The sequence below is a fragment of the Rutidosis leptorrhynchoides genome, chromosome 6 (assembly GCF_046630445.1).
Source record: "Rutidosis leptorrhynchoides isolate AG116_Rl617_1_P2 chromosome 6, CSIRO_AGI_Rlap_v1, whole genome shotgun sequence".
NCBI classification, from domain to species: Eukaryota; Viridiplantae; Streptophyta; class Magnoliopsida; order Asterales; family Asteraceae; genus Rutidosis; species Rutidosis leptorrhynchoides.
The window spans coordinates 36154017-36208885 of NC_092338.1; the positions used below are offsets into that span (position 1 = coordinate 36154017).

Consider the following 54869-nt stretch of genomic DNA (forward strand, 5'->3'; position numbering starts at 1 on the left):
TATTAAGAACATATCATCTTGATAGCTCTATATTTTCGGATATTCTGGTAATTTGCCAAATCAAGATCGTGCCATTACGATTTTCTTCTTGGAACATTAACTATGTTCATCCAAAAATTAATATCTACGAATTCTGGACTATTATCCGCTTGACTTAAGATCGGGAAGAGAAAACGAAAGCATGAAGCTCCGAAATATAATGGAGAATATAAAGCCCGATAACAACCCCGAAATTACAAATCGTGTATATAAATGCGTATAGCAATATAAAGACACGGGAGAATGAAAAACACAATAACCCCAAGGTAATGGTAGAAGAAAATAACTTCCTCCGGTGGTAGATGAAAAAGAAGAATGACAGATATGAAAGTTAAAAGTATATCAAGAATCAATACTGGATGAAGCATATTAACGACTGCTTTAAAGTATGAATTGGGGAGAAAGACTAGAAGGTGTGAGCTGTGGAAATAAAGAAACGAAGGGGGTAGAATTATAGTAAAATATCAGACAGAGAAATCGAGACAGATTATCGCATTTAATCAAAGAAGATCCTGATTTCCTTAATCGCCGAAGAACCAAATCTTATTGCAAAGATTTTCTTTAAATCCCATGAATTTCGGAAATCAATCATAACTACGTCATCGGTTAAAACGAATATACGTTTACTCATTTCACTCTCTTGCGATAGCTTCACTTATACTCTTCGCGTAATCAAATTGTTTTATCTATATTACTCAATGATGATAAAACTCTATTTATCAACTCATATTCGTCATGAAAACATTTTTATAGTTAGCCATGACGACCTCGATCAAATTTCGGGACGAAATTTCTTTAACGGGTAGGTACTGTGACGACCCGAAAATTTCCGACCAAATTTAAACTTAACCTTTATATGTTTATGACACGATAAGCAGAATTTGTAATGTTGAATCTCAAAAAGTTTAGAACTACATTCATGTAATCAATTACCCTTTGACCGTGTTCGTCGATTCACGAACAATTATGTGTATATAGATATGTATATATAATATAAAATATTAACTGAAAACATTAACAAAGTATTAGATATATGATACTTTACATAAACATATTTGTTTCGATATATTTATCGACAGAATTAAGAGATAATATCAAATGATTGAATTATCAGATACATTATGATATGATTACGGGCCTATGTTATGAGGTCCACTGTGATTTAAGAAATCTATATTTTTTTTTGACAACTCATTACTTAACCAGTATGAAAAAGATAACGATATTTATATTTTATTTTATTAAATATATATATATTTATATAACGATTTAAATTAATATTATATATATTTTTATACGCGTATTATACGTACATAGTTTTATACTTTTACTATACTTTAACTTTACCTTTACTTTACTTTTACTTTACTTTAACTTTAATAATTTACTTTAATAATTCATACTTTAATAATTCACTTTAATAATTCATACTTTAATAATTCACTTTAATAATTCATACTTTAATAATTCACTTTAATAATTCAAAAATCTATTATAAATAGAATTCAATAGGTTTCATTATTTCATAGAAACTTGAAAATATATTTCTCTAAACTCTCTCAATCGAATTGCATATATATATATATATATATATATTTACTTAGTATTATTCAAGATAGTATTAGTGTACATAAAATACTACGACGGAGTTATATTCAGACGATTTCAAAATAAGTTTTCAAATGGGATAGAGCTAAGGAAATTTTGGGTTATAGCTATGAAGGTTATGGGTATTGATCGAGGGTATTGCTCGTGAGGTCAACCTAACGTTTATCATTTTCGTTGCGTCTACGTACTTTCCTGCAATATTAAAACACAATATTGATACGTGAGCATTCATATCTTATCTTTTATATATTAATAGTGTATCCCTGACTAGTGCTCGAGTATATATGATTATGCATGTTTGTATGCTTAGTTTCGTCGTTAAATAGTTTATGATAAATCACGAATTTGATACATATGCTACTGAGATAAGTTATATGATATGCATGTCGTTGAAAATCTGAAGAAAAAAATTAATAACTTTTCATTTAGAAATCGTGTGGTTTCGATGAACGGATTAAAAGATATGGTCAACTGAATTATCATTAATTTTAATATTATTATTAAAACGATTATTATAACTGTTATCAGTTGATGTTATTACTAAAATTATCTCTATTACTAAAAATTAATATTTTTATTGAAACTATCATTTTATTATTTTTATCATTATTATTATTATCAATATTATTTTATCAAATAAATATGCGTACAAAGATATTTTTACCACACGTAATGTAATTACATTAATAATACATACCACTATATTTTTATGATATTAAGTGAATTTTATAAATTTTATTATTTGAGATATATAAAAGTATATTTTTATCATATATGAATTTTAATATAAATTTTTATTTATTAATAAATGACTTGTATTATTTAGTATAATAAGATCTGATAAATATATTTAAATATATAAAACTACTATATATAAGTTATATAATAAACATGTATAGATTTTGGAAGTCATTTTGGGTCAAGTTGACTTTTGTTGACTTTTGCATGTCGGTCTCGAGCATTAGGATTGTGATACACTACGACTTGACCTAAATTGTTAGACAAATATTGACCAACATATAAATATATATACTTAATATAGGTTCGTGAATCCGAGACAAACACTGCACTTGTTCAGTGCCGTCATATACATAATTGCTACGAAATACAGTATTGTGAGTTTCATTTGCTCCCTTTTTATATATATTTTTGGGCTGAGAATACATGCGCTGATTTATAAATGTTTTACGAAATAGGCACAAGTACTAAAACTAATTCTATGTGGGTTTAAACCAGAAATATACCCTTAGCTTGGTAACATTAAACTACTTGTCTATGTACGGTAGGCGCGAATCCTAAAGATAGATCTATTGGGTCTGACAAACCCCATCCTGACTATGGGATGCTTTAGTACTTCGAGGTTATTTTAAACACACCTGATCTGGTGTACTTCAGAGGGTAAAACATGAACGTTAAAGCTTGTTACCGGGTGCCTACAACTTATAGAATACTTTTATACACTTGCGAGTGTACGGAGATTTATAGAAACTGAAATCTTGTGGTCTATTACTATTACAGAAATGATGGATTATGATAAACTAATGAACTCACCAACCTTTTGGTTGACACTTTAAAGCATGTTTATTCTCACGTATTAAAGAATTCTTCCGCTGTGCATTAGCTCATTTTAAGGATATTACTTGGAGTCATTCAAGACATACTTTGAAAGACATTGCATTCGAGTCGTTGAGTTCATCAAGATTAATATTAAGTCAATTATAGTTGGATGTAATATGAAATGGTATGCATGCCATCAATTTTTGATGTAAAGAAAGTTTGTCTTTTAAAAAACGAATGCAATGTTTGTAAAACGTATCATATAGAGGTCAAATACCTCGCGATGTAATCAACTATTGTGAATCGTTTATAATGTATATGAACGGGTCCTTTCATAGCTCCACCTTTTTGGGTAAAGTCGCCCTTTGCTTCCTCTTTTGAGTGCAAAGGTCCTTTAAAAATTTAGCATAAGATGGGACTTGCCTAATAGTATCGAGGAGGGGTAAATTTATCTTAACCTGTTTAAACGTTTCCCACATGTCCTCTGGTTGTGGTCCCTTTTTCCCATAAGGGAACTGGTTTGGGGACTCTAGGGCCTTGGGAAATGGGACGAATTTTGATTCCGTCTCCGGTTTCCCGGTCTCATTAACAATTGGGTCCTTATTTTTCACCCCTTCTCCTTGGTCATAGACTTCACTTAGCTCTTCCTCATCAAGAACAATAGGACTCTTACTTGGCTCTGGTTTCACTACCTCTTTTTCACCTACCTTATTGTCATATTTCTTTCCGCTTCTCAAGGTACCTACCATGTTAACGCTATGCCCTTTTCCCTGATCCTTATGATTTGAATTTAGAACCGTGTAGCTTGGAATTGTACCTGGTTCCCTATTTCCCTTACTTTCCGCTACATTACCGATCTCCTTAGCCAATGCACCAATCGACTTATTTTGCACTTCTATCATTTTTCGCATTTCGGAGATGAACGCATCCATCTTAGCATCCGAGCTAGATGGTTGATTGGTTGAAGTACTGTTTTGATTTTGGTTTGGGTTTTGGCCTTGGTTTTGGTAATTGTTTTGATTTTGGTTTCGGTTGTTTGGATAAGGATTTTGATAGTTTCTTTGGTAGTTGCCTTGGTTCTGAAAGTTACCCTGGTTTTTGAAAGTTGTTTTGTGGTCTAAGTTGGTTCCCTTGGTTAGCATTCAGAGCGTTGTTATTGCTCCAACTGAAATTAGGATGATTTCTCCAACCCGGATTATACGTGTTGGAGTATGGATCATATCTCCATCCCTGAACCTCGTTAACTTGTTCTTCCACTATGTGCTGATTTACCGGTGGAATCCCATTTCTACATCCATATGCAAAGTGAGAAGGATCTCCACAAATCTCACATACTTCCTGAACCTGCGAAACATTACAAGCAAGACCCTGGTTCGGATTGTTAAATATAAGCATTTTCAAATCATCAAATTCCTGCTCTAAGTTCCTAGATGAACCACCCGAATCGAAAACATGATTCACTCGGGAGGTACTAGGTTGTTTATGATCAACCGAAGCTTGGGTTTTTGAACCGTTGCTTAACTGTTCGAAGAACGTCCATTCATCATCACTAGACCGGGTTAAGAATGCCCTACCACTAGCTGCCAAAAGAAACTGCCGGTTTTGGGAATCTAAACTATCATAGAAAACTTTAACCAATTTTCACTTGGGTATCTCATGGTGTGGACATGCCCTAAGTAACTCCTTCAGACGTTCATACGCTTCGTGAAATAATTCACCCGGTAATTGTTTAAAAGATTTTATTTACGTACGCATGTCTGAAGTTTTACTTATGGGGTAAAATTCTTCTAAAAATCGTTTTTTCATTTCCGCCCAAGTATTAATACTCCTGGCGGGCAAGGAGAGAAACCATCTTTTTGCCTTATCCTTAAGTGAATAAGGAAATAATCGAAGACGTACCTCATCATCAGTGAAACCGTTTACCTGATTAGTAGCACATATCCCATTAAATTCAGTGATGTGTTCATATGGTTCCTCATTAGCCATACCTCAGTAGGTTGGCAAGATCGAAATGAGTTGAGGTCGGACCTCAAATCGTTGGTTGTTTCCTCCTGCCAGTGCAGGATAAACAATGGGTGAATGATCCTCAAAATCACCCGGTTGGTAGTAGGTGTCTACTCCTCTTGGTCGTTCGGCCATCTCGTCTCGTTGATCAAAAACTTCCTCTTCAGTTTCAGACTCTGATTTAGGAGAGTTTGGTGGAACAATCGGATGTGTCTCTAACTGTGGTTGAGTGGATGCTGAAGCCACTGTCGAACCCTTTAAGGTTCTTGTAGCTTTTCGATTAGCTTTTGCAGATTTCTCGATTTTCGGGTCTAAAAGCTTAAGATTTTGATCTCCCAAACTCCGAGTTTGCATACACTAACCTGCACAAAAATAAGAACACCGAGCGTAAAACTGACAAAAATAAAAATAAACAAAACACTATTTTTGGATTTTTATTGGTTTTATAATTTTTATGATTTTTCTAATTTAAAACGAAAGCAATAAAATAAGAGCTTGCAATCAAGCGCACACTTCCCCGGCAGCGGCGCCAAAATTTGATCGGTGTCGAAGGGCCGGTCAAAAATAGCCTAATTACTCTACTTTAGATAGGGTAAGCAGGATTCGTTCCACGGGAAGTTATGGTTAATTAGCAAGCAATTTCAAGATTGGCTTGTTTGTGATTAACTAAAATTAACTAAAGTAAAGACTAGATTAACAATTACTAAGCAAATGTAAACTTTGAGTATTTAAGAGCATAAACAATGAACTAAATTAAAAGGTTGTAATCAATTGGATGGAAGTCTTTATCCCTTCACAATCCCAATCTAATATGCATTCATTCAAACAAGTATTATGTTTATCAAGTATTGATCAAATTTCATAGACAAGATTTCTTAGGCTTATCAACTCTAACTATATTGGGATTGAATCATGCAACCTAGACACTATGTCTTTATCCTTAATCTAATTAACACTAAGTTGGATCAAGAACACAATGTTAAATTACTATAATTCAACTTGCAATAATCACAATCAATAATACTTGCATTGATCAATAAACAATTGGTTTATAATATCACAATTCAAAAGACATAAGTTTCATAACATTACAAACTACATAAACTTGAATGAAAAGAATACATGTATCAATTGTTAATGGAAGGAATAAAGTAAAAGAAACTAGCCAAGCATGTTGGTGATGATGATCATGGTTGCTTCTTGAAGTTGCATGATGAACACTCCTTAAAACCTAGCTTGAATCTTGATTTGATGATGATTGATGGTGTGTTTTTGTGTGTTTGATGCTCTAAAAACTGATGAAAAAGGTCTGGAATTCGTAGCCTAGGGTATTCCTTATATAGGGATGAAGTAGAGTATTCCCCAAGCATGAAATCCCTCAAATTCGGCCTCAAATTTTATCCAAAAATAGCCCCAGCCGCAAATTGCGCCTCCCGGCCGCAATTTGCAGCCAGACCGCAAACACATCCGCAAAAATAGCCCATATTGGCCCTGTGCCACTTCGAAATCACCCAGCCGCAAAAACAACCGCAAAACCATCCGCAATTTGCAGTCGGATGCAAAAACAGCCGCAAAACCAACCGCAATTTACAGCTGGGACTGATTTTTCATCTTTTCTCGTTTAAACTTCGTATTTCGCGTTTTCGATCCAAATTGTTACCCGTTATAAAAATCTTATAAAACAACTTTCTAAACCTCGAATGCACACGTAAAATACATCTCTTAATATCAAATACGATCGACATTTATGAACCGATCACCTAGTGTAATATAACGGACACTAATGATAATGATGCTGTTAGATTGACTCGTATGGTTTTTGTCATATTAATTATAATAATTAATTAGGATATACCATAAATTTATCTTCACCTTTTTATAGATGTCAAATTACTCAAAAGGTAAGATAAATAACTTGCCATTAAAGGAAAAATGTTTTTTCTTTGCCATAAAGACCTTTGGTTTCAATTTGATATTTAAAAGTGTGTCTAATTTAAAAATGTTACAATTGTAATAAAACATTGCAATTGTGAGTTGTGACTTATATCTTGCTTTTTGACAATTAACCCTTTTATAAATGATAATTGCATTATTTGTCATGCATATAATGAACGTACAAAATACTTGATGCATGATATTATATTATATTTGACAATATACAATATATAGTTTGTTTATACATTCCAATCAATTGAAAATTGATGATATTCTTTTTGTTAAATTGGTATATGCCTAAGTTTTTTTTGTTTAGTTAACACATTTTGATTAAATTTATAAGTAGATAGATGAAGTATAATTCAATCATGTAATTTCCACTTGTATATAATCATGCAAAGTTAAAATAAGGGTGACAACGGAAATGTTTAGGCCTATAATTAAATTATTGTCGTCTTCTTTTTGATTGTAGGATAGAAAAACTGTGATGACTAAACTTTCACTTTGTAACTTGAACTTAGAGAATCGGAGCACATGATTACGAACCATAATTAAGGATTTCGATTACTCCCTCGATTACTAATATATTGTCAAAAGTTTATAATATAATTGTCAAGTATTACATTACAAGTGAATAAATATGATTATATGATTATAACCCAAATGATAATGTATAATGAGATTTGTTGTAGAAATATCAATTTGGTACCAAAAAACGCTTTTGACTTTCCAGTTATTTTATTAAACCTTTGAACTTGATTTTACGGACGGACTTTCCGAATTGACTTTCTGGTGATTTTTCTTGAACCCTTACACATGACATTTCCGGTCTGACTTTCAAGTTTCACTTTCTTGTGATTTTTCTTGAACCTTTTTTCGGATTTACTTTCTCGTCTGACTTTTCGGTGAGTTTTCTTAAACCTTTGATGTTGATTTTCTCGTCTAACTTTCTGGTTTAACATTCTTGTTAGTTTTCTGAACCTTTGAACTTGAATTTCCCGTGTGACTTTCCCGTTTGACTTTCCGGTGAGTTTTCTTGAACCTTTAAACTTGACTTTCCACTCTATTTTTTCGGTTTTACTTTTCTGTGAGTTTTTTTAAACCTTTGAACTTGACTTTCCGGTGTGACTTTATGATTTAACTTTTTGGTCTGACTTTCAAGTTTGACTTTCAATGAGTTTTCTTGAACTTTTAAGCTAGAGTTTCCGGTAAGTTTTCTTTGAACTTTGAACTTGACTTTCCGGTTTTACTTTCCCATGAATTTTCCTAAATCTTTGTAATTGAATTTCCGATCCGACTTTCTGGTTTCACTTTCCGGCAAGTTTTCTCTAAGCTTTTGATAAGGCTAAAAAGGAACATATATTTCATAGCATTATCCCCCAAGAAAGACAAGATTTTAGTTGCAATTGTTCCATTTTCAAGTGATATTCGTTTATATTAAATAAGTGCGAAGACAAAAGGCAGATTCGACAAATTGAAGACAAAAAGGTCCAAAAAGCTCAAAAGTACAAGATACAATTAAAAAGGTTCAAATTATTGATGAAGAACGTCTAAAAATGACAAGAGTACAAGTTACAAAACGCAAAGTACACGATATAAAATAGTATGCAAGGACGTTCGAAAATCCGGAACCGGGACATGAGTCAACTCTCAACGCTCGACGCAACGGTGTAAAAATTACGAGTCAACTATGCACAAGAATAAAATATAATATTTAAATAATTCATAATAAGAATAATATTAAATAATAAAAAGTTGTTAATTTAGCATAGTTCAGGGGTCGTAAATGAAAATTCAATTTCATATTTTGCCTATAAAAGCGATGATTATCGATCAATTTAAAAGCATCCCTTTTTCTATCCTAAAAATCTATTATCAATATCAATATCTAAAAATCTCTATCATAATGTTAATGTAATAAGATATAACAATAATCTTAATTTTAATTTTAAATTATGATAATAATAAGATTTATGATAGAGATCGTTTGAGTGTGTAAGTCGAAATTCTGTCCGTGTAACGCTACGCTATTTTTAATCATTGTAAGTTATGTTCAACCTTTTTATATTAATGTCTCGTAGCTAAGTTATTATTATGCTTATTTAAAACGAAGTAATCATGATGTTGGACTAATTACTAAAATTGGGTAATTGGGCTTTGTACCATAATTAAGGTTTGGGCAAAAGACCGACACTTGTGGAAATTGGACTATTGACTATTAATAGATGGGGGGTATTGTCTAATTGAGTGACAACTCATTGGAGTCTGTCGAACCTATCTTCAAATTAATTATCCTAATAATTAATAATGATTATGGTTGTCCTATTTAGTGACGTTCATTTGGAATCTATTATAATCATTTAATTAATTATTCGGGTTGGGTAATTGATTATTCAAACTGATCAAGTGGGTAAATTAATATTCATATCTAATCAAAACAGGGGTAGATTACATACAGTGATAACTGGTGTAATTGTTGACAGAAGTGATAAATGCGTCACAGTTTAAATCCTTAATTAGTTGGAATATTTGACTTCGGGTATAAGGGTAATTTGACGAGGACACTCGCACTTTATATTTATGACCGATGGACTATTATGGATAAAAACCAGATAGGTATCAAATAAACCATGACAAAGGACAATTAACCCGAGTAACAATTAATTAAAATCAAAACGTCAAACATCATGATTACGGAAGTTTAAATAAGCATAATCCTTTTATTTCATATTCTATCGCAATTTTATTTATTGTTATTTTATTTATCGTCATTTATTTATTTTACGCACTTTAATTATTGTCATTTATCTTTACGCTTAAAAATATAAAATCGACAAACCGGTCATTAAACGGTAAAAACCCCCCTTTTATAATAATATTACTACTTATATATATATATATATATATATATATATATATATATATATATATATATATATATATATATATATATATATATATATATATATATATAATAAATATAGTTTTATAAAAATATAGTACGTAATCACTAGCTCCCTGTGGAACGAACCGGACTTACTAAAAACTACACTACTCTACGATTAGGTACACTGCCTATAGTGTTGTAGCAAGGTTTAAGTATATCCCATCCGTAAATTAATAAAACTTGTGTCATATTTTGTAGTATTTCCTAGTAAAAATAATACTATTTCGTACACCCCGCTGCACACATCAAGTTTTTGGCGCCGCTGCCGGGGAGCGCTAAAACGCTATATTTTTAATTATAATAATATTGAAATAAAATATAATAATATAATAATATTGAAATAGAATATAATAATATAATAATATTGAAATAGAATATAATAATATAATAATATTTTAGAATTTGATACCTAAATTTTAAAAAAGTTGTATTTATTAAATACTTCAGGGGTATATTATGTAACTTATAATTAATAATTTCTATAATGTCACTTTCATGTGAATAGTAAATTAATTAATTTCTTTTCATTTACTATTCATGAATAGTAAATGAGTTAAAAAAAAATTGTGTAAAAAAAAACATTTTTTTTAAAGAAAAAAAAAATTCGTTTTTTATAAAAAAAAAATTGTAAAAAAAAAACGTTTTTTTTTAAAAAAAAAAAATTGTAAAAAAAAAATCGTTTTTTTTAAAAAAAAAAAAATTTTTAAAAAAATAATAAATAATAATATTTTTTTTTAAGTTTTATTACCTTTAGATTTTTAGATTATAGTCGCAACTTTTAGTATTAAGTTTAGTTTTGCCATAGTTATTTTCATTTTTAGATTTTTAGGCTTTGCCGTAAAATCCCTTAAGTGCTTATTCCTTAGACTAAGTTTTAGGTGCTTTAAAATTTTGCGACGCCATTTTTCGCGCTATTTTCTTATTTTTATTTTTCGACGCGTTTACCTATGTATCAATTACAATTCCAATTAGTGATCTCCATTTGTAGCTTTAATTTTAAGATAGTGATCGCTATAAGGTTGGATTAACCGCGTGTTTACAAACCACTCTTCGTCTTTTTCATTTTTTGACACTTTTCGACGCGCACTCTTTTTCTCTCTTATTTCTCGCCATTCTAGTTTTTAGGACTTAGATTTTTTTCTACTTCTTCTCTAAATTTCTTAAAATTACGAAAATTTATTTTAAGTGGTTAAATTGATAGACATCAAAATTTTCTGGTTCGTAGTAATAGTTGGATTTGTACGTGGACCGGGTTATTGGAGCCAAACAGTACTCAATTATATTGAGACCAAACGAATCCTGCCCCTCTGCTGCATCTTTTGGCTATTCGAAACGTGGGCAAAATCAGAAAAGTCTATTGATTGGATAACTTATATAATTTTTCTTTCCTTTTTAAAAACTAATAGGATATTCAGTGAATGCACCGAGCAAGACGTTCACCGCCGGTCATACGTTCACCACCTGTAACTCGATCAAGACATCGTTTAACAAATATCGCCGCCGTTGATTTTTCTTTAGAATCGTCATCTAGTCGACCAAGTACTCCAATTCAAATTTTCGATAATCCATCTTTTGAACCCGATTTCACAACTAAGAACCCGGAAGATATTCAAGGACAATTCCAAGATCCTGAACCCCAAACCGTTAAATCAGAATCCTCTAGTGATTCGGATACAACAAATCCAATCATGGAAAATCTAGAACCTCTAAGTATGGAAGATCGAATGAGGGCTAAACGCACGGGCCAAGGTCACGCCATTATTAAGCCAGAAGTTAATGCGCCAGATTATGAAATCAAAGGACAAATTCTACACATGGTAACTAACCAATGCCAATTCAGTGGTGCACCGAATGAAGATCCTAACGAACACCTTCGTACGTTTAAAAGAATTTGTACACTATTCAAAATCCGAGAAGTGGAAGATGAGCAGATCTATCTCATGTTGTTTCCCTGGACTTTAAAGGGAGAAGCCAAAGATTGGTTAGAATCATTACCTGAAGGGGCGATTGACACATGGGATGTTTTAGTTGAAAAATTTCTTAAACAATTTTTTCCGGCATCTAAAGCCGTGAGACTTCAAGGAGAAATTGTTACGTTCGCGCAAAAGCCAAATGAAACATTATATGAGGCGTGGACAAGATTCGGAAGGATGTTGAGAGGATGTCCTCAACACGGTTTAGACACTTACCAAATAGTACAAATATTCTACCAAGGTGTCAACGTTGCTACACGAAAAGACATCGACATAACAGCTGGTGGTTCCATTATGAAGAAAACTGCAACTGAAGCTTACAAAATTATTGATAACACAGCCTCCCACTCGCATGAGTGGCACCAAGAAAAAGATATTTTTCGTTCATCTAAAGTGGCTAGAGCCGATTCTAGCCATGACTTTGATTCCGTTTCAGCAAAAATAGATGCTTTCGAAAGACGAATGGAAAAGATGAATAAAGATATTCACGCAATACGAATCAGTTGTGAGCTATGCGGTGGACCACACTTATTGAAAGATTGTCACATTGAACCAACATTGGAACAACGAGAGAATGTTTCCTATATGAACCAAATGCCTGGAAATAATTATCAAAATAATTATCAACCGCCAAAGCTAAACTTCAGTCGAAATCAAAACATTCTTTACAATCCAAAAGGACCCGAAAATAACTGGTATAACCAACAAGGTCCGAATAACCAACCAACTCAAAACAACACTTTCAATCAACAAAGATCTGGCTTATATAAACCACAACAACAAACCGAAGAGAAAAAGTCAAATATGGAAGACGTGGTATTCAAGCTAGTTGAATCTCAAACACAATTTATTGAAACTCAAACCCAAACGAACGAGAGATTTGATCAGTCATTAAGAACTCAACAAGCTTCCATTTTGAATCTAGAAAAACACGTAGGTACTCTTGCTAGCATGATGAGTGAGAGGGAACAAGGAAAGCTACCGAGTAATACTGAAGTAAATCCTCGGAATGAGAATGTTAATATGGTCTCAACGAATTCTGAAAAACCAGCTCCAGAAAATGGGAAGGTTTTAGATGTGAGTAACAATGAAGAAGTTACACCACCACCACCCGAGTATGTAAAGCCAGTGGTGGCACCATACAAACCACCCATCCCGTTTCCAAGAAAAGGAGTGGAGTATGAGCAAGTAATAGGTAATAAAGTTGGTGATACCATTGGAAAGAAGAAGAAGAAAAAGAATAAGAAAGTGCAAGAAACAAAAACAGTAGAAGTAAACCCGGTGAATACAGTTCCACCAAAACCTCCACCTAGGGTAGGTGATCCGGGTGAATTTATTGTTCCTTGTCTACTTAGTGATTGTGTCATGTATGATGCACTAGCAGATTTAGGTGCAAGTGTAAGTGTTATGCCTCTTTCCTTATATAAGAGATTAGGTGTAGGTAAGTTAAGTCCAACGGATATGAGTGTTCGACTCTTTGATCAAACCATTAAACACCCAGTTGGAATTGTTGACAACCTACCCGTTCAAGTACGCAATTTAACCTTTCTAGTCGAATTCATTGTCATTAACATAGAAGAGGACCCAAACATTCCTCTAATTTTAGGTCGACCATTCTTAGCGTCCACCAAGGCGTTATTTGATGTAGGAAATGGTAGAATGACACTTAGTAGTGGTGACAAATTGATCACCTTTATGATTCGAAAGACTAAATCTCCACCAACCAAAACCGTTGAACCAGCAAAAACGATTGGTAAGAACCATGTTGTTTTACCAACTCCAACGGTAATACTTAGCAATAATGAAACGCCTAAGTGTGGGGAAAATGAAGTAACACCTAATGATGACATGATAACAAAGAACCCCGTTGTTGATACGAAATTAAATGATCCCGTTATTAATAGTTCAATGAAGAAACTTATTAAACGGATTCGCGATGCTAAAACCAAGGGGAACTTTAAGTTATGTAACCGGTTAGTATCCAATCTATCACCTAAAGAAAAGGAGAAACTAGTTGAAATTGTGGATATTACACAGGAATCCGACCAATGGCTTAAAGAAAAAGTCACGGATATGCAAGTTGATTATGGACCAAGAGAAATTAACGATGAAGTTAATCACAATTTTGACACCACGGCTACCTAAGTGTGAGGAGATTCAAATATTCTAAAAAGAAAATGCTGTTTGGAGTTAGTTGTTCTGTTCTCGTGTAGTTCCGAGAATGAAATCCGATTGGTCTTTTCCGCTAGCAGACACTAAAGAACTAGTTTTCTCCCTCCATTCTGAATTTTTGTTTTGTAGGTTTTTTTTATGAAATTAATATGCATTTTAATTTAAGTTTTTAAAAACAAAATTTACTTTAATTCATTAAGTTGAAAAAATGATTTCTAAAATTCGTCGTGAGTTGAAGACTAGGTCATTAAGCCGAAATTACTTTACCCGAGGGCGGGGCGACAAATTTTGTTATCATTATTTTTAATTTTATTGATTTAAAGTATGCCAAAAATATTATACTTTATAAATTTTTGAAAAGTGGGGTTATAAACCAAACTTCAAATATATATATATATATATATATATATATATATATATATATATATATATATATGTATTTTATCTTATGTACAAAACAGGGTAAAACAATGCACTTTCAAAGACTGTCATTAAAGTTAAGCAAAAGGTACTAATTTTGACGAAAAGACGCAAAACAACGAATATGATATAACAAATGAAGGAATGAACGATGAGGCGCCATCTATCATTCGACGAGCTTTGTAATTACAAACTCGATATTTTTAATCACTTTTCTACGCTAATCACCCTCATGAATTTAAATTATAGTCTGATTTCATGCAAATGAGGGCATTGCATGATCTTAAGTGTGGGGAAGGGTTATAAATTCTCTCAGGTTTATACTTGGTTTATTTGCCAAATTTTGTGAAAATTTGAAAAATTTTCAATTAAATGAAGTCAAAATCATGTTTATACATATTTATGAACGGTGAAAACTAGGTGATAATACCGAAATTATCGTTACCTCGGAAAGGACATAAATTGAGAAACACCCTAAAATGCTTGAATTCATTTAAAATGAAATAGAAGAAAATAAAAAGGCAAAGAAAGAAACTAAGTGTGGGAAGAATGTACCAAGTTATTCAATTTAAAACATATATCACATATTTTTGTACAAGATTATTGCAGGTACTTTTGCTTTGGACGATACTAATCAGTTTTACCCGGTTTACTGTAATACATTTGAAAGAAAGATGGATCTACACGATGAATCAATTCCATCATTAAAAGGAAGTAAAGTCTTCTGAAAAAGACACGCGCTTCTTGATTTAGGTCATGAAGTTGTCGTCCAGACCAGCTGTAGGTTGACGAAAAATCTAGAAAAGTCATCACTAAAATCAGCAGGAAATCCACGGACCTCAGCATCAAACAGGGTCGCCAAGTGGTCAGATTTATCCTAACCATGAGAAGGATTTATCTCGTACAATGGGGAGGCACCGTGCAAATTAGCTTGATAGGACTAATGAATCAGATCCCCAGAAAAGGATAATCTCCTTAAAGATTAAAAATCAGCTTTTAAGACTGATAATACTCAATCCTAGAGATTGACCTTAAAGATTGAGAATTCAAACTCATGGAATTCGATGATATCTAAACTCGAGCATGAACGAGAAAATATTTTGATCAAAAATACAAACCGATTTGTTTTCTGAAAAACCATTTTCAATGCGTTCATTACCATTGAACGTAAAATCCTAAGAAATTCACCTGGAGTTCATTAGGTCACCTGAACCAAAACGGGTGTCAACCGTAAGAACGGTGGTTACATAGCATGGTCGAAGACAGGACCTTGTGCCAGACCGAAAAATTATAGGATGATCTTTACTATCGCTCCTACCAAGGATAGTTCTAGCATCCGACACGTTAATAAGACCATAATCATCTGCATGTCACGGGACATTGCCTTAACAGTTTCTTGTTCATCGCTTTCCTTTACAACCGGACGGTAGTTTACCGAAAGGTAATATACGGAACAAGTAAACTGGATGTGTGCTTTCCGATACCGGGATAGCAGTGGATTACACGAACCTAAAAGTTTTAGCCAAAATATTGATCCACAAATATATTTTGCAACACCGATGATGGATCAAATCAGAAAACTTATCTAGGGTAAAAGCTAGAATGAATTTTCAAAAGATCAAATGTTTTCATAAAGATCCAATTTCCTTAATGGATCTAAATTTTTATAGTCATGTGGGACTGTAAACCATATCGTTACTACCATTGTTTATACCGCCATATCAAAATCACTGATGTACAAAGTGTGAAGAATAAAGAAGTGATTCTAGTATTTCAAGACTATATTGCTTGAGGACAAGCAACGCTCAAGTGTGGGGATATTGATAAGGCTAAAAAGGAACATATATTTCATAGCATTATCCCCCAAGAAAGACAAGATTTTAGTTGCAATTGTTCCATTTTCAAGTGATATTCGTTTATATTAAATAAGTGCGAAGATAAAAGGCAGATTCGACAAATTGAAGACAAAAAGGTCCAAAAAGCTCAAAAGTACAAGATACAATTAAAAAGGTTCAAATTATTGATGAAGAACGTCTAAAAATGACAAGAGTACAAGTTACAAAACGCAAAGTACACGATATAAAATAGTACGCAAGGACGTTCGAAAATCCGGAACCGGGACATGAGTCAACTCTCAACGCTCGACGCAACGGTGTAAAAATTACGAGTCAACTATGCACAAGAATAAAATATAATATTTAAATAATTCATAATAAGAATAATATTAAATAATAAAAAGTTGTTAATTTAGCATAGTTCAGGGGTCGTAAATGAAAATTCAATTTCATATTTTGCCTATAAAAGGCGATGATTATCGATCAATTTAAAAGCATCCCTTTTTCTATCCTAAAAATCTATTATCAATATCAATATCTAAAAATCTCTATCATAATGTTAATGTAATAAGATATAACAATAATCTTAATTTTAATTTTAAATTATGATAATAATAAGATTTATGATAGAGATCGTTTGAGTGTGTAACTCGAAATTCTGTCCGTGTAACGCTACGCTATTTTTAATCATTGTAAGTTATGTTCAACCTTTTTATATTAATGTCTCGTAGCTAAGTTATTATTATGCTTATTTAAAACTGTAGCGACCCCGACAAATCGTCAAGTGACGGCGTCGTCTACATGGGTCCCATTACCTGGTCATAAGTCTTTATGACAACGTTTGACCAAAATATGTCGCCTTCATTTCAACATAAAGATTGTTTCCAAAGTTTAAAAGAATTGTTCAACCAAAAGTTAAGTTACAAGGTTATAAGTACAAATGAAATCTAGGCGACACGGTTTAAAGTAAAGTCATAAGACGCTCCATGAAATGCATGTATACTCGACATCCAATGCAAGTATCAAATAATGAGCGGAAGCATGTATCACATATCGTGCAAGACCTGAGAAAAACATAGAAATCTGTCAACGAAAACGTTGGTGAAATCATAGGTTTAAGTAAGTAAGTGAGTAAAAGTAAGTAAGTCGAACCACAAGGTTTGCAAAGTTGAAATAATAGTAATACATTCTAAAAGTTAATATTCACGAGCACCCAATTATCAAAGCTTAACATTCCATCCATTGTATACCCCATCCATAGTGCTAGAACAAACACTGATTCTCGAAAATATATTTCATCCGTAGACGGTAGCGAACCGTCAAAGATGAGGGTTGTCAACCCATATGGATCCATACAACATAAGTTCTCGCTTACACCCGGCAAGTGTAACTAATGATAATCGAATTGAGGATTTTGTTCTAAACTCGTATGTAGAATGTTTGTTTTCCTGTACTTGTGTTCACTTAGTAAAAGAAATGTTTATGTTTTCTCATCCCAAATGTAAGTTCAAAAAGAGTAAAAGTGGGACTATGATCTCACCTTGAGTGCGAGAGTTATAAAAGTACTTCAACAAGTAAACGCGTGCAAAGACAAGGCTAGTCTTGACCTAAACATATAGGTTATATCAATAACGGTAAACACAAACGGTCAAAGATGTTCAATTAGTCCTATGGCTCGTTACGACTCGATTATGTAGCATGTGAATCAATTAGTCAAGTTTCATGCACGATACAAGTAACTAAGCATGTTAGAACGATCGTATAATTGTTTGGTTAAGTTTGACTAAAAGTCAAACTTGGTCAAAGTCAAGGTCAACGGGGTCGGGTCGGGTGTCCGACAATTTTCTCATGATGAGAAGTCATATACGAGCATAATAGTCAAGTTTCATGGTAAACGGGGTTATAGTAAAGCGGGAAACATTTTTGTGACATGAAAAACAAAGGCAAAATGAGCTGGGCAGTATGCGCGGCGCGCAATGGGTTGCGCGGCGCGCACCCAAGTGTAAATCCTGGTCAGAACTTAACCACGAAGGCAAACATCTGGGATTTCTAATTCTGCGCGGCGCGCGGGTATATGCGCGGCGCGCAATACCTGGGAAACATGCAGTTTGCAGAAAAATGGTCCAAGTCACGAACCAAAACTCAAATTAACATATTTTATGAACCGAAAACATCCAAAATGCATACTATATATCGTTGGAAAGGTAATTTGACAAGGAAAACAACTAAACACATTTCATCAAACAAAAACATCAATTTCAATAACCGATTTTCCGTCAAGTGATCATTAAGAATCCATTTTCAAAGTTTCAAGTTCATCAAATGCATTTTAAGTTTCGGGAATTCAATTCACACATGTGATATGCCGTTTTGAAGGTAATGAAGCATACATTACTACTAAACACTAACAATTAACATTTCATGGCATTCAAGCATCCAAAAATTCATGTCAAGAACTATCAAACCCTAGTCAAACATCTCAAAATCAATAATCATGTTTTTGAAGTTTTCTTAATCAACCTACACATCAAAACGAAGCTAATGATACTAGTAACACTTTTAAAACATGCACTTTAACAATCTAACAACATTTGATTATCCAAAATCAAGGATTTAGCAAGCAATTTTCATATTGAACTAGCTACACCAAAAACAACGAATCGAGCATACAAATTACATACACGACATCACAATGAGCCATAGACACTAATTAACAACTTTATAACTCAAAAATCTCAAGAACACATAAAATTAGTGATTTTAGAAAGTTACCCAAATGAGATGAAGTTGGTATCAAATTGAAGAGGATGAAGAGAGGATTCCAAATATGTATTTTGTTTTGGTTGAAGCTTCCAAATCCGAATTTAGATGATGATTCTTTGTAGTGGTGTTTGAGAGAAAATTGGAAAGTATAGAAAGAAAATGGAAATGAAAATAAAAAGGAAAATGGGGAGGTGGGTGTTGACTAGTCAAGCTAGTCACATCTTTGCTCCAATGGCGAAACTAGTCCCTCGCGTTCGGTTGCGGGTGCGTGAATTGACCAAACGAATTATTTTAAATTACACGGAAGTACGGGAGATATTAAAAATCCGATAACGAGAATATTTAAAATGTTACTTAACAAAGGATACGAATCTAGATATGAAGGGTATTATTTAAAAAGAAAAAGACGGGCGTTAAAATAATTTAACGGAAAAATGCGGGATGTTACATTATCCACACCTCAAAAGAAATTTCGTCCCGAAATTTAGTTGAAAGTAGTAGTCGATATCTCCTACTCGAGACTTTACGTTGTCAATGCTATGAATAAGTGAAAGTACGTCCTTGAGTGTTCTCATGAATTTGGACAGTCAGGGTTTTACGTTGTATTAAGGTTTGGTTTTACGATCCCCAGTTTCAACTGGTTTTCCCCTATGAAGAGAAGTTTGTCATCAATAGTTGATGTATCTAGCAGGATTGCACGTTCCTGTTCCGCAGGACACGTTTCTAAGTTTGTTACACGAAAAGTAGGGTAAACGGAAACTTAATTGCATCGGAAGTTCTAAACGGTAGGAAGCGGTTCCAACACGCCCCAAGGTTTCAAAAGGTTCAATATTGCAGATATAGCCTTTCTCGATTTCCTAAAATGGATTTCACCTTTCCAAGGTGCGGTTTCTCAATATTACGCGATTACACACTGGGATTTGTGAGGTTTTCATCTAAGTTTGGTATAACTCTTCTGGCGACCATGGGTTGTCTCTAGCCCTCCTCGGACTTGAACGATCTCAATTGTTGTTTCTTGATGGAGTTCAGATTCGGCGATTTGCTTGCCGCATGCTTTGGTTAAATGAACAGGGGTATGACATTAGCGGTCATATAGGGTTTCGGAAGTGCTGCGTTAATATACGAGTGATAGCTGTCGTCGTAAAAGGAACTACTAAAGGTGACAATACCAGTCTGTAACATGTCTTTCCAAGATTGAATCGTACGTTTGCTCGGTTCGTCGGTTGTGGGAGATACGCGGTACGTATGTCCAAGTGAGTTTCCAAGGTTTCTTGCAAAACTAGAAGCGATACGAGTATTTTGATCCGAGGTAATTGGCAATGGTACACCGTGTTAGAATAGGATCTCTTAAGATATGTTTGAACAAGTCAGTTAGGGTTCGAAAAAAAAAATATTCGTTAGGACTATTCACCCTCGTGGCGAATACTAAGGTAATATGAGGAATTTCTCTATCCATGGAGAAATGTTACAAGGAGTTCCCTTAAACGGAAGTGCGAGCGATAAAGATAGGAGTGAAACGAGGACTTAGAATAGGATGAGCTTACATCTCGAGGTTGCCATAACGTGCCTCTAGTTGTCAAAAAAAAAATGAAGTCTGAAAGAGAAACGAGATAGTACACGTAATTGTATAGTTCGGGGTTGAATAATGGTTGGACGATTATCAGTGACGCAAGGGCGTTAAGTCAAAGAAGAGTGAAGTATCGTTGGATTGTGTGTTATCTTAAATTCCAGTAATATTAGACGGTGACGGTGAAATAACAGAGGTAGGTAGTGTGGTACGGGATGACGAGAAAATTGATCGGATCCACAATTTAGTATTCGAATTCTTCGTGCAAAATAACGAATTTTAGTTATGTTGATTTTTGAGACGAGAGAGTATGCCTTTCGGCGTTCAAGTAGAAATATTTCCATGTTTGAGTTCCATCTAGTGCTATACGAATTTAGCTAGGAAGGTTGGTGTGAAGAATCACGTTCAAGGCTCAGACATGAAGAGGTTTAAAGTTTTCCTTAGTGAGTTAACGAGTTTAAAAGTCGTGTAACACGAGAAAAGTCAGAAATGAATCTTCGGTAAAAATAGACGAGATCTAAGATTTTACGAATACAAGTCTGAGTTGGGAGAGTTTCCTGATTACATGTGGCTTGATTTCGAGATTGATTGTAATGCCTTGACCATTAACATCATGGTCTAGAAAATTGGACTTCGTTCAACAGAAATTCTCACTCGGAGAATTTGGTATAAAGTTGCTCTTTTCTCAAAAGTTCGAGCGTAAGATGGTGATGTTGTTCGTTTTCCTTCTTTACTTAAATAAGTTAAGATGTCATCTATAAATACGATAACAGATTTGTCTAGATAAGTTGCATACGTGGTTTAGGAGGTTCATGAATACGGACGGAGTCCTAAATAAATCAAACGGTACTAAGAGAGATTTACAACTAACGTTGTGAGTTCGGAAATGGCTTAGGAGACATCGTCTCCCTTAACCCCCAATTGGTGATAACCGGAACGGAGGTCGATTTGGAATACACACGAGTTTCACGCAAATAATCATGAGGTCATGGATACGAGGAAGTGGGTATCGGTTTCCAACCGAAAATTATTTAGTTCACAAAAATCCATACATAATTGTAGGAAAGAAAGAAAAAAAAAAATTTCTCCTTAACGAATAGGTTTTGAGCTCCTTAGTTCTATAGGTGTCAAGTCATAATTCTTAACGTATATCCTCTGATAAAATTTATAGGCACACAATATATTCCGTTGGTCACTTAAATTGCCTAAGTAGTGTCTAGGGAAAAAGTGGAGTGCAAAGAGCACGAGTCAAAGACTTGGTTATAAAACGTCTAACGGTAATGAAATCGAATAAGTATGAAGTATACGGTTTGTTGTGAAGAAACGTACCCGTTACTAGTCCATCGTCGTTCCGGAAATCCTAGGTGTCGATGTTGAAGGTTCAACGGCGTGCGTTGGGGTTGATTTTCTTATTTGGGCACACATTCCTAAAATGACCCAGTTGGCCACATTCGAAGCAAGCACCCGTTCTGTGTGCGTTGGGCATCTTTCGAGCGACGGGTCCTTGGCGCCGGTGGTGAAACCTGCCACATCCTTCAAAGTGATGCTTGTGGCATTCGTTACAAAAAGGTAGTTTTCCGGCATAGCTTTTCTTGTCGTTGGAGGTAAAAGGCTTCTTGGCGGGGTTGTTGTTATTGTTGTGGTTGCTTGATTGAGAGGCTTCCCATGTTCTTTTGTTGTTACTCGGGTGGTTCTCGACCATTGGTGCCGGTGCTTCCATTTCATTCACCGTTTCTAAGGCTTGGCGGGCCATTGTTAAAGCCTCTTGTAGGTTAGTGGGTTGAGATGTCATTACCTTGTGTTGAATGCTCTTAGGGAGGCCATCCATGTAAAGTTCGACTCTTAGGGATTCGGGAGTCATGAGATTTGGACACATCGAGACTAGTTCGGTAAACCGTTGATTATAAGCTTCGAGGTCATTTCCGACCGTTTTTAAATTCCTTAGACCCTGTTCGAGCCTTCGAGTCTCGTCGCGCGGGAAGTATTCGGTGATCATTCTTTCTCTTAATTCGGTCCAAGAGAGTGTGTGGGCTTCATCGCTTCCCATCAATTGTACATACGTGTTCCACCACGAGAGAGCAATGCCGGTGAAAGTGAGGGTGGAAAACTTGACCTTATCTTGGTCTCGACAACCGCTTGTGTTAAAAACGGTCTCCATTTGTTCAAACCATCGGGTGAGAGTAACCGGTCCTCCGGTTCCATCGAAAGTGGGAGGATTGTACTTCATGAAGTTCTTGTAGGAGCAACCTTCGATTGAATTACCGGCTCCATGATTGTTTTTGTTAGAAAAGTGATCGGCCACGGCCGTACCCACGGCGGTGGTTATCATTCGTTGAAGAGCTTGTTCTAGAGTTTCGAGAGGAGTATTGTGTTGACCTTGGTGAGCCATTGTTCCTTCATGAGACAAGAATATCGTTGGTTAGTATTTTCAACAATACTAACCGGAGTATGGAAATAGGATAGAGAGGAAATTTTTCCTTGACTCGCCTTAAATTCTTTACGTCATAATGTCGGAACGTCCATGTGAATCACCGTAATATAATCCCGGAAATTATATTACCCTGATTCTCATGTGCATTTAACATTACTTCATAAAGTCAAGGTGGCGCATCAACAAAATTTATCAACGTAAGATCAAGATCGAATACGAGTTAGATATGATAGAAGAGTTCGAGTATAAATGCACAATTAGTCAAATAATTCCTACTTCAGTCTATATGCCGGTTGTAGTCTAGATTCACCTATGTACCCTATGACTCGGGGTGGACACAAATGAACTCTAAATCCCTACAACCAAGGCTCTGATACCACTTGTAGCGACCCCGACAAATCGTCAAGTGACGGCGTCGTCTACATGGGTCCCATTACCTGGTCATAAGTCTTTATGACAACGTTTGACCAAAATATGTCGCCTTCATTTCAACATAAAGATTGTTTCCAAAGTTTAAAAGAATTGTTCAACCAAAAGTTAAGTTACAAGGTTATAAGTACAAATGAAATCTAGGCGACACGGTTTAAAGTAAAGTCATAAGACGCTCCATGAAATGCATGTATACTCGACATCCAATGCAAGTATCAAATAATGAGCGGAAGCATGTATCACATATCGTGCAAGACCTGAGAAAAACATAGAAATCTGTCAACGAAAACGTTGGTGAAATCATAGGTTTAAGTAAGTAAGTGAGTAAAAGTAAGTAAGTCGAACCACAAGGTTTGCAAAGTTGAAATAATAGTAATACATTCTAAAAGTTAATATTCACGAGCACCCAATTATCAAAGCTTAACATTCCATCCATTGTATACCCCATCCATAGTGCTAGAACAAACACTGATTCTCGAAAATATATTTCATCCGTAGACGGTAGCGAACCGTCAAAGATGAGGGTTGTCAACCCATATGGATCCATACAACATAAGTTCTCGCTTACACCCGGCAAGTGTAACTAATGATAATCGAATTGAGGATTTTGTTCTAAACTCGTATGTAGAATGTTTGTTTTCCTGTACTTGTGTTCACTTAGTAAAAGAAATGTTTATGTTTTCTCATCCCAAATGTAAGTTCAAAAAGAGTAAAAGTGGGACTATGATCTCACCTTGAGTGCGAGAGTTATAAAAGTACTTCAACAAGTAAACGCGTGCAAAGACAAGGCTAGTCTTGACCTAAACATATAGGTTATATCAATAACGGTAAACACAAACGGTCAAAGATGTTCAATTAGTCCTATGGCTCGTTACGACTCGATTATGTAGCATGTGAATCAATTAGTCAAGTTTCATGCACGATACAAGTAACTAAGCATGTTAGAACGATCGTATAATTGTTTGGTTAAGTTTGACTAAAAGTCAAACTTGGTCAAAGTCAAGGTCAACGGGGTCGGGTCGGGTGTCCGACAATTTTCTCATGATGAGAAGTCATATACGAGCATAATAGTCAAGTTTCATGGTAAACGGGGTTATAGTAAAGCGGGAAACATTTTTGTGACATGAAAAACAAAGGCAAAATGAGCTGGGCAGTATGCGCGGCGCGCAATGGGTTGCGCGGCGCGCACCCAAGTGTAAATCCTGGTCAGAACTTAACCACGAAGGCAAACATCTGGGATTTCTAATTCTGCGCAGCGCGCGGGTATATGCGCGGCGCGCAATACCTGGGAAACATGCAGTTTGCAGAAAAATGGTCCAAGTCACGAACCAAAACTCAAATTAACATATTTTATGAACCGAAAACATCCAAAATGCATACTATATATCGTTGGAAAGGTAATTTGACAAGGAAAACAACTAAACACATTTCATCAAACAAAAACATCAATTTCAATAACCGATTTTCCGTCAAGTGATCATTAAGAATCCATTTTCAAAGTTTCAAGTTCATCAAATGCATTTTAAGTTTCGGGAATCCAATTCACACATGTGATATGCCGTTTTGAAGGTAATGAAGCATACATTACTACTAAACACTAACAATTAACATTTCATGGCATTCAAGCATCCAAAAATTCATGTCAAGAACTATCAAACCCTAGTCAAACATCTCAAAATCAATAATCATGTTTTTGAAGTTTTCTTAATCAACCTACACATCAAAACGAAGCTAATGATACTAGTAACACTTTTAAAACATGCACTTTAACAATCTAACAACATTTGATTATCCAAAATCAAGGATTTAGCAAGCAATTTTCATATTGAACTAGTTACACCAAAAACAACGAATCGAGCATACAAATTACATACACGACATCACAATGAGCCATAGACACTAATTAACAACTTTATAACTCAAAAATCTCAAGAACACATAAAATTAGTGATTTTAGAAAGTTACCCAAATGAGATGAAGTTGGTATCAAATTGAAGAGGATGAAGAGAGGATTCCAAATATGTATTTTGTTTTGGTTGAAGCTTCCAAATCCGAATTTAGATGATGATTCTTTGTAGTGGTGTTTGAGAGAAAATTGGAAAGTATAGAAAGAAAATGGAAATGAAAATGAAAAGGAAAATGGGGAGGTGGGTGTTGACTAGTCAAGCTAGTCACATCTTTGCTCCAATGGCGAAACTAGTCCCTCGCGTTCGGTTGCGGGTGCGTGAATTGACCAAACGAATTATTTTAAATTACACGGAAGTACGGGAGATATTAAAAATCTGATAACGAGAATATTTAAAATGTTACTTAACAAAGGATACGAATCTAGATATGAAGGGTATTATTTAAAAAGAAAAAGACGGGCGTTAAAATAATTTAACGGAAAAATGCGGGATGTTACAAAAACGAAGTAATCATGATGTTGGGCTAATTACTAAAATTGGGTAATTGGGCTTTGTACCATAATTAAAGTTTGGGCAAAAGACCGACACTTGTGGAAATTGGACTATTGACTATTAATAGATGGGGGGTATTGTCTAATTGAGTGACAACTCATTGGAGTCTGTCGAACCTATCTTCAAATTAATTATCCTAATAATTAATAATAATTATGGTTGTCCTATTTAGTGACGTTCATATGGAATCTATTATAATCATTTAATTAATTATTCGGGTTGGGTAATTGATTATTCAAACTGATCAAGTGGGTAAATTAATATTCATATCTAATCAAAACAGGGGTAGATTACATACAGTGATAACTGGTGTAATTGTTGACAGAAGTGATAACTGCGTCACAGTTTAAATCCTTAATTAGTTGGAATATTTGACTTCGGGTATAAGGGTAATTTGACGAGGACACTCGCACTTTATATTTATGACCGATGGACTATTATGGATTAAAACCAGATAGGTATCAAATAAACCATGACAAAGGACAATTAACCCGAGTAACAATTAATTAAAATCAAAACGTCAAACATCATGATTACGGAAGTTTAAATAAGCATAATCCTTTTATTTCATATTCTATCGCAATTTTATTTATTGTTATTTTATTTATCGTCATTTATTTAGTTTACGCACTTTAATTATTGTCATTTATCTTTAAGCTTAAAAATATAAAATCGACAAACCGGTCATTAAACGGTAAAAACCCCCCTTTTATAATAATATTACTACTTATATATATATATATATTTATATAAATATAGTTTTATAAAAATATAGTACGTAATCACTAGCTCCCTGTGGAACGAATCGGACTTACTAAAAACTACACTACTCTACGATTAGGTACACTGCCTATAGTGTTGTAGCAAGGTTTAGGTATATCCCATCCGTAAATTAATAAAACTTGTGTCATATTTTGTAGTATTTCCTAGTAAAAATAATACTATTTCGTACACCCCGCTGCACACATCAGCTTTAAACTTGACTTTCCGATTTGACAATCCGGCAAGTTTTCTTGAACCTTTGAACTTGATTTTCCGATTTGACAATCCGGCAAGTTTTCTTGAACCTTTGAACTTGACTTTCCAGTGAATTTTCTTAAACATTGGAACTAAACATCCGGGTCTCTTTTCGGTGAGTTTTCTTGAACCTTTGAACTTGATTTTTCCGGTGTAACTTTCCGGTTAGTTTTCTTGAACATCTGAACATGAACTTTCAGTGAGTTTCTTAAATTTTGAAATTGATTTTCCGATCTAACTTTCTGTTTTGACTTTGAGGTGAGTTTACTAAACCTTTAAACTTGACTTTCTGGTCTACTTTCAGATAAGACTTTCTCTTTCCTTAAACATGATTTTCTGGTCAGACTTTCCCGTTTGACTTTTCTGTGAGTTTTCTTAAACCTTTGAACTTGACTTTCCGGTGAGTTTTTTTAACCTTTGAAGTTGATTTTCCCGTTCAACTTTCCAGTTTAACTTTCTTGTTAGTTTTCTTAAACCTTTAAACTTGAATTTCCGGTCTGACTTTTCTGGGAGTTTTCTTGAACCTTTGAACTTGAAAATTTTCGATCTGACTTCCCGGTTTGAGTTTCCGGTGAGTTTTCTTGAACCTTTGAACTTGACTTTCCGGTTTCAGTTTCCGGTGAATTTTCTTAAAAACTTAATTTGAACTTGACTTTCCGGTTTGACATTCCGTAAAATATCTCAAATCTTTGTAATTCACTTTCTGATCTTACTTTTCGATTTTACTATCCGCTAAGTTTTTTTGAACCTTTGAACTTGAATTTCTAGTCTGACTTTCCAGATTATACTCCAGTGAGTTTTTTGAACCTTTGAACTTAACTTTCATGTCTCTTTCCGGTTTGACTTTTCAGTGAATTTTCATGAACTTTGAAGTGGATATTCCGATGTGACTTTCCAGTTTGATTTCCGGTGCGTTTTCTTGAACCTTTGAACTTGATATTCCGTTAGGTTTTATAGAATTTTGAATTTGACTTTCCGGTGAGTTTATTAAACCTTTGAACATTACTTTCTTCTCTGAATTTGTAGTGAGTTTTCTTGAACCCTTGAAGTTGATTATCTGGTTAGTTTTATTAAACCTTTAAACTTGACTTTCCGATCTGACTATCCAATCTGACTTTCCAGTGAGTTTTTATGAACCTTTAAAGTTGACTTTTCTGGTCCGACTTTCCGATTTGACTTTCCTGTCTGGCTTTTCGTCCTCACTTTGAGGTTTAATTATTCGGCTAGTTTTTTTGAACCTTTGAACTTGACTTTTCGGTGATATTTCTTGAATTTTGAACTTGACTTTATGGTCTGACTTTCCGTTTTGACTTTCCGGTGTATTTATTGAACATTTGAACTTAATTTTTCGGTATGACTTTCCGACTTGACTTTTCGGTGAGTTTTTCTTGAACCCTTAATATGACATTTCAAGTCTAACTTTCCTGTTGAACAAGTAGGTGACTAGCCGCGCGATGCGGCAACCACCTTTACGAGTGTGTGAAAAGTTTTTGTAATATATAACTATAATAAGAAAATGATCAAAATACCCTCAAAATATAATAATCAGGTGAACAATCAATCATTTGTTTCTAATGATATATAGGATAATAATGCTATAATAATCGCTTGTTTCTAATGATATATAATTGCATTTTCATACTATTAGCTCTAGAATAATGGTGACAGTTAATAAGCCATGTAGTTGTTCTTCACGTCCCACATATGCATCTACCCTTGTAATTTTGTTTGTAGTTTGAGAAAGCAATGAGTAAATAGTGAAGAAGTATGTGTATATATTGTGCTTTCATTAATTCTATCTTATACTATTTGATCACACATCCACTTAATTTAATGTTTGATTAAATATAATGAATTGTATTGGTTAAGTAAAGAACAAAGGTCATAATCTGATAATAAGTAAAAGACATGGATCATATCATGACAAAAAGAGGGAAAATGAAAATGGGGAATAAAACCCCATCAGAGAGTTGAACCGAAAACTTCCTGAAAAAGTGTAAGCGTGGTTAACCATTGAAGCAACACAACAATAGTGATAAAAACGCCACTACTTCCTATATATCCACTAAAGCATAGATTAATAAACCATTACAAAAATAGTGTGAACACTAGCTTAAATGATATAGTTATAAACCATTAAAAAAATAGTATGAGCAGTAAATGCTAGTGCTTAAATGATATCTATATAGTCATATAAAGTTTTAAAATAATGATGTCATCATTAAGCTAATTACCATTTAATTTTCATAATGATGATGTCATAATTATATATTAATTTAATTAAAAAATAATACGAAATCTTTTATAAAAAGAAATACTAATCTCTCTAAATTGTAAAATCTTCTGCAAAACACCCAAATTTTAAAGTATATTGTATAACTTTTATATAATAATTGTATTTTAATTTTCTAAAAAAAATTAAAAGGCATTTATTATTACTAATAGTTATTATAATTATAATTATTATATTAGTAATATTCAAATATGGATTCTTTTTACGAAATTAATTACATTACATATGTATGTGAAAATACATGTCTCTATATATTTGTAAAAACAACGACAAGTTTCTTAGTCAAACGGGTCACTAAAATAATAGCATTTAACATTTACAATCATTTAATAATTAAAACATGTCATTAAATTGTTTCGTTTAAATAACCCGTAATTTCACGAGTCATTTCACTAGTAATTATAATATAAACCAATGATAATAAGTAAAGAGCTTTGTTGTAGATATATTATTTTCGATTAATTATCATTTAATTTTAATTTAATGTTTATGCAAATGCAAATTATTCATATCATGAATTTAACATTTTAACAGGATGAATTTTGTATATATTCAAAGTGCAAGGTGGCTATTCGTATATAAAGCTAAAGAATTGGGGAACCTTTTCGTCGCGAACAATAAACCCTGTTCCTCAACGATCTTGGGGATTTCACACACTTGAAACTGAGCTTCAAATCTGAACCAAATCAATCACAAAACAAATTATTATTTTTTTATTATTATTATGTCATCAAACATACTCAAAAGAACATACAAAATCCCATCCTCAATTCTATCTCGTTACCAAACTATTCCCACTATTTTCCAGTCTCCATTTGATCCTCAACCCACCAATAAACCTCAAAATCATGCATCTAGGTCTAAATTTCTAACCAAGAATTCATTTGGGCTGTTATCAATTCCGAATAAAAGATTGAATTTTTCATGTGGGTCTATCTATAACAACAATACCCATTTGTTATTTAGTACTCAAACAGCCATAGAACCATCAACATCTGATGGACTAACTGTAGATGGCATTATTGCTAATCAGTGGATGATTCTTGATGAGAGTGAGAGTGATTGGAAGAGCCATGCTTCTGCGATTGCTCAATCGATTCGCCTCATCAAAAAACGCTTGCAGGTGAAGTCCCAATTCATAATATTGCTAATTTTGAATCTAATTGTAGATGTTAGGGGACTATAATTTTGACCCACATTTCTATATTTTAAGTTAAGTGTGTTTGAGCAAGAACTAAAGTGTATCAACATATTCAGTTGCAGCTGACATATAAAATATATTTATATTTACTAGTTTTGCAAGACAAATAATGAATATTTTACTCTTTTAATGATGTTATGTAAGAGTTTTTTTTTGGGTGTGACAGTGGAAGAAGTTAAAAGTAAAGTTGGATATGTTATCATTTCAATTAGAAAAGGAAGACCTTTGGGATGATCCTGTTCATGCTGGAAAAATAAGCCGCGAACATGGCTCACTCATGGGTAGGATGAAGTTAGTTAATGGACTTGAGCAAGAACTAATCGAGCATATCGAGATGATCAAACTTGCTCGTGAAGAAGATGATCCTGATTTGGAATCGGTCAGCACTCATTACTTGTTTCACCATCCATTTATTTTCTTATCTGCCTGCATAATTTTTTTTAATTGTATTGTATGTTTTCCTGAGTGTGCAATTATCGGGGGTGATACGATGAGAGGGTTTGGAATGTGGTCAAACTGCCTATAAACCCATAAGCATTTTTCTATAACAAATAATCGGTTAATATAGTTACAACAGTATTTCTTTGTTTACTATTAACTCCCATTTGGCCCCTTCTGATTTCTTTTTAGTTCAATATAAAAAGCTTAATTTCAAACAATTAATGTCTAGGTCCTAGCTGAATGACACTCTACTCATGTTTATCGTGGCACAGGAATCAGTAAAAGCATTGTTGACGATGAGACAAGGTGTGAAAGAAAAGGAGCTTGAAGCTTTGCTAGCCGGGGAACACGATTCTTGCTCTTGTTACATAGAGGTGGGTCGGTTTCATTTATGTGTTACACTATTTTTCTTTGACGTTTTCGTTGAACTATACATCGTTTAATCTGTTGACTATAATGGACTTATGAGTTATGATATGTTAGGTTCAATCTGGGGCGGGTGGCACTGAGAGCATGGACTGGGCAGGTATGGTGATGCAGATGTATAAAATGTGGGCCCAACGTCGTGGATACGGAGTCACGGTTGTGGATGAAATGCGCGGTGAGATTGCAGGAATTAAGGTTTAAATTTCACAATCTTTTGTTCATTGAAACTGATTCGATTATAGCGACTTGTAACATAACATAGCAATATAATAGTAATAATAAATTGTGTTGTTTCTTGAATTTTGTATCAGAGGGCAACAGTTAGAGTAGATGGTGAGTACGCATACGGATATGCAAAAGCAGAAGTAGGGGCTCATCGTTTGGTTCGCATCTCACCTTTTGATAGCGCCAAACGTCGTCACACTTCGTTTGCGGCTGTTGCTGTAACTCCAATATTAGGCGATGGGTCCCACCGTGTTCAGATCAACGAATCAGATTTGAAAATAGAACGATACCGATCTGGTGGGGCCGGAGGTCAGCATGCTAATGTTACGGATAGTGCCGTAAGGATCACTCACATTCCTACAGGAATCACCGCTGCTTGCCAAAACGAAAGGTAAGTTTTAATTTACACAATCACCCCCGGGTTAACTCGAGAAAAGTTCCTTTTTTTTTTTTTTTTTTTTTTTTTTTTTTACCTTAATAAAAAATAAATAGTTTGTTAAGATCACAGAAACAAATTAGTTCCAATAATAATCTAAATTTTCAATTGAACCAAGAGGCTGTATGCGCTTAATTAAAAATAATAATTATATTTCTGCGGCTTTCAACCAGTTTGACATGCATAACTTTTAGCTAAATTGTTTGATATAAAACATTTTCATTGCTTGGGATACATATTGACCCATTCTAGGTCAGGCTCTAATGAGTCAAAATTGCCACTTCTACTGAGCACTTTTTTTTTTTTAGGTCACAACATCAGAACAAGGCGTCTGCAATGGCAGTACTACAATCAAGGTTGGATCAACGGGAGATGGCTCGTCAAGCTCAGATGAACTCACAATATGCGCAGTCTCTTACGGACAATAGTTGGGGAAATCAAATACGTTCCTATGTACTACATGTACGTCTAGTCACTTTCCATTTATTTTATTCGTTCTAGAAAATAAATGACACTTGAATAATGGGTATCAGATATCACGTATTTTAGATGAACCCGAATCTTGTCTAGGACTAGTGTATTGTGGTGGCCAGGGAAGGGTTGGAAACAACAAGGGAGTAATCCTGCTCGGCTGCGTACATCAGAGTATGGGGTCGGATTACTCGCCCTCCCGGGTAGCCAGAATAGGGAAAACCTTCTACCTTTTTTTTACCCTATTTAAAGGGGTTAGGTATGAGGTTAATGACGGTAATATTTTAGTACGAGCCTAATCGGCTGGATCAGGTCACCCTGAAAAGATCTTGGTTTTATAAGTTATTACTGTATATAAATATAAACTATTAGTGTATCAAAATATAATTACTAACATATATATGTTATTTGTAACTTCTTTTCATAAGTAAATATTTTAGGATGCTTCATGCTCAAAAAGGTAATTTGGTTTATCACTTATTAAACTCTTACTTTTAACCTATTCGACCCATCTAGAGTGAGATATTTCTTATCGACGGTTTATCACTTATTTAAACTCTTATTTCTACACAATCAAATATGCAGCCTTATCGAATGGTGAAGGATCTTCGGACCAATTATGAGGTTTCGGACCCTGATTCTGTACTTGAAGGTGAAATCGACGACTTCATTCTGACCTTTTTAACTGACTCAATGGATAAAGAAAACGACGAGGTATAAGAAACAAATGTCAAATTCTCTACTTTTATTGTATCCTAAAGGTTAATTAATTGTTGCCAAGATATCATAAATGGTGATCTTTTGAACAAGTGGGGAATTGTTCTATACTGCCATGATAGATGATTTAATTTAATAGCTATATTATGTCAAAAATTAATCATGAGACATTGATTATCATTTTTGTAATACAACAGTTTTGGAATTTGGTAATTAGATGTGTTTTTGCAGTGAACAGAATACCATGAGCTTTAACTGTTCGTGCAATTTAGCATATCAATCATGCTTATAATAAAAGCTTAGCTACATATAACAAGTGGTTTGGCATATAATAAAAGATTATTAACAAAATATCAATTAATAGATATGATACATACAATCAATCATACATAATTGAGTTTATTTCTAGATATTGGAAAACATCAAGCCTTGTAAGTTTCAATTTTGCATACCATGAGAATAGCATAAGAACGCGATAACGCAAAGACAGGAAACTAAAAAAACATCATATAACGAATTAAGGTTCATAGACATACATCAGACAACAAAATCAAAATCGAACTGTAAGACACAAATATGGATGCAAATCATCTGTCATAAATAGAAACTAGTTTGAAGTCTAATGTGAAAAACTGAAACAATTGATATATGTGACAAACAAATTATACTTTGCAGTTCTTTTACGCAAATTTAGTTTATGAATCGATACTACAAATTCTGAGTGTCATTATCTTGAAACTCCATTTGATCATTCACCCCATTTTCACCATTATTGAATTCAAGATCTGGGAAATCAAAATCAGCCATGAAGTTCAAATAATCGTCAGAATCGTCCAATTCAATTCCATCTAGAGCCTTTACCCATGAACTCGGGTCCATTTCAGTAAACGGTTTGTAAGTTGGATCAAATTTGAGGTTTGGTTCTTTGTTATCCGTATCCATAACTACTAATCCGGGTAGTTGATCTGGTATACATAAATCCATCTGATCAATTTCTAAAACTGGATATTGAACTCCAATATTGGGACCAACCGGAATATCTTGAATCTGATTGTATCGATTATGTTCCAAAACTTGTTGATTACTAAATGCGAATCCAGTGGCATCTTGAGGCATAATTTGAGAACTAGACTGTTCTGCAAATGAACCACCTCTTTGAGCAACATTCTGACCAAAAGGTACGAACGGTCCCTTATTATTAGGGTTACGTCCTGGTATTGGTAAATTGGAACTAAAAGGTCCAGCATTATAAGAACTACCTGGTGGAACAAAATTCGGACTAAAAGGAACAGCTGATCCCACATTATAGTTGTGTTCTTCAGGAATCGACACATGGACACTTTCGTTACGTGTTGTTGGTATTCTTGTTGAATTAGTATTGTTTCCAGCCAAAGAAGCACCTTGTTTAGCACAATTTGGACCAAATTGTCCCTGATGATCAGTATTGATCACTTGATGATTTAAAGAAGATGGTCCATGGTTAATAGATGTGAAATCGATGATATTATTGTTGTAGAGCGGAGGAGAGTGATCAGTAGGGAAAGGTTTTCGACTTAAGTTGAACAGATTGCTATCGCATTGTAACATCTTCTTTAAGGGCTCATTGAGAACTCGTGGTGGAAACGCAACTATATGTCTCCTGTAACAAAAAGTTTTAAGTGTTATTCTTTTATTAACTGTTAGGCTTTCATAATCAATTTATTGGGTTTAATCTTTCAAATTTTTTTTTTTTTTTGAAAGGCAAGCTTGCATCAGTCCGGACCGAAGCCTAGTCATCATTTGCACACACACACGCGCTTTCGGGCAGGAAACCCGAACCACACTCTGAGGATCCGACCCTTAAACCATCCCGAGAGGCAGGCGGGCCGGACCTTAGTCCCGGAGCGGGTCGGTAAAACCTTCCCTTTGGGCCACCTTCAAGGAATATATTTCAATTCCTAGAGCGGGTGACGAGGTTCGAACCCGAGACCTCTAGCCCTGCGAGTACACAAGTGTAACCGCGGTACCGCTGGACCGAAGATCCGTTGGTTAATCTTTCAGATTATAATAATACTATTATTTTAATGTCACAACACTATTTAAGACACTGTGATTAACACCGTTTAAGACACTGTGATCAAGCCGCAACGACTAGGCTATTTTTAGAAATATTTTAATCAGTAATTACAGTACGATAATCTTTTAACTGTTTTCGAGAAGTTATATACCTGCAACATAAAGCTTGACCATCAGTAAAATCGCGAGTGGTGTTCCATTGTGTATGCTTTTTCGCGTGGTAGTTAACCTCCTCATATAATCCAGGTTGTTTGTTTAACTGCCAATATTATATAACTTTCGTTAATAATAAGACTTAGATCAAATAGAAGAATGTATAAGATGTAATGAAGTTATAATAAACCTCAACTACAAGATAACACATTTTATTTTCGCTTGAGAAGACATTCATAGCAGAAATTTGAGACCATCCGAATTCGATCTTCTTTTTCAGAGAACCGAAAATAAACTCCCACACCAGCTTTTTCTTTTTGTAGTAAATCTTAGCAACTAAATCACCTTCATGTTTTGATGCCCACTGTCAAATAAATTTAAACCATTAATATTAATAATCTATATCAAACGACGAATCAAATTAAAGGTTCTAGTCTTTTTTTATCGAATCAAAATTTTTTTGAAAATTAACAAGTAAAACTAACCATCCATGACCCAATTTGCACAGAAACAGCAGGGATCTTAGAAGCATTTAACTTTTCGACTTGTGGCTGATGTCCATTCAGTTGAGTTTGTTGAACCGAAGTTCGTTTAATTTCGTTAATTATTTCCGGAATATCCAAATTCAACCCAACTCTGCGAAACCCCAACTGTAAACCCAAAAGTAACCAAATCAAAAAAGAAACAATAAAATAATAATAATAATAATTCAGTCATACTTGCACAATTAATTAAACAAGCATGCATGCAAATTTATAAACAGATAAAGTTTTTCCTATTCAGACGTACAAATATATCTATCTATGTACATAATTAAACATGCATGCATGGTATTTGCTAATAACTGTATAAAAAAGGATTAAGTAATAAAGAGAGAATTAACCTGATAATTGAATTTGATACTTTTGGAGGATTCACCGGCTTCAATTTTTTTATTATTTTGATTATTCACATGCTGATCCTGCAGTTGTTGATTATAGAGTTGATTATCTTGATTTTGAATTCTTTTTTCATTAGCAGCAGCCATTGATGTTTACTCTATACCTGATTATGGAATTACCTGAAACAATCACTTGCGCATATTATTAATCTGAGTTCATCAACTGTAATTCATCGTATTATATGCATAATGTATGTTGTTATTCGGAACATTCCATATATATCAGGTGACATGGCAATAGGATTTAATCACACGTGTAATTAACCTGAAATTTAGGTGTATTTTAGATTTTATCGGATGTTAATTTATAAATATGCAATTTATATAATATAATAATATTTACAGTAGTTTTTAAATGGTTAGATAAATATAATAGGTTTTTGCTGATGAAAAATCAGTTACGTTATCGTACATTTTTAGTTTCTAAATAAATGTTGTCTTGGTAAAGCACAAGAACTAATATACTGATTTTCTAAAAGATAATCTAAAAAGAAGTTAAGTTGGGCATGTTAATAATTCAATTAGTTTACCAACATTTTTTTTTTTTCAATTATTAGCATTCTTATGTAGATTTTGTTAGAGTAACATCAGACCTTAATAATTGACTAGTTCAAATTGAGAACTAATATGTTAAAATTATATAATTGACTAGTTCAAAGTTGTACTCCGTAGTATTTATTTATTTACTTTATGATACAATTCTTAAATTCATCAAAATCTCCCACATAATCAATTTATAATTTTAATTAAGACAAAATTACTAAAATCGTCCGTGTGTTTGTTTCTTTTTGCTCTTTTCATCTATGTATTTTATAAAATGCAATTTTCATCATTGATAATGTAAACGTGTTCCAATTTAGTCCCTAATGACATTTTTCAGTCCCAATTTCGTCTTCGTGTTAAGTGAGGGATCCTGTAGTATGCCAAATTTTCGCGGGGAGTCCAAATCATTAACGGATGTTAAAATTCGTCACCCCAGGTCCCAAAGTCCAAATCTCACCAGAGGAATAAATCTAATCACCAAATGTTAAAATCTTATTTCTACTTCAGAATTTCAAAATCTATTAAATCTCCAAAAGCAAAGCGTGTTCAAACCCAATTATGAATTTTTGAAGAGGACATGGATGGATATTTTTTTTATCAAAGGTAATTATCGTGCTTACGTGGGTAGTAAATCATCAAAATTACCATCGCAACCAGTTTAACAAATAACTCGGATAAGATCTAAATTAAACTACAATAGAACCCATTTCATTTAATCAACAATTTCGATCAACCCACTAGCCGACAACCTGTAATTTTTTCGGTAAGTCTGAAAAACGATTAGACCTAAAGTTGAGTTTTGTGTGCAACCGGAGCAACCGAAATAGCCAACGTGAGCAATTGAAGTCGCCACCGAAGTCGCGGTGTATATAGATCGGCAGAGGTTTCTTCGAACATAGGCAACATAGACAATCGCCTAGGGCTCAAAATTTAGAAGGGCTGTACGAAAACAGCAACATGATATATAACAGAGCAATTTCACACCAAGATCAAATCACTATCGATATTATTGGAAATCACAGTCAAAAATATTACACTTGAGCACTTGATCAATAACGATAGCAACACTTTGAACAATATAGCAAAATTTATAAATAATAACGACATGAACACTTGAACAATTGAGCACTAATCAACATAATAAGCAGTAGCAGAAGAGAAGAACAGATCCCTAAAGTTAGGCTTGAATCGTGTTTGAGGATTCGTGAGTTTTGGCATACAGCAACTCGTCAATTTATATAGCAGAGAGAGGAGCGTGTGAATTTGATAAAGAGCACAAATACCCCTTGAACTATTTAACACTTGACACAGGACACCTCCAAGAATGTAAAAGAGCAATAGCAACTCAACTTCCAACAACTTTAGCATATGAAGACCAAAGGTAGAAACAACCTGACAAAAGTAAACACACAATCATAAGAACACATATTTAAACAGAATAAGATTGGAAACAAGTATAATTTTAACATCCTCCCTCAATCTTATTCTGAAAGCAGTCTAATAATCCCAACTTTTGAGATAAGAACTGATGTTGAGCTTTGGGAAGGCCTTTTGTATACACATCATCAATTTGGCTCTTTGTGTCAACATATTCCAATCTAAGCATTCCAGATAAATTCTTTTCTCTCACAATATGAACATCTATCTCAAAGTGCTTGGATCTTTCATGAAAGACAGGATTGACAGCAAGAAGAATAGCAGATTTGTTGTCACAATACAGATGAACATGCAATATATCTTGAATGCCAAAATCCTTTAACAGTTTTAGAACCCATATGATCTCACAAGTAGTAGCAGCTAGGGATCTATACTCAGATTCAGTGGATGACCTGGAGATTGTGACGACCCGGAAATTTCCGACCAAATTTAAACTTTAATCTTTATATTATTCAGACACGATAAGCAAAGTTTGTTAAGTTAAATCTCAAGAATTTTAAACTGTGTTCATACATTCATTATAACCTCGACCAAATTCCGACGATTCACGAACCGTTATATATAAATAGATATGTATATGTATATATATATATTATAACTTGAGAATATTAATAAAGTATTAAACGTATAATACTTTACACGAACGTATTTGTTTCAATATGATTTTCGACGAAAAAAAATATATTAAATGATTGAATTATCAGAAACATTGAATTATGATTACAAGTCTCTGTTGAGAGGTCCACTATGATTTGAGAAAATCTATTCCTCTTAACGATATTCAGAATAATTTGCAAAGCTATTTATAAATAAAAACAAAAAGTGTCATTTACGAAAGTTAGACAAAAGTTAGTGGAGAGTTGGTTTCCATAATATTCTATTAATCTATTTTCAAACGTACAAAGACGTTTTCAGTTTAAAAAGAACTTTATTATTAAAACGTATATAACTTTTATAAATATCTAGAATCACTTTTGACAACTCATTACTTAACCAGTATAATAAATATAACGATATTTATATTTTATTTCATTAAATATATATAACGATTTAAATTAATATTATATATATTTATACGCGTATTATACATACATAGTTTTTTATACTTTTACTATACTTTAACTTTACCTTTACTTTACTTTTACTTTACTTTAACTTTAATAATTCATTTTAATAATTCATACTTTAATAATTCACTTTAATAATTCATACTTTAATAATTCACTTTAATAATTCATACTTTAATTATTCACTTTAATAATTCATACTTTAATAATTCACTTTAATAATTCATACTTTAATAATTCACTTTTATAATTCAAAAATCTATTATAAATAGAATTCAATAGGTTTCATTATTTCCTAGAAACTTGAAAATATATTTCTCTAAACTCTCTCAATTGATATATATATATATATATATATATATATATATATATATATATATATATATATATATATATTTGCTTTGTATTATTTCAAGATATTATTAGTATACATAAAATATTACGACGGAGTGCTGTCCGAGTGATTTCAAAATAGTTTTTTTTGAATGAGTCGAAGCTAAGGAAATTATGGGTTATAGCTATGGAGGTGATGGGTATGGTTCATGGGTATGCTCGTGAGGTCAATCTAGTGTTTATCATCTCCGTTGCGTCTACGTACTTTCCTGCAATATTGAATCTCAATATTGATACATTCGTGAATCCGAGGCCAACCTTGCACTTATTAAATGACGTTATATGTATTTTTACTACGAAATACAGTATTGTGAGTTTCATTTGCTCCCTTTTATATATATTTTTGGGACTGAGAATACATGCGCTATTTTTATAAATGTTTTACGAAATAGGCACAAGTACTAAAACTAATTCTACGTGGGTTTAAACCAGAAATATACCCTTAGCTTGGTAACATTAAACTACTTGTCTATGTACGGTAGGCGCGAATCCTAAAGATAGATCTATTGGGTCTGACAAACCCCATCCTGACTATGGGATGCTTTAGTACTTCGAGGTTATTTTAAACACACCTGATCTGGTGTACTTCAGAGGGTAAAACATGAACGTTAAGGCTTGTTACCGGGTGCCTACAACTTATAGAATACTTTTATACACTTGCGAGTGTACATATATTTATAAACGGAAATCTTGTGGTCTATTAATATATTGAAATGATTGTTATGATAAACCTGTGAACTCACCAACCTTTTGGTTGACACTTTAAAGCATGTTTATTCTCAGGTATTAAAGAAATCTTTCGCTGTGCATTAGCTCATTTTAAGGATATTACTTGGAGTCATTCATGGCATATTTTGAAAGACGTTGCATTCGAGTCATTGAGTTCATCAAGATTATTATTAAGCCAATTATAGTTGGATGTATTATGAAATGGTGTGCATGCCGTCAACTTTCGTTGTAAAGAAAGTTTATCTTTTAAAAATGAATGCAATGTTTGTAAAATGTATCATATAGAGGTCAAATACCTCGCGATGTAATCAACTATTGTGAATCGTTTATAATGTATATGAACGGGTCCTTTCAGTTGGTATCAGAGCGGTGGTCTTAGCAAACCAGGTCTGCATTAGTGTGTCTAACTGATAGTCGTTAGGATGCATTAGTGAGTCTGGACTTCGACCGTGTCTACATTTCAAAAGTTTTGCTCATCATTCTTGTCTTAAATTACCTGCTTATCATTCTTAGTCTAGACACATCTTATTGCATTGATTGCATGAATAGTGTATAGACAAAATTCATATCTTAGCGTATCTGCTAATTCATATCTTAGCGTATCTGTTACTGTAAACTTTGCCTGACATATTCCGTAAATTCCTCCGTAATCTACGAAAGCTTTTGCCCTATATAATTAGAATACCACCCGATAGCCGGAAAATCATTTCATATCGAAAAATTCTTTATTCAATCGTACGAAATGGAATTCGTCATTAGTTCAAGTCCCTCGGATTCTGAAATGGAATCCCACTCAAGTTCCGAAAGCAGTGTGACCGGAATGGATCAACCAATTAGTCATCATCTATTCTGGATGAATTGGGGATTGGTTCGTAGCCTCCTTAATCATTGGAGACAAGAAGAAGGTGATCCCTTCCATCCACCACATTGCCCTCTTGGCGAAGAACCTGAAGCACTTACCCGCGAACCTATCCGAAACACCATTTTCTCTCTTATTTCTAGAGTATCTCGTCACGATTACATACTACACCAAATTCTAGATTTTATTTATCCGCTCGTCCGAACCGACAATCACCCCGGTGTAATAGAAGAAGTCAACGAGCTTCGCGCTCGGGTAGTGGCTTTGGAGAATATGGTGCAAAGGTTACAAACACCAGCAGCATAAACAGTACCACCATCAGCAACACCAACAGTACCATCACCACCACCAACAACAACATCCACATCCCACACCGCAACATCAACGTCATACGCCCTGTAAATATCCAGGAATATCAACAACAACAAACGATGAAGTATTAATTCATAAACTTCATTGAAGAGATATCTCTGCGGCAGTTATGTAATCTCCAAATCTTAGAGATTATTTAATTCTGACCGTAAATCGGATGAGTGAACGAAGATGGTAGAGTAGAAACTTTGATCGAAAATGGTGTACGATTTACAAGCTAGAATTGTTTTACCAACAGCATCAACAGGACCGTAGCATCATCAACACAGTCAGTGCCGTCAGTATCGTCAGAATCAACAGCACATGTAACATCACAAACTCTGTCAGTTCAAGAATCATTGTGGACATCATTACGAATCAACAACAAATATATTGTATCAACGAGTTATGAAGTATTAACTCATTTCCAATCGAAAGATTTATATGTATATTTTATATGTATAAATTTTTAAACCATAATAAATCTTCCCGTACTAAGCTATTATGTGTGAATCTTAACTACTCAGTTAATTCATATTACAAATATGCAATGATGTACGTCCTTCGTCCGCAACTTAACCATCGTTAATTACAATCTCTGTCTCAATTCAATAAAAAATCCAATTTATAATAAATCAAGTGTATTATTCGAATATATGTTTGATTTTACGCTTTCATCATCGATGTACTCGAAACTTTTCAAATAACATCATTCGTACCTTGCGAAGTTCACAAGAATTTCACGAAAACCAACAAATAACAAAGTAATGATTCATAATTTCAATATTATTGAAGAAATACTTATGCAATTTATAAAGTTTTAAGGATTACTCAATTCTAGTTCCAACCATAAAACAAATGAGTTTAATTTAATATTAACTCATTAAATCTATATTACATCTAAAGAAAATATACACATATATTTTCATAAAGACTGTAATAAACTTCTTTTGTACAAAATATTAATTGCGAAATTTTTTTTAACGGGTAGGTAATACCCGAGAGATATATAAATTCACAATTAATATATTACATTTTTCGAAACTGATTCAGCAATCATCAACTATACTCCCTACTTTCACAACAATATCCATTCTTTCATATAAATCAAAACAATCATACTCATTCAAATTCAATTACATATTCTGATTTTGAAATCGCATAATTCAATTCAAAATATAACCAGTATCATCACTCTTAGATTCCTATATCTTTCAAAGCTATACTTTGACTTTAAAACTGTGTTAGAACATCATATGTATTAACGATTACAATATGTGCTCAAACCCTTCGAAATTTCTGAAGACACTTCAACTAAGGAACAATCGAGATGATGATCCAACCACATGTTACCCACAGTTATACACCTGAAAAACTCTCAAAACCCAAGTCATAGTTCGACACGTATCCGTGTTAGACCCTTTGGCATTTACTAGCTAAAATAACTTTTCAATTCCATTTCAAAATAGACAGTTTTGTCACAGCTCCAGCAAGTCATCTTCGACTTCTCAATCAAAACAGTCTTATTATAACCTCGATAGATACGTTGCCCTTTCGCCAACGTTACCGGGGAATCATTTATATTCACCACATTAGAAATAAACTTACCAACAACTTCATTGATCTTTGACTTTCCAAAAAAAAAAATCATTATAATTATCGAAACCCTATCATATACTCATTCGTACCTTATAACAAGAATTTTCATACCAATTATTGAGAATCAGCAATCAGTATTTTGAAACCTCGCAGCATGTCTACATCAACAATTACATATACACACAACGTCTACCTCCAAGACTTACATTCTTTGAATGAGAAATTTCTGAAAAACACCCTAAACTGCGAACCAGTTCTCGAAATTTTGAAAAATGCTGATGAAGCAGCAAAAACTGTAAACGACCTTAACAGTAAAAAGTTGGATGATAAAGGATAGTATATTGGCAAAGCTCAGAAAAAGAGAAGCTTTGGAACTGGAAAACGGATTGAGCAAAGTATGAATGAGGCTGTGGACAAATCACAAAGGCTGAACCTGCCTTCAAAGAATCCAAATGATTCAGTACTTACTGAAGTCATTAACGAATACCTTGCTCCTGACTCTAAACCCTTGCGGACAATATCCTTCATCATCCTCTGATATTAGACATTCTAAGATATCATCGTATCTTTCATTATAAATATCATCCATACTTCTGAAGATATTTTTATAATTATTCTTATCTGAAATCATTTACCTCTTCGCGCTATCTGTATTATATCATAAAAGAAACTATTTTAGTTTCTAAATTCTGAAACATTCGAGTTTAAAATAGGAATATTCTTGAAGAAGTGTTGGGAGCTGAAGCATGAGTTAGTATAATATAATGACACTTGATCAACGTGATTATATTACAGTAATTCATGCTGAGTTTCTAAATGAAACATGATGATTCACAGATCATAACGTCATCATGTGCTATGTTACACGACTCTTGTATTCTCTTTGATCTCTAAATATCAAGAAAATATTTCTTGATGATTCGGCCTTTTCCGAGGTATTCTGGTAATTTGACAAGTCAAGATCGTGTCATTACAATTTCCTTCCTAGAACATTAACAATGTTCATTCCGAAATTTATATCTGCGAATTCTGGACCATTACAAGCGGTGCTTAATCGCAAGAAGAAGAAACGGAAGGACAAAGCTCCGAACTAGAAATGGGAGTATAAATCATAGCAAATAGAAGAGAGCATTAACTGTGGATGACAATGATTATAGAAGAAGCAAGGACTTTGAAATATAAGGGAAGATATAAAACCCAACAATAACCCAGAAATCACAAATCGTATATATCAATGCATATAGCAATATAAAGACACGGGAGAACTAAAAACACTATAAAACCAAGAGTATAGTAGAAGTAAATAGATTTTTCCGGAGGCAGATGAAAAAGAAGAGCGACAGATATGAAAGTGAGGAGTATATCAAGAATCAGCACTGGATGAAGCATATTGACAAATACTTTAAAATATGAGTTGAGAAGGTGTGAGTTGTAAGAAAATAAATGAGGTGGATTTATAGTGAAATATCCGACAGAGAAATCAAAATGGATTATCGCATTAATTCGAAGAGGATCATAATTTTCTTAATCGCCGAATAATCAAATCCAATATAGATTACAAAGATTTTCTTTTCGGAGATCAATCGTGATGACGTCAAAAGATACGACGAATCACTATTATCTTATTTCATTCATTTACGATAACTTCACTCATACGCTTCGAGTAATCGAATTATTTTATCCATTCTTCTTGAACATGATAAAACTCTATAATCGTTATAATAATGTAACACCCCAGCTTAACATGACCACAATATTGTCCGCTTTGCCCGCAGGCGCACGGCTTTTTCTTGGCGACCACACACGAGAAGCACTTTCCCAGGAGGTCACCCATCCTGGTAGTGCTCTCGCCCGAGCACGCTTAACCACAACGTACTCGCACTTCTACTCAGCCTGTGATCCTAAAACGCGTTGTGTCATTTAAGCGTGAGTATTACCTTATAATCCCATGATCACTCATGTTCGTGGGCGATGTGGGATTTGCCTAGGGTGTTACATTCACCCCCCCTTAGGGACTCATCGTCCTCGATGAGGTTTGCCCCACCACCCCCAACGGCACATGAGTGGCTCTGATACCATTCTGTAACACCCCAGCTTAACATGACCACAATATTGTCCGCTTTGCCCGCAGGCGCACGGCTTTTTCTTGGCGACCACACACGAGAAGCACTTTCCCAGGAGGTCACCCATCCTGGTAGTGCTCTCGCCCGAGCACGCTTAACCACAACGTACTCGCACTTCTACTCAGCCTGTGATCCCAAAACACGTTGTGTCATTTAAGCGTGAGTATTACCTTATAATCCCATGATCACTCATGTTCGTGGGCGATGTGGGATTTGCCTAGGGTGTTACAAATAACATTCTCATTGTTAGTCATGACGACCTCTATCAAATTTCGGGGACGAAATTTCTTTAACGGGTAGGTACTGTGACGACCCGGAAATTTCCGACCAAATTTAAACTTTAATCTTTATATTATTCAGACACGATAAGCAAAGTTTGTTAAGTTAAATCTCAAGAATTTTAAACTGTGTTCATACATTCATTATAACCTCGACCAAATTCCGAAGATTCACGAACCGTTATATATAAATAGATATGTATATGTATATATATATATTATAACTTGAGAATATTAATAAAGTATTAAACGTATAATACTTTACACGAACGTATTTGTTTCAATATGATTTTCGACGAAAAAAAATATATTAAATGATTGAATTATCAGAAACATTGAATTATGATTACAAGTCTCTGTTGAGAGGTCCACTATGATTTGAGAAAATCTATTCCTCTTAACGATATTCAGAATAATTTGTAAAGCTATTTATAAATAAAAACAAAAAGTGTCATTTACGAAAGTTAGACAAAAGTTAGTGGAGAATTGGTTTCCATAATATTCTATTAATCTATTTTCAAACGTACAAAGACGTTTTCAGTTTAAAAAGAACTTTATTATTAAAACGTATATAACTTTTATAAATATCTAGAATCACTTTTGACAACTCATTACTTAACCAGTATAATAAATATAACGATATTTATATTTTATTTCATTAAATATATATAACGATTTAAATTAATATTATATATATTTATACGCGTATTATACATACATAGTTTTTTATACTTTTACTATACTTTAACTTTACCTTTACTTTACTTTTACTTTACTTTAACTTTAATAATTCACTTTAATAATTCATACTTTAATAATTCACACTTTAATAATTCACTTTAATAATTCATACTTTAATTATTCACTTTAATAATTCATACTTTAATAATTCTCTTTAATAATTCATATTTTAATAATTCACTTTAATAATTCATACTTTAATAATTCACTTTTATAATTCAAAAATCTATTATAAATAGAATTCAATAGGTTTCGTTATTTCCTAGAAACTTGAAAATATATTTCTCTAAACTCTCTCAATTATAAATAGAATTCAATAGTGTTTATCATCTCCGTTGCGTCTACGTACTTTCCTGCAATATTGAATCTCAATATTGATACGTTCGTGAATCCGAGGCCAACCTTACACTTATTAAATGACGTTATATGTATTTTTACTACGAAATACAGTATTGTGAGTTTCATTTGCTCCCTTTTATATATATTTTTGGGACTGAGAATACATGCGCTGTTTTTATAAATGTTTTACGAAATAGGCACAAGTACTAAAACTAATTCTACGTGGGTTTAAACCAGAAATATACCCTTAGCTTGGTAACATTAAACTACTTGTCTATGTACGGTAGGCGCGAATCCTAAAGATAGATCTATTGGGCCTGACAAACCCCATCCTGACTATGGGATGCTTTAGTACTTCGAGGTTATTTTAAACACACCTGATCTGGTGTACTTCAGAGGGTAAAACATAAACGTTAAGGCTTGTTACCGGGTGCCTACAACTTATAGAATACTTTTAGACACTTGTGAGTGTACATATATTTATAAACGGAAATCTTGTGGTCTATTAATATATTGAAATGATTGTTATGATAAACCTGTGAACTCACCAACCTTTTGGTTGACACTTTAAAGCATGTTTATTCTCAGGTATTAAAGAAATCTTCCGCTGTGCATTAGCTCATTTTAAGGATATTACTTGGAGTCATTCATGGCATATTTTGAAAGACGTTGCATTCGAGTCATTGAGTTCATCAAGATTATTATTAAGCCAATTATAGTTGGATGTATTATGAAATGGTGTGCATGCCGTCAACTTTCGTTGTAAAGAAAGTTTGTCTTTTAAAAACGAATGCAATGTTTGTAAAATGTATCATATAGAGGTCAAATACCTCGCGATGTAATCAACTATTGTGAATCGTTTATAATGTATATGAACGGGTCCTTTCAGAGACAGTGAGTTGTTTTTTACTTTTCCAGGAAATAAGGGATCCACATAAAAACACACAGCAACCAGATACAGATTTTCTAGTGTCAAGACATTTTCCCCAATCTGCATCAGAGTAAGCACACAAATTAAACATATCACTAGACTTCTTTATATTCACACCTTTTCCAGGTGAACCTTTGAGGTATCTCAAAACCCTTAGAGTAGCCTTGACAAGAGATTGTAAGGGAGCATGCATATGTTCACTAAGGGTTTGGACAGCATAGGATATGTCGGGTCTAGTATGGGTTAGGTAGATAAGTTTTCCAATAAGTTTTTGATACTCAGCAATGTTGTTGAGAAACTCATCACCTTTAGTAGCTTCAGAAGCTAGAATAGAGTTCACCTCTAAGGGAGTATCAATAGGCTTACACCCTGACATACCAAATTCATTTAACAGGTCAAGACAATATTTCCTTTGGGACAAACACAGACCAAGGTTATCTTTTATGATTTCAATGCCCAGAAAGTACTTAAGTTGACCAAGATCTTTAATCATGAATCTAGAATTAAGAAAACTTTTGACCTTATTGACTTCAGAATTATCATTACCAGTGATGATAATGTCATCAACATAGACAAGGAGAGCAACAAAGGTGTTATCTTTAGACAGAATATATAAGGAGAAATCATTGTTGCTTTGCACAAAACCATAATCAAGTAAGGCAGAGGTTAACTTGGCATTCCACATCCTGGGGGTTTGTTTTAACCCATACAAAGACTTGGTTAACTTACAAACTTTAGACTTATTATCAGATTCAAAACCTTTTGGAAGTTCCATATAAACATCTTCACATAAATCACCATATAGGAAAGCATTATTAATATCAAGTTGAAACAAATCCCAATCATATTGAACAGCAAGGTTTAACATACATCTAATGGTAACCATTTTCCCCACAGGTGAAAAGGTCTCATCATAGTCCAGACCTTCTCTTTGACTGTAACCTCTGGCAACAAGTCTAGCCTTATATCTTTCAATCTCACCACTAGACTTATACTTGATTTTGAATATCCATTTGCAGCCTATAGCTTTCCTGCCAACTGGCAGTTCAGAAACAACCCAAGTGTTGTTTCTATGCAATGCTTCAATCTCATTGTTCATTGCTTCTACCCATTTTGGGTCTTTGCAGGCTTCTTCATAAGAATCAGGTTCAACAGCCTTGTCAAGGGTAGCACTAAAACATTTGACATCATCATGCATACCTGAATAATTACAATAATTGCTCATAGGGTATCTCACCTTAAAGTTGACATCATAGTCATTGAATTTAGAGGGAAATGTTCTAGTCCTACTAGACCTTCTTAAGTTATCTGGGTTGCCACTTGGTTCATTTGTGCTGCCATGATCTGTGTTACTTTGTCCAGGGTCATTTTCAGAAGAAGATGATGTGGTAGATGAGGTGCCCTCAGGGTTTGACACAGAATCACTTGAATCAGTGGTATCATGGATCTCGGTCTCCTCCTCTGGAGTCTCAATGGGATCATGATCACTGCCACTGTCTTCTTCAATATTGTCTCCCCCATCATCAATGGGACTTTGAGAAGTGTTTGGTTCAAAAGAAGACAGACTCAAAAAAGTTTGTGTGATCATTATCACTAGATATATTATTATTTTTTGATTTTGGATTATAAGGAAATATAGTTTCATAAAACTTTACATCCCTAGAGAACAAAATGGTTTTTGACTCAAGACTCAGAAGCTTATATCCTTTTTTGACATTTGAGTAGCCCAAAAAATACATTTTTTAGACTTACTACTAAACTTATCACTATTATTAAGAGTACTAGCAAAACAAAGACATCCAAACACTCTCATGTGGGAGAGATTAGGAGCAGAATCATAAATCATTTCAAAAGGGGACTTTCCATGTAACACAGATGAGGGCAGCCTGTTGATAATATAAGTGGCAGTCAGAATACAATCAGACCAATAACACAAAGGTAAATTACTTTGAAATAACAAGGACCTAGCCACATTTAGCAAGTGTCTATGCTTCCTTTCAACAATGCCATTTTGTTGAGGAGTATAGACACAACTGGTTTGATGAATGATGCCATTCTCAACACGAAAATCTTCCATTTTTTTATTAACAAATTCAGTACCATTGTCACTTCTAAACATTTTTACCTTAGCATTAAACTGAGTTTTAATGAGATTAACAAAACACAAAATATTATCAAAAACATCAATTTTGGTTTTTAGCAAGTACACCCACACAGCTCTAGAGTAGTCATCAACAATGGCGAGGAAAGATTTGAACCCACCATAGTTGTTGACTTTATAAGGGCCCCACACATCCAGGTGAATTAGATCACCTATTTTTGAGGAAGTATGGTCACTCAAAGGAAAGGGATCCCTTGACTGTTTTGCCTTATGACAGATAACACAGACATCACCAGCAGAATCAGGATTGACCCCAATTCTGTCCTTGAGAATCTTAAGGACATGAGTGGCAGGGTGTCCCAATCTGTTGTGCCACATGGTAGCAGACCCATAACACTTATCATTTAAACTTGGATTTATGCTACTTTTATTTGAGACAATGCCACTACCTTTATCAAACAAGTATAGACCATCAACAGCATTACTAATCCCTATAACCTTCTTTAGATCCAAATCCTGAATGAAACAGTTTCCACTTGTAAAACCAATGAACATGTTGTAATCTTTTGAAAGTTTGTTAACAGAAAGAAGATTGACACAATATCCGGGTATGACCAAAACATCCTTTAGATAAAGTTTTTTGAAAGCTGTAAGTTTCCAATATTAGTGATTTTAGCTAAAGTGCCATTTGGATGTCCTACAGTCATGTTAAGTTTTGAAACATCAAACACATTAACTAGACCTTCACAGGATCCAGTCATATGTCTGGTTACTCCAGAATCAATTATCCATTTGTCATTAAAACTATTGTTAATAGTACCATTGGATTTAAAGAATGTGTCAAACTTAGAGTTGAAAACAACATTACAGTTTAAGAAACTACCTGCCATATTGGCATGAGCATTCCCTTGTGTGGATTGATTATGCAGCAGACTCATGAGTTGGGAAATTTATTCAGCAGTAAAAGGTTGAGACACACTTTCAGTATTATTAATATTAGACACAGAGTTATTACTCATGGCAGGTTTAGGATCACCCTTTTTAACCCACCCAGGGGATAACCAACAATTTCATAGCACCTATCTATTGTGTGACCAAGTTTTCTACATTTAGTACACTTAAGGTTAGGGTTAGGTCCATTACCAATCCTTCTTTTGTTATCAAAAGTCTTGGACACAAGAAAGGCAGAATTTTGATTTCTACCAGGGCCAAAACTACTAGAATGAGAGGATAACCTAAGGGATTCCTCTCTTGAGAGAATGGAAAAAGCAGTTTTAACACTTAGAAGAGGGTCAATTAAAAGAATATTGCTCCTTACAGAAGCATAAGACTCATCAAGACCCATGAGGAATTGCATAAGTTTAATTAAATCATCGTGAGTTTTGAATTCTTTATTAGCATCACACACACAAGTAGGTAACTTAACAAGAGCATCAAATTGTTTCCACAAAGCATTTAATTTATGATAGTAGTCTGACACCGTGGAGTTACCCTGAGTTAAAGAGTTAAGTTTTTGGTGTAAATTGAAGGTAACAGAACCATCTATTTTGTCATATGTCTCCTTTATTTCTTCCCAAACAGTTTGAGCAGACTTGGCAAACACTTGCCCATAAAACAATTCTTCAGAGATAGAGTTTAGTATCCAGGATAGTACAACAGAGTTGCACCTATCCCATTGTAACATAAGCACATTATCAGTTTGAATCTTTATGCAAGAACCATCAACAAAGCCAAATTTATTCTTAGTTTGCAGAGCTAAAGTCATAGCCCTACTCCAGACATTGTAGTTCTCTGTCCCCTTAAGTTTTAAGGAGACAAGAGCAGTGGTGCTAGTGTCACTAGCATGTAAGTAAAGAGGATCACCAAAATCAAGGCTACTCACTTGAGTAGTCTTTGATGGTCCAGTATCATCATCACCACCAGACATAATAGCAGAAAACACAGATCAAACAACCGCAAAGTAGACAGCAGAAACCAACAAATAACCACAAAACAGATAATGAATAAATAAATAAATAAATAAAGGTCAATAATCAACCAAGTGCTTCATCAGGTATTCACACGTTTCAAAAAACGTAGATCAAGAGATGGGCACTGGGATTAGGTCAACAAGGGGTAAAATAAAATGGAAAACCAAAGACAGAGTGAGAGAGAATGGAACTCCCCTATAGGGAATAAACCCTATCACAGCAACAGCAGAGTACAGAATAGCGGAGAAGAAGAACCCACAGAAGAACACGCCCAACCCTAATTAAGAAAATAGGGTTTCAATTTCTTCAATTTGAACAGCCGGATCACAATTAATTGGAGAACCACGCTCTGGTACCATGTACGAAAACATCAACAGGATATATAACAGAGCAATTTCACACCAAGATCAAATCACTATCGATATTATTGGAAATCACAGTATAAAATATTACACTTGAGCACTTGATCAATAACGATAGCAACACTTTGAACAATACATCAAAATCTATAAATAATAACGACAGGAACACTTGAACAATTGAGCACTAATCAACATAATAAGCAGCAGCAGAAGAGAAGAATAGATCCCTAAAGTTAGGGTTGAATCGTGTTTGAGGATTCGTGATTTTTGGCAGACAACAACTCGTCAATTTATATAGCAGAGAGAGGAGCATGTGAATTTGATAAAGAGCACAAATACCCCTTGAACTATTTAACACTTGACATAGGACACCTCCAAGAATGTAAAAGAGCAATAGCAACTCAACTTCCAACAACTTTAGCATATGAAGACCAAAGGTAGAAACAACCTGACAAAAGTAAACACACAATCATAAGAACACATATTTAAACAGAATAAGATTGGAAACAAGTATAATTTTAACAAGGGCCCAAAATTTTGAATATGTAAGTATATTTCTCAATATATTTAATTATATCAAATAAAAAATTGTCAACTAAAGTTCAAATACCTTGTTTTAATAGTAAAATACAATGTAAGTAAATAAATAGATAAATTAGAGTATTATTTTTTTATGCGTAGTAAAAAAATTTAACGTATATGTGGGCCAATTTTTATTCTCGTCTAGGGCTTTTAAATTGTTGAGACGACCCTGTAGATCGGCTTATGTTTATGTTTCTAATTCATTTTCTTTAAAGTATTCTTCTCAAATTAAACTGACAAATGTGTTTTGATTTTTTAAATGGCAGTGATATGTTTTTTATTGTTATAGTGTTGATGATTTTAATGTTTAGAAGAACGTAGATCTAATGAATGTGTTGAAATGTGTCTACGGAGATAAAAAAAAGTATGAGTCATAGTTTATCTTTGGTTCTTACGAACATATGATGAATTCATGAAACGACTTGTATACGAATGATGAATTCATGAAAGATTAAAATGAAGAACCTTCTCAATCGAAGTCTTTTAACGTTCATTAGCGATTTGGACTCCCCCCGTGTACTTTGGGGACATGGGGTGACGAATTTTAATGAAATTTGTAGCGTCCGTTAATGATTTGGACTCCCCATAAAAATGTGGCATACTACGGGGATCCCTCACTTAACAAAAGGATGAAATTAGGGCTGAAAAATGTCATTAGACACTAATTGCGATACATTTACGCTATTAATGATGAAAATTACAATTTTTAAAATACATGAATGAAAAGGACAAAAATGACAAACACATGAACAATTTTGACAATTTTATGTTTAATTAATCACAACTTATCATACAAGCTACTGCACTCTATCGTGTGAATATCCTGGGCCAACAACAGGGAATGCCATTCTTCTAAGTAGATTATACTGTACATTCTCACTATTAGTATCGATCAGGCCACTTGCTGGGCCAAGCCCACCCCGCTGTTTAGTCGCTGGGCCTGATCTATAATCCACTCGTAATTGACAATCACATTGTAAAAAACATCATGTTATATTAATAAAATTGTTTTCTTGTTTTTCAAAAAAGAAAAAAAAAATGTAAAATTGGTCAATATAGTTACGAAATTTGAGTAGTTAAAGTTTGAATGGTATATAAATATACTAGATTTAAGAGCCCGTGCGTTGCACGGCAGCTCTAACAAATAACATTTGAATACAATTACAATGTAGTTTTTGATAGTTAGACGTCAATTCCATCATCTTCAAGTTGCTACCGTGCTAAGTTTACAGTACAACATTGTTTCCCTGTAAATACAACCCCTCTCAACAATGCATCACCTGACTATATAATCGTGTTATTACCCAGTAGGTTCTAAAGCTAGTGCGTTACACGACTATTAAAAAGAACATTATAATTTAATCATGGTTGAATGATATGTACCTAACACGTGTACTATGAAAGTTGTAATCGCAACTTGTGTAGACGAAATATTCTTTGCCTTTCTAAGCTATTCACCATATGATCGCAATAACCTAACCCACAACCAACCAACCATCCGCGTTGTACACTTCTTAACACAAGTTTCATTAGCCATCATGGGAAAGTGTTGATCATTTCATCCTAATTGCAGTGTTGTAATTGACTTGGAAATTTTTGAATGTTACGTCGACATGCTTTGTATCGGATCCCTGTAAAAAGATAATATCATCATGAGCAAAAGTAAAAACAAACGATGGTTAGCCCAACCTAACCCAAGTAATAACAATTGATGGTGAATCCATAGAAATAAAGACCATAGCCAAACTCACCATCAAGCGAAGTTGAGTTTAACTTGTGGTACATCAGCAATCAGAATAAATTGTGGCTCCAATCAGTAACATAAATAAAAAAGAAGAAATAATATGGGACATGTATGATATTATTGGGATGAGTAAGATATTAACCATACTAACATATATTCCCTTTAAAAAATGAATTATAAACAAACAAAAAGTCCTAATATCTATA

General features: G+C 33.9%; 2 protein-coding genes across 2 annotated transcripts; one reads left to right on the forward strand and one right to left on the reverse strand.

The window, feature by feature from the left end:
* Window positions 1–30053: 30053 nt before the first annotated feature.
* LOC139853283 (peptide chain release factor PrfB2, chloroplastic) lies at window positions 30054–33573 on the forward strand. The gene is made up of 7 exons (XM_071842654.1): window positions 30054–30572; window positions 30817–31029; window positions 31364–31465; window positions 31575–31712; window positions 31829–32133; window positions 32487–32640; window positions 33235–33573. Exons 1-7 carry the CDS (start codon window positions 30174–30176, stop codon window positions 33367–33369), a joined length of 1446 nt encoding a protein of 481 aa, XP_071698755.1. The 5' UTR covers window positions 30054–30173; the 3' UTR covers window positions 33370–33573.
* A 17447-nt stretch (window positions 33574–51020) lies between these two features.
* Window positions 51021–51932, reverse strand: LOC139853550 (uncharacterized). Its single transcript, XM_071842937.1, has one exon. The coding sequence runs from the start codon at window positions 51930–51932 to the stop codon at window positions 51021–51023; it is 912 nt and encodes a 303-aa protein (XP_071699038.1).
* Between the last annotated feature and the right edge of the window lie 2937 nt (window positions 51933–54869).

Bases quoted from the DNA above. Each gene is read 5' to 3' on its own strand.
- LOC139853283 (XM_071842654.1), top strand. From the start codon at position 30,174: ATGTCATCAAACATACTCAAAAGAACATACAAAATCCCATCCTCAATT. The intron at 31,713-31,828 runs GTTTAAATTTCA...ATTTTGTATCAG, and splicing joins GTGAGATTGCAGGAATTAAG to AGGGCAACAGTTAGAGTAGA. The intron at 32,134-32,486 runs GTAAGTTTTAAT...TTTTTTTTTTAG, and splicing joins GCTGCTTGCCAAAACGAAAG to GTCACAACATCAGAACAAGG.
- LOC139853550 (XM_071842937.1), bottom strand. From the start codon at position 51,932: ATGTCTGGTGGTGATGATGATACTGGACCATCAAAGACTACTCAAGTG.